The sequence below is a fragment of the Scyliorhinus torazame genome, chromosome 21 (genome assembly GCF_047496885.1).
Source record: "Scyliorhinus torazame isolate Kashiwa2021f chromosome 21, sScyTor2.1, whole genome shotgun sequence".
NCBI classification, from domain to species: Eukaryota; Metazoa; Chordata; class Chondrichthyes; order Carcharhiniformes; family Scyliorhinidae; genus Scyliorhinus; species Scyliorhinus torazame.
The window spans coordinates 96,903,653-96,975,741 of NC_092727.1; the positions used below are offsets into that span (position 1 = coordinate 96,903,653).

The window sequence follows — 72,089 nt, forward strand, 5'->3', positions numbered from 1 at the left end:
CAGACACCCGAGGCCAGAAATGAACCCGGGTCTCTGGAGCTGTGAGGCAGCAGTGCTAACCACTGTGCCACCATGCCGCCACATGCTCATCTTTTAGACATTGGTTGTTTCAAAATGCAGTACTGAAGCTATCTGCTGACAGAAATCACTGATGAAACTGACCATTTTTTCAGCCCTAACAAGAAATCTGATTGACTTTTTTACATGAACTTATTTAGGTTGGAATTCTAGTCTATGTTTTCTTTAGCATACATCCTGATTATCTGTGCATCCTGCATGTACTAATTTAACAAAGTTGTTAAAATACTTATTTGTGTCTGTATTTTATCCAATTCCATTAATCAATGCAATAAAAACAGATCAAAAATCAATTTCAACTGTTCTGTGTTTCTCTCCTGTTACACAGCATTGTGCACTTGTGAATTAATAGTCAGATTACTATCCCCTTCCACATCACTCCATGTATTCAATTACATCTTATCCAAGTATGATATAAAATTCCAGCATTTAAAATACACAGAAACGTAGGAAAATAGGAGCAGGGGTAGGCCATTCGGCCCTTCGAGCCTGCTCCACCATTCATTATGATACTACTGATCATCCAACTCAATTGCCTGTTCCCGCCTTCCGCCCCATATTGTTTGACTCTGTGAAGGCCAATTTGTCTTCTTTACCACCTGCTGTACCTGCATGCTTACCTTCAGTGACTGGTATACAAGGACTCCCAGGTCTCGTTGCACATTTTCCCCTCTCAATTTATAACCATTGAGATAATAATCTGCCTTCCTGTTTTTGCTACCAAAGAGGATAACCTCACAATTATCCACATTGTATTACATCTGCCATTCATTTGCCCACTCACTCAGCCTGTCCAAATCACACTGAAGAATCTCTTCATCCTCCTCACAGCTCACCCTCCCAACCAGGTTTGTGTCATCTGCAACTTTGAAAATGTTACATTGAGTTCCCTCATCTAAATCATTAATATATATTGTGAATAGCTCGGGCCCCAACACCAATCTCTGCGATACCTCACTCGTCACCACCGCCTGCCATTCGGAAAAAGGCCAGTTTATTCCTACTTCTTGTTTCCTGTCTGCCATCTCAATGCACTACACAAAGGGCCATAGGATTTTATTAAATTCAATTTTCAATAGATCATTGAAAAGAATTTATCTTCTTTACTCCATTTTCTGCTCAATTTGACCATTTGTGAATGCACACGTTCCTCCACAAAGGAAAAAGCACAAGACACAATCTGCACAGACGCCACCAACCTTACTTCCAGTCAGTCAGAAAAATAGGTTATTCCAACAGAATGACAGGAAATGTCCTGATATACGATCCTTTATCTTTTTTAATAAATTTAAATTACTCAATGAATTTTTTTCGCCAAATAGGGGCAATTTAGCATGGTCAATCCACCTATCGTGCACATATTTGGGTAGTGGGGGGTGAAACCCACGCAGACATGGGGAGAATGTGCAAACTCCACACGGGCAGTGACCCGGGGCCGGGGTTGAATCCTGGCTTCTTGGCGCCGCGAAGCAGCAGTGCTAACCACTGACCACCGTGCTGCCCATGTGATCCTTTTTCACCTCTATCAGCTAAACCCGTTCTTTCCGTCGTAACCTATCATGTTCTTATTTCAGCAACATTACTGTGGTCTTTGCTGTTCTAAATATGCTGCTCTATTTGTGCCTGAATGCTCAATGTGTTGAAATGAATACTCACTGCACTGTTTGCTGTTCTAGCTTACCTCCTTCAGTGGTTGGCATTGCTGCCCCACAGTACCAGGGACCCTGGTTCTATGTGGAGTTTGCACTTGCTCCCTGTGTCTGTGTGGGTTTCCTCCGGGTGCCCCAGTTTGCTCCCACAGTCCAAAAATGTGCAGGCCTGGTGTATTTGTCGTGATAATATTGTCCAAAGATTTGGTGGGGTTACAGGGATAGGGGCGGTGGATTGGGCCTAGGTAGGGTGCTCAGTCGGAGCAAAGGCCGGTGCAGACCAAATGGGCTAAATGTGGTCCTTTTGCACTGTGTGGATTCTTTGCTTCTATGAATGCTGTGGGGGGGAGGGAGGGGGAAAGGGGGAGGGAGGTAGGGCAGTCCAGGAGGGAGGGAGGTGGTCAGTCCGGGAGGGAGGGGGGATGAGTACATGATGGGGGGGGGGGGGGGTCAGTCCACGAAGGGGGGAGTCAGTATGGAGTATGGGAATGGTGTACGGTCAGACCGGGTCAAACGGTGAGAGGTCAGGTCGGCCGGGGGCGGGGGGAGGGGGGTCAGGTGTGGGGGTGGTGTGGTGGGTCCCCTGGAGGAGGGGGGGGTTGTTTGTGCGGGGTGTCCCCTGCGAGGCTGGGTCTAGGTTTTTTAAATAGTTAATCTGGAGTTCACAGTTTTTTTAAATCCTAACTCTTTCAGACTAACTATCAGAGTAAAACGGATAGAACCATCCAAAGTTAGCATTGTAAAATCGCTTCTGTTGAATGGTTCCCAGCCCAGCGCAATTGTCCAGAGGAAGTTAGCACTTCTGGGAAATTGCTGGGTAAACCCTTACACGTAATCTTCCTCGAGGGAGTCGCACATCATAGGGGTACCCCCTAAATGCGACGCTGGGCAACCTGGAGGTTATGGGCCTAGGTGTTCCCATGTGTTTGCTGCCCCTATTCTTCTAGGTGGCAGTGGCCAAGGGTTTGGAAGGTGCTGCCTTTTGGCTTTGGTGAGTTGCTGCAGTGTGTCTTATCGATGGCACACACGGCTGCCATTCTTAGTCGGTGACAGAGGGAGTGAATGTTTTTGGAAGGAGTGACAATCAAGTGGGCTGCTTTGCCCTAAATGTTCTTGTAGCTACACTCATCCAGGCAAGTGGAGAGTATTCCATCATGCTATGGGGAGTCAGGTTAAGTTACTCGCCACAGCATTCCTGGCCTCTGACCTGCTCTTGCTGCTGCGGTATTAGAATTGGAAAATGAGCAAAGTTTCTTCAAGTCTATGATGTAGCCACCTAAATTGGCCAATTCCCGATTTAAAATGGCGAACGGCAAAGGCTGATGGGAAAGTCAGCCAACAAGACAGAAACCGGCAGATGCAGGTTTGCTGTGTATTAAAACTCTGCAAAAGGCCAGACAACATCGATACCAGCGACCATCACCATAACAATGTAGCAGCCATCTGCATACTGATGAGCAGTCCCCGGGAACAATAAGTAACATTTTGGACACACAAAGCAAAGCCAGACTCCCTGGCGCCAGCAGGAGCCAACACAAAGGAGGTGAACGAGCACCTCAAGACCGCCCATCGATCAGGGAACCGCTCCAGTATTGGAGAAATCGAACCAAGCGATTGGGACAAAGTCCAATCACTTGGGACCAGGTACAGGGTCCGCCCCGAAAGGCGGGAAGCCCCTGGGGACTATAAGAGTTAAGCCCCAAGTTCAAATCGCTCTCTTCACCTCTTTGTCCTGCCCGGGTCACCCAGCAACACAAACCAACATTGACCGTGACCGGTGCAGTGACCACCGAATGAAGTAAGTCTTAATTCAACGCTCGCTACGAGATAGGTGCTCCTAGCTACCAATCTGTACCAACTTCGAATCCCGCAGACTCAGAACCCGAACGAAAGGCCATTTGTTCCCCCTGACCTGGTGGGCCAGTCCGAAGTTAAGTATAGGCCTGTTAGTTGTAGAAGCAGCTTAGACGTAGAATGTGTGCATGAGTAGCGATTACTGTGTATAATAAATGTGCTTTGATTTAAATCTTACTAATCGGTGTATTGGGTTATTGATCATTACTCGGACTTGAATCTCGTGGCGGTATCATAAAGATACCTGGCGACTCAAGAGCAAAGGTAATAAAACAGAGCAATTGAACCAACGGAAAGTTAGCAACAATGATGAGTTAATCATGATTGTATAAATGTACAAAACTGCATAATACATTAGACCCATACTGCTCACAGAATGGTAGATAGCCATCCAGTGTTTTGCTAGCACAGCATTTAAATGTGATTTACTTTCATTCCGAGGAGTACATTAAACTAAATTAAATATGAAGTGGCAGATATCTAATTGCATACAAATAAAGCACAAAGAACCTGAAGGCAATTAACTTTTGCTTATATTGTAATTGCAGCAATCAGTGCAAAGGGAAAAAATAGAAAGTATGATCACCAATGGGTGTCTTGTCTTGGCAGGTGGAAACATTCCAGATTTACCAGGGGCTTTTGTTTATTCCATTATTTTTCCAATTATCAGCTTTAAATTCCTCTCTCTAATTGTGGACACTGTCAAGAATTCCACTGATTTTTGGGGTTTTAACATTTTGCAATTCATAGAATCACTGCCGTGCAGGAGGGGGCCATTCAGCCCATCGGGTCTGCACCAACCCTCTGAAAGAGCATCCTAACCAGGCTCCCGCCCTATCCCTGCAACCCCACACATCCGTGGACACTAAGGGGCAATCTAGCATGGCAATCCACCTAACCTGCACATCTTTGGACTGTGGGAGGAAACCAGAGCACCCGAGGAAACCCACACAGACAATGGGAGAAGGTGCAGACTCCACACAGAAGTCACCCAAGGCTGGAATTGAACCTGGCAGTGCTAACCTCTATGCCACCGTGCCGCAATTGTTATTGAGCATTACGTTTTCGTTTGAATTGAAGAGAAGCTGAGACTGGGATTATTCATTTTAAAAAGTTGTTTTGTGCTGGTGTTATGCCACTGCACAGTCTATGAAATTTATTCTCAGGACACGGGAATCACCAGCATGTCTGGCATTTTATAGCCCGTCCCTCGATGCTGTGAAACAATGTCTCGTTCCAACTGTGTGGCTTGTGAAGCCACTTTCGAGCGCAGTTTAAACTAAACCATATTGGTGTGATTACCCAGGAATAGGCTAAACCAGGAACAACCTTCCTTTCCTATAAAAGCATCGGTCGGATTTTGTGATTCTTTAAAAAAAGGATCATCCACCTACCCTCATAAAAGGATCAAGAACGAGAGGGGCGCAGATTTAAAGCAGTTTGCAAAAGAAGAAAATGTGACGTGAGAAAAAGCTTTTTCACCCGATTGTTTTGGGTCTGGAATTCACTGTATCGAAGTATGGTGTAGGCAGGTTCAATCGAGGCTCGAGGCTTTCAAGAGGGCATTAGATGATTACCTGAATAGAAATAATGTGCATGGATACGGGGAAAAGGCAGGGCAATGCCACTGAGCCATATTCTCATTGGGAGAGCTGGTACAGCTACAATGGGCCAAATGGCCTCCTTCTGAACCACAAACATTCTGTGAAATAAAGTGAAATTGTCCAACTGCCATGGTTAGATCTGAACTCATAATGTGGCGCAGTGGATAGATAGCACTGCTGCCTCATGGTGTCGAGGACCTAGGTTCAGTCCCGGCCCCGGGTCACTATCCGTGTGGAGTTTGCCCCACAACCCAAAGATATGCAGGGCGGGTGGAGTGACCACGCTAAATTACCCCTTAATTGGGAAGAAAAGAATTAAGTAATTTAAATTTATATTTACAAAATAATAATGAGATCTCATTATAGAAGTAAACAAAAATATATGCCAGAGGCAAGTTGTAAACATAAAACAGGAGGTGGTCTGGAGCATTATTTTCCTACTGTCTGCTCTTGATATATTAGTTTCTAGGCCTGTCTACTATGGGAGTCTCAGCACGGTTCTCTCCATTGAGGCCCAATGAGAGAAATTCTGTGTTAAGAGGCTAGGTTAGCCCATAAACAATACAGCAATTAACTCAATATTCATCCATCACAACCCCACAGAAAAAATATCTAGTTATGATCAAGTTCTTTTCGGGAGCATGCTGTGTACAAAATGGCTGCCACTTTTCCTACATAACAGGCACTACACTTCAAAAGAACTATTTGCTGTAGCACATGGGCGGCACAGTAGTTAGCACTGTTGCTTCACAGCTCCAGGGACCTGGGTTTGATTCCCGGCTTGGGTCATTGTCTGTGCGGAGTCTGCACGTTACCCCGTGTCTGCGTGGGTTTCTTTCCACAAATCCCGAAAGACTTGCCTGTTAGGTGAATTGGACATTCTGAATTCTCCCTCTGTGTACCCAAACAGGTGCCGGAATGTGGCGACTAGGGGATTTTCACAGTAACTTCATTGCAGTGTTAATGTAAGCCTACTAGTGACAATAATAATAAAGATTATTGGAACACAGAAATGCAAGTTCTTCTCTCTTAAAATGATTGGGTTTTGACACTACTGAAATCAGGAGCTGGCTGGCAGGAGGGCAAACAGTATGCACAGAACAATGTCCAGCATTCTGTGACAGCTGCTGAGAGTACTCATGAGCATGACCTGCATGGTAGCACAGTGGTTAGCACTGTTGCTTCACAGGGCCAGGGTCCCAGGTTCGATTCCCAGCTTGGATCACTGTCGGAGTCTGCACGTTTTCCACCTGTCTGCGTGGGTTTCCTCCGGGCGCTCCGGTTTCCTCCCACCGTCCAAAGATGTGCAGGATAGGTGGATTGGCCATGCTAAATTGCCCTTGGTGTCCAAAAAAATAGGTGGGGTTGCTGGGTTACGGGGATAGGGTGGAGGCATGTGCTTAAGTAGGGTGCTCTTTCCAAGGGCAGGTGCAGACTCGCTGGGCCGAATTGGCCTTCTTCTGCACTGTAAATTCTAAGATGGGCACCATTTGAGATTATGGACCTAAACCAAAGGATTAATAATTTTGGTACCAATTAAATTAAGGAAGCTCGCTCCCGATCCAGAAGGGAAGCTACTTTTTGTTCAGATTTCCAAAGGTTTCAATAGGCAAGTGTGTAATAGATTTATTGCCACACTACCATTTCTTCATGCAGTTTGAGGTTGCGAAAACAAGGAAGAAAATTCATGACTTCTTCCTATAAACAAGTTTCATCCACGGGCTTGAACATTTCAGGAAATAATTACAGATATTTATACAAATATCTACAATTCAGTGTCACCAATCCTGTGAAATAAAGTGAAATATTCCAACTTGGTTGGTTGTAATGATTACTGAATTTGCTATGTGTTTAATAATATAGAGCCTCTAGTACCAACAGCATTAAACTCGTGTAGCTCATTTTCTTCATAACCACAGATAATCATGCATTTTCTCACCGTCATTCCAAACCTTGAGGTTTTTTTTAAATGTGGAAAATTGCAACCATTTTCAGATCTACACTGTCATCAATATTATCACTAGAATGTATAATTTAATACAGCAGCTTTTAATAAATCAACTCATGCCTGACAGAGCATTTTTTTTTTAAACTTCCAGCCATGGCATGTCCTCAATTACTTTTCACATCAACTATGAGTATTTCTAATTAAACCTCAAAACTATTGCGAGAATTATTCTGGAAAATCGAGATTAGAAACCAGCCAAGAGTCAATGACAGGCTGAATGTGCACCGCAAGTACAGGTATATTTTTCCACTGCTGCATCATGTCCCATATCTTTAAGGACCATGTTGTACATTAAATACTGCTCCAAAATTTAACTAAAAGTATGAAAGCTGTCAGCCAGCAAAATTGTATAATAAACAGAGCTGAAAGCTTGTCGCAAATTGCAACTAAATCAAAAGTGCCAGAATTAATAGATTACTTAATTAGCATATTAAACATCAATTTTAATCAGTTACTGAAGCTTTCAATTTATACCAGTATTATACAAGAAAGATGGTAACTGCCCAAGGAACTTCTCATGTAAAAGAGAGTGTTGTATCTGTCCAATTCAGATACTTTCGACCAGTTTACTTACTCAAAGGTTTTACATAGGTGTCTTTTAATAACGAGGAGAACAAAGGACAAACAAAAATACACGATCAACAAACTTCATGAAACACACAGTTAACCCATAAATTAACCCAAAATATGTATTACTAGAAACACACAAGATTTGGTTATGCCAACCACAAAGATGGCTTAATTGAACTGTGGGTCTGATTCTTGAGTCCCTCTGGCCTGCAAAGGTGGCTCTCGCACACTGTTTCTTTCTTCCTTCTCTGGTCAGCCATCCAAATTTCCTCTGCATGGAGTCTTCGCTGCTGATGTGCCTTGGGTACCTGTTTTTATCCCCCTCCCTTCGCATCCCTTTTGCCATTTCCTCTGGCTTTCTGGCTGATGCTCGATCAATAATTCCAGAAGCGAGATTGGAAGACAATTGAAGGCTTTATTGTACTAGATTCCCCCAGCAGCGCAGGTACAGAATGTAGCTGCTGGGGAGACACAGGCTCTTATACTCCGCCTTACTGGGCGGAACCAGCAGGCAGGCTTCACCAATGATATAGAAGTCTCAGGTACCTCCCACACCAATGGCCTTACATCATTATCCAGGATACCGTAATACCCCTAATACCGACTACCACATTCACCCTCTGCTAAAAAAATAAAAGAGTCCGGCGGGGGGGGGGTCTCGCGTTATACAGTGGTAGAGGTTGAGGTTATGGTGGTACCCGGTATACATTAGCACAGTGTTTTGCCTCGTTACCTGTCGCAACTATTTACAGTAATTATTTACAGTCAGAATTAAGCAATTAGTCGATCGGGGGCCCTGGTCGTCCTCTGCGATCGTCTAGCTTCTGCGGTAATGCAGGCGCCGGCTCGGGCATCCGTGGCTCCGGGAGCATGGCCTCGGCCTCTTCAGCAGCTTTATCACCCCTAGATGGGACCAGTGGAAGGACCGATCCACCTGGGAAGGGGGTGGCTGTGGGGTGCGCCGGTGGGAGGGAGGGTAGGGTCAGTGGGGGAGGTGTGGGTGGGGATCCAGTGGGCGCCAGGTCCCGGAGGGAGACCGTATCCTGTCAGCCGTCGGGGTACGCCACGTAGACGTATTGAGGGTTAGCATGAAGGAGGTGGACCCTCTCGGCCAATGGGTCCGACTTGTGCGCCCGCACGTGTTTGGAGAGCAGGATGGGTCCAGGAGCCGCCAGCCAGGTTGGGAGCGAGGTCCCGGAGGAGGACTTCCTAGGGAAGACAAGGAGACGTTCATGAGGGTTTTGGTTGGTCGTGGTACACAGCAGTGATCGAATGGAGTGGAGAGCATCCGGGAGGACTTCCTGCCAGCGGGAGACTGGGAGGTTCCTGGACCGTAGGGCCAGTAGGACGGTCTTCCAGACCATTCCGTTCTCCCTCTCCACCTGCCCGTTTCCCCAGGGGTTGTAACTGGTCGTCCTGCTCGAGGCAATGCCCTTGCTGAGCAGGAATTGACGCAGTTCGTCACTCATGAAGGAGGACCCCCTATCGCTGTGTATGTAGGCGGGGAAACCAAACAGCGTGAAGATACTGTGGAGGACTTTTATGACGGTGGCTGCGGTCATGTCGGGGCAGGGGATGGCGAATGGGAACCGGGAGTACTCGTCAATCACGTTCAGGAAGTACGTGTTGCGGTCGGTGGAGGGGAGGGGCCCTTTGAAGTCCATACTGAGGCGTTCAAAGGGACGGGAAGCCTTTATCAGGTGCGCTTTCTCTGGCCTGTAGAAGTGCGGCTTGCACTCCGCGCAGATTTGGCAATTCCTGGTGGCGGTCCTGACCTCCTCGATGGAGGAGGGCAGGTTGCGGGTCTTAATGAAATGGAAGAATCGAGTGACCCCCTGGGTGGCAGAGGTCCTCGTGGAGGGCCCGGAGGCAGTCCACATGTGCGTTGGGATAGGGCATCAGGAGGCTCGTTTGGCTTCCCGGGATGATACAAGATCTCATAGTTGTAGGTGGAGAGCTCGATCCTCCACCGTAAGATCTTATAGTTCTTTATCTTGCCCCGTAAGATCTTATAGTTCTTTATCTGTGCATTATCGAACATGAAAGCAACCGACCGTTGGTCAGTGAGGAGAGTGAATCTCCTGCTGGCCAGGTAGTGCCTCCAGTGCCGCACAGCTTCTACTATGGCCTGGGCCTCCTTTTCAACTGAGGAATGGCGGATTTCTGAAGCATGGAGGGTGCGTGAGAAAAAGGCCACGGGTCTGCCCGCTTGGTTGAGGGTGGCCGCCAGAGCTACATCGGACGCGTCGCTCTCGATTTGGAAGCGGAGGGATTCGTCGATTGCGTGCATCATGGCCTTTGCGATGTCCGCTTTTATGCGGCTGAAGGCCTGGCGAGCCTCTGCCGACAGGGGAAAAGCTGTGGATTGAATTAGTGGGCGGGCCTTGTCCGCATAGTTGGGGACCCACTGGGCATAATACAAAAAAAATCCCAGGCAGCGTTTCAGGGCCTTGGAGCAGTGGGGGAGGGGGAATTCCATGAGTGGGCGCATGCGTTCGGGATCTGGTCCCTGGGGAACAAGATGGCGGCGCCCGGGGCCCGCACATGGCTCTGGAACAGGAAGGTGGCGGCGCCCGCTGGCCGCACGCGGCTCGTAGAGGGGGTTGGGGTGGCAGTCCCGGTTCGCCCCCAGAGATCGCAGTGACCGCCCGGGCCTGGCATACCGCCACAGAATGGCCCTTTTTGCCGCATCCTTTGCAGGTGGAGGAGCGGGCCGGGCAGCGCTGCCGGGGGTGCTTGGCTTGCCCGCAAAAATAGCAGCGGGGCCCCCCGGGGTTGCCTGGTAGTCACACAGCACAAGCTTGTGGGGGGATGGGAGATGCATCGGAGTCGACCGCGGGGGGTTCTATGCTGCCCAAGGGGCCGCCGCGCGGTTGGATACGTAAGCACGGGCGTTTCGGGAGGCCACATCCAGGGAGCAAGCAAGGGCCCGTGTTTCCTTGAGGCCTAGTGTCTCTTTTTCTCGCAGCCGCTGGCAGATTTGGGAGGACGACATACCTGCAACAAATGCGTCCCGGATCAAATTTCTGTGTGGTCGCTGGCTGAAACTTGCGGGCAGTCACAGTCCTGCTTAACATCAGGAGCGCCTGGTAGAATTCCTCCAGCGATTCCCTGGGGATTTGTCGCCTCGTTGCTAGCAGATGTCGGGCGTAGACCTGGTTTACTGGGCGAATATAGTGTCCTTTCAGCAGGGTCATTGCGGTCTCGAAATCGTCCACATCCTCGATGAGGGTGTAGATCTCGAGTGGAGAACTTGCAGTTTCTGGTCCTCCATAGTTTCAGTCGTGGCCGTCCTGAGGTACCCTTTGAAGCACGCCAGCCAGTGTTTGAAGGTTGCCGCGTGGGGACTGAGTTGCAGACACTCCGGGTTGATTCGGAGCTCCTTTCCTTAAAATCTAGTACAATAAATTGATGCTCGATCAATAACTCCAAAAGCGAGATTGGAAGACAATTGAAGGCTTTATTGTACTAGATGTTTCGCCCAGCATCGCAGGTACAGAATGCAGCTGCTGGGGAGACACAGGCTCTTATACTCTGCCTTACTGGGCGGAACCAACAGGCAGGCTTCACCAATGATATAGCAGTCTCAGGTACCTCCCACACCAATGGTCCTACATCATTATCTAGGGTACCGTAATATCCCTAATACCGACTACCACACTGCCGATGAAGCCTCAGGCAGGGGTCTCAGCACCAAATAGTCCAGTTGACCGTTTGACAAGGCACCTGAGCCCGCACCAGCTGTCCCATCCCACGTGGGCTGCACATAACCTGTTCCCTTATAGGAAACTGTGGGTGACAGAAAGTCTGGCTCGATCTGGGATATTGACATTAGACCTGTGCATATCAATAGAGTGCGATGATCCCCTGTTGGGTGATTGATGGGACAGGTCCAGACATGTTCTGGAAGCTTGTCTGTTGGTTGTGTGTTTGACTTTGGTCAAGTTGAATTCCAATAGCCTGCCTGAGGTTTGACAAATTCTTTAATTTAGGATATCCAATTTAATCGGCCTCAAAGCTAGGCCCTGGTAGATCACCACAAGAGTATTGCGCCAACTGCCTACACACCACCCCACCTGCAATTCAACAGAAAAGATTCAATTACCTAACAAGGGCAGAACCAACCTTTCCCTTTTCACTTTGGTACCAAGGGTCCACTCCATTTTGTTCAGTTCACAGTGCTTCTGTTGCTCCTTCTCTTGGAAGCCAATGTTCAGAGCTCACCTCAAGCTCTTATTCACGTGATTGCTGATAACTTAATTCTTCCCTATCAGAGGGTGCCCATCTAATACCCATCCTGTTACATCAGTTTTTTAAAAATTTGTTCCTGGGACGAAGGCATCGCAGGCTGTGCCAGCATTTATTGCCCATCCCTAATTACCCTGGAGGGGACAGTTTTACCAAATTGCTGTGGGTCTGGAGTCACGTGTAGACCAGGCCAGGTAAGGACGGCAGATTTCCTTCCCCAAGGACATTAGTGAACCAGATGGATTTTTACAACAATCGACAATGGTTTCATGATCACCATGTTGTGATCTGCCATAAGGGGCATATCCCTTCCAGATGCTTATCTTCATCTAAAATGTTCAAGGAGAAACCTGCACACAATGCTTAGGTCACTTGAATAGGAACCCCAAATTTAAAGATAGATCATAGTAACAGGAGTAGGCCATTCAGCCCCTCGAACCTGTCCCCCCATTTAATGATTTCATGGTTAATCTGTGATCTAACTCCATCTACCTGCCTTTGGCCCCTATCCCTTAATATCTTTGCTTAACAAAAATCTACCTGTCTCAGATTTAAAATTAACAACTGTTCTGGCTTCAACTGCTGTTTGTGGGAGAGAGTTATAAACCTCTAAGACCCTCTGAGTGAGGAAGTGCTTCCTAACATCTCTCCTGAACGGTCTAGTGCTAATTACAACATAGCCAGCAGACAAAGTAGAAGGGAGGCAAGCCACTTTGGCTGCTGGCTATGGAGAGCTCATTGCCTGGAAGACTGTGGGTGGGATTTTCAGGAAGGATTTCTAACTGTGGAAGAGAAGGGGAACTGCCACGAGCTTCTCGGTGCTCTGCCTGGAAAGGCTGGCAATGCTATTCAATGTTAATTGATCCACTTAACGAGGCCTCACGGGCTTCACACCGCAAATGAAGGCTCGCCAGCCCCCCACCACCCACTAACAAGGTCGCGCAGCACTTAAGCAGCACTTGCACAACCAACCCTACTCAGCTCACATCCATGACTCCAAGGTTTGTGACACGGACCTGGGATCCTCCTAGATGCAGGAGGCCAGGAGGGATGTTCCATTCCCCTGAGGGTCCTGGAGGATGAGCCACAGGGCAGCCTGTGCCACCTCGGATGAAGTGGTAGCGGTCGTCAGCTCAGGAAACGTGACGAGGAGAACTGGCCTCCAGAGCCGCAAGGTCAACGCCCTACACAGGACAACACAGGTGAGTTGACACGTCCTTCGAGGAACGGACCCTGGAGATGATGGGGGTGGCCGATACAGAGCAGTCACCAATGCGGAGGTTGGTGCACGCCGCAGAGGGTGGGATCCACTGAGCCCCACACGGATGGATTGTCACACGCGAGTTGTTATTGCCGTACAGACTGACCCATCCCTCCCACTGACCACATGTTCATTCCCCCGCAGGTACTCCAGCCGATGGCGCGGCCCATCCGGGGTGGCCCCCTCCCATGCCTCCTATGAGACCACGAGAGCTCCGAGGATGCCACAAGCGGCGCGTCAAAGCGGTCATCCCTCCTCCACCAGCGCAAATACACACACCTCAGTGGGCAACGTTACTGGGCAGGCTTCGGGGCACAATCTGGTGAGCACCACATAGTCGCTGATGCACATCAGGTGGAGGTAGGAGCGCCCAACAGAGACACCTATGGGCATCAACCAGAAGGGGGCACTGGGTAGCAACCCAGACCCATCCTATGGACTGGCGACGGTGGCCACCAACTCCCCGGAGTTCCACCGCTCTGATGAGGCTGCGTCTCGCAGCCAGCACAAGGGACACAGAACATAACAGCGCAGTACAGGCCCTTTGGCCCTCGATGTTGCGCCGACCTGTGAAACCAATCTAAAGCCCATCTACACTATTCCCTTATCATCCACATGTTTATCCAATGACTATTTAAATGCCCTTAATGTTGGCGAGTCCACTACTGTTGCAGGCAGGGCATTCCACGCCCTTACTACTCTCTGAGTAAAGAACCTACCTCTGACATCTGTCTTATATCTATCTCCCCTCAACTTAAAGCTATGTCCTCTCGTGCTAGCCATCACCATATGAGGAAAAAGGCTCTCACTGTCCACCCTATCTAATCCTCTGATCATCTTGTATGCCTCAATTAAGTCACCTCTTAACCTTCTTCTCTCTAACGAAAACAGCCTCAAGTCCCTCAGCCTTCCCTCATAAGATCCTCCCTCCAGACCAGGCAACATTCTGGTAAATCTCCTCTACACCCTTTCCAATGCTTCCACATCCTTCCTATAATGCGGCGACCAGAATTGCACGCAATACTCCAAATGCGGCATCACCAGAGTTCTGTACAGCTGCAACATGACCTCATAGCTCCGAAACTCTGTACATGGACACCGAGATCTCTCTGCTCATCCACACTACCAAGAATCTTACAATTAGCCCAGTACTCTGTCTTCCTGTTACTCCTTCCAAAATGAATCACCTCACACTTTTCTGCATTAACCTCCATTTGCCACCTCTCAGCCCAGCTCTGTAGCTGATCTATGTCCCTCTGTAACCTGCAACATCCTTCCGCATTGTCCACAACTCCACCAACTTTAGTGTCACCTGCAAATTTACTCACCCATCCTTCTACACCCTCCTCCAGGTCATTTATAAAAATGACAAACAGCAGTGGCCCCAAAACAGATCCTTGTGGTACACCGCTAGTAACTGAACTCCAGGTTGAACATTTCCCATCAACCCCCACCCTCTATCTTCTTACAGCTAGCCAATTTCTGATCCAAACTGCTAAATCACCCTGAATCCCATGCCTCCGTATTTTCTGCAATAGCCTACCGTGGGGAACCTGATCAAACGCTTCACTGAAATCCACATACACCACATCAACTGCTTTACCCTCGTCCACCTGTTTGGTCACCTTCTCAAAGAAATGAATAAGGTTTGTGAGGCATGATCTACCCTTCACAAAACCGTGTTGACTATCCCTAATCAAATTATTCCTTTCTAGATGATTATAAATCCTATCTCTTATAAACCTTTCCAAGGCTTTGCCCACAACAGAAGTAAGGCTCACTGGTCTATAGTTACCGGGATTGTCTCTACTCCCCTTCTTGAACAAAGGGACATTTGCTATCCTCCAGTCTTCTGGCACTATTCCTGTAGACAATGACGACATAAAGATCAAAGGCTAAGCAATCTCCTCTCTAGCTTCCCAGAGAATCCTAGGATAAATCCCATCCAGCCCAGGGGACTTATCTATTTTCATACTTTCCAGAATTGCTAACACCTCCTCCTTATGAACCTCAAGCCTTTCTAGTCTAATAGCCTGTATCTCAGTATTCTTGACAACATTGTCTTTTTCCTGTGTGAATACTGATGAAAAATATTCATTTAGCACCTCTCCGATCTCCTCAGACTCCACGCACAACTTCCCACTACTGTGCTTGACTGACCCTTCTCTTACCCGAGTCATTCTTTTATTCCTGACATACCTATAGAAAGCTTTAGGGTTAACCTTGATCCTACCTGCCAAAGACTTCTCATGTCCCCTCCTGGCTCTTCTTAGCTCTCGCTTTAGGTCCTTTCTAGCTAACTTGCAACTCTCGAGTGCCCTAACTGAACCTTCACGTCTCATCTTTCCATAAGCCTCCTTCTTCCTCTTGACAAGTGATTCAACTACTTTCGTAAACCACAGTTCACTCGCTCGACCATTTCCAGCCTGCCTGACAGGTACATACTTATCAAGGACACGCAGTAGCTGTTCCTTGAACAAGCTCCACATTTCAATTGTGCCCATCCCCTGCAGTTTCCTTCCCCATCCTATGCATCCTAAGTCTTGCCTCATCGCATCATAATTGCCTTTCCCCCAGCTATGACTCTTGCCCTGTGGTATATACTTATCCCTTTCCATCGCTATAGTAAACGTAACCTAATTGTGGTCACTATCACCAAAGAGCTCACCTACCTCCAAATCTAACACCTGTCCTGGTTCATTACCCAGTACCAAATCCAATGTGGCCTCGCCTCTTGTTGGCCTATCTACATACTGTGTCAGGAAACCCTCCTGCACACATTGGACAAAAACAGACCCATCTAAAGTACTCAAACTATAGCGTTTCCAGTCAATATTTGAAAAATTAAAGTCCAACGTAACAACTACCCTGTTACTTTCCCACCTATCCAAAATCATCTTTGCAATCCTTTCCTCTACATCTCTGGAACTTTTCGGAGGCCTATAGAAAACTCCCAACAGGGTGACCTCTCCTTTCCGGTTTCTAACCTCAGCCCATACTACCTCAGCAGACGAGTCCTTATCAAACGTCCTTTCTGCACCGTAATACTGTCCTTGACAACAATGCCACACCTCCCCCTCTTTTACCACCTTCCCTGAGCTTACTGAAATATCTAAACCCCGGCACCTGCAACAACCATTCCTGTCCCTGCTCTATCCATGTCTCCAAAATGGCCACAACATCGAAGTCCCAGGTACCATCCCATGCTGCAGGTTCACCCACCTTATTCCAGTTGCTCCTGGCGTTGAAGTAGACACACTTTTAACCACCTTCCTGCCTGTATACTGCTGCAATCTTGAAACGTTACTCATGACCTCGCTACTCTCAACCTCCTGTGTACTGGAGCTACAATTCAGGTTCCCAACCCCCTGCCGAACTAATTTAAACCCTCCTGAAGAGCATTAGCAAATTTCCCCCCCAGGATATAGGTACCCCTCTGGTCCAGGTGCAGACCATCCTGTTTGTAGAGGTCCCACCTACCCCAGAATGAGCCCCAATTATCCAGGTATCTGAAACCCTCCCTCCTGCACCATCCCAGTGCAAGGGACAGGGCAGCACAGCTGTGCATGTGCAGGCAAGTGCTCCGGGGCCCTCCGGCCTCAGAGCCCCCAGAGGACACCCGTCAAGGGCATTGGCGGCCACAGAACATGGTAATCCGCTGGCTATCTCTACCACTGATGTGCATCCTGGGGATACATCTAGACGTAGCGGAGAGCAAGGAAGGCCAAGCACATCAGGATAACCGAGGGCAGTGGCCGGGGCAAGGGGGGGGGGATAGTGATGTGGCACCATCGGGATAGTGGGGCAGTGATGGACACTTATACAAAGAACTTTAAAATACCCTCACCACAAACAGTATGATGCCTCTGGCTCTTCGTTCCACATGCGGAACAACCACCAATCCCATGCCCCATCCCCTCATTCATGCCCACCACACCTGACATGCAGAGCCCATGCACAACCGGCTACGGACATGTAGCCAGGCTGGGACCATCCCCTGGGTAATCAAAGGTTGGTTGCTGCGTCTGTAGTGCTGCCTCCCGCAGTATTCAAGCACAGTGCCCATGCATCAAAGTGTGATTGGGATGCTAGGCAAATAGCCCACATGCTGCAGGCCAGCCACCCTCAGGAATCCACTCTGGATATGTGAAGTGCTCACTTAACCACGATTGCCAATTCCCTATTAGCCTTCAGCCGCAAGGCCAGTGGCCTTCACAGTCAGTGGGACTTATGGGTAGTCGGTGGGCCAGACAGGCAGGGGCCCCTGGTATGGGAACAAACGGTCCAGGTGTTGGCATGGCAGACCCGTGCAGGTCCGACCACCCCACCGCCCCGTAAGGCCCCCCCTGCCAGCCGTGATGTCCCCCATGACAGACCAGCACCAACCAGGACTGCACCCTCCGGTTGCTCCCCACCCCCTCCCCAAGCACAGGGCAGCATGCCTAGTGCTCCCAGGCTCACTGCTTGTAAGCGAAGATGGTGAAGTGGTGATAGACTTAAGTTGTGATATTTGGTTTCTCACCACCTGTGGCGGGATCCCAATGTCACCAACGGGAACGTGCCGGTTGCGTCAGAAACGGTTTGGCGCCTGGAGCGGTTATGGTCTTCCGTCTCTTCTGCTATTCACCGGCCTCATCTCGCTCGAGCGAGATTGGAACGAGGCCAGAGAATCGCACCGTGTGTTGCAAGAAGCTGAAGGTACAACATGAAAAAAACCTAAAGCGACCGGATTCTCTGTCCCTGAGACTAAGTGTTGACGCTTGGGCAGGATTTGTGGAGTTCTATGACAGCAAAACTGCTGCCGCAACTGGATCACTTCACAGACCATTGAGGGGCTAGTACCACCGCCACGTGGAACACAATCGATTCCAACGAAAAATGGTGTCGGATTCGCCGGTGTCAGGAACCGCATATTAGTACTCCACTCCCCACAAACTCACGTCCCAGCCAATGAGATGGCACCGGTTGTGGTGCTCACTGATCCCATTGATGGGTCGGCTCAGGCCTGGGGGTCACCCATACCACCCGTGGCACTAGATTCACAATGGGCAGTCAGCGGCGTGCACAGCCACATCGCTGCCTGGCAGGCTGCAGCAATGGTGTCCCATGCCCGTCCACCCTAACACTACAGCTCACCTCTTGGCCACCCCCAGATACCCCTCTGGTCTGGGCAGAAGCCCCCCGGCCAGTGGCACAGCTGCCAGCACACAGGCTGAGTAAATAAAAAGGACAAAGCAGCAACGGTGTCAACTGAAGGTTATGGCTGAGAATCTGATTACCATCTCAGTTTCCAGTTATGATAAGCATGGCATACTGATCCCCAAAGCTAACCACAATTAGATTCATATCCTGCACTCCATCTCATATTTATGTTGATGAGGCTAGCTAGCAAAGTTACAAATTAAAACCACATTCATATAGGAAATGTGCATCAGGACTTACTACAGATAGCTCACTTCAAATAATTCTACATAAAATAAATTCAAGGACCAATTAACATATTGGACCTATGTCACTGTACCATCAGCTATCAAAGACTGCAAAGAATTTTGCAACAGCTACTTTTATTCTACATTTTCACAATTGTAAAGATCATGGCAAGAACCACAGAACCTCCAATGGTGCAGGAGGCCATTCAGCCCATCGAGTCTGCACCAACCCACTGAAAGAGCACCCTACCCAAGCCCACTCCCCAATCCTATCCCCATAACCTCACCTAACCCGCACATCTTTGGACTTTGGGAGTTAACCCATGCAGGCATGGGGAGAATGTGCAAACTCCAGTCACTCAAGGCTGGAATCGAACCCGGGTCACTGGCACAATGAGGCAACTGTGCTAATCACTGTGCCATCCCATTTCACATTTTTAATATATTTAAATAAGTTTAAACTAGCAAAGCAGCACTTAGTAGGTTATATAGTTCTGACATTTTAGGATTTTAGATACAGCATGCGGAGTTTAACTTAGAATATCTGATCCATTGGAAACTTCTTTCAGTCTAGGAACAGTATATTCTATTTCTCTTGGCAAGTCAACATAGGATCTATAGATTTTTCCTTGTAGCAGAGTATTATGGCCAGTTCTAGGCATCACACTTTAAGAACAGGAAAGCATTAGAGTACAGAAAATAATGCAATGTTCCAAGGATGAGGAACTGATGTATGACGATGAACTGGAGAAGTTAGAACTGATTCTCCTCGAAGGGAAGGTGGAGAGATTTGAAATAGGTATTCAAAAATCATATGGGGCAGCCGGGTCTCGAACCAGCTATCCTTGTCCCGAGGTGACCCCCACGGCCCTAATCATGAGGAGTCTGGACAGATAGGAAGAAACTGCTCCCACTCCCGGTGTCCCTTGTTTTTTTCTTTGTTATTTGCTATTTTAGTGTCTGTATTTGGACAATTAATGGGACCTATGCCTTTAAAATGAACGATGAACTGCACCTTTAATTCGAGCGGCTGCTAAACAGATTGGCTTAAGACCTCAGACAAGGCAGGTTAGAAAGAGCTGTTTAAAATTCAGATTAGCAGATTCAAGGGATCAGTAATGGCACATCTTGATGGACGTGGCTGTCAGCCAATGGAATGTTTCAAATTGCCAGGCCTCATCAATGGCCCCAGCTGATTGGCCGTGTGTGACTGTTTGCTTTTACTTTTGTTTTGGTCAGAAGTTGGACCTCCGATCTCTCTCATCTAATGGATTATTTCTCAAGATCCAAAATAAAGACCTTTCTCTCTTCACAGCCAGACTGAACTGCAAGGAAATCCAGTCCAGCACTAGCTGCTGGCAGGATCAGTTGTTTTAAAAACTGTTTTTAAAATTTTATGCAGGGAACTCTGTTCTCATCTCAGTGAGGCTGTTAATCATTCTGGTAGAGTTGTTTCCAACAGGCCCGAGGCAGATCCTTTGCATGAAGGCCCAGGTTAATAAAAGTTAGTGACTACCTCGAGGAAATCCTATAGCCTGGGAGATCTGACTGAATGTTTCTGACAGAAGATGCGCGTTAGCAATCCAGCCGTGGTCCCTAATCCAAGGAGAGCCTGCTGTAACAACCTTGACATCGGAAGCAAGGACACTCCTCTTTCATTTCACATTTTAATTCCTATTATATTTTTATCCTTCCCCCTCCGTCGGTCTGTCTTGTGTGTTTGGGTAGAGGGTGGGATGGTAAAAAGGGGGAATAGATTAGCTGGCTGTTAGTTTGTTACAATTACTGGATGTTTCATCTCCATTTCGGTTATAAATAAACAGTTGTGTTTAACTTACAAATCTGGTACCTGTAAGGAGTCCAGGGCCAAAGGCCTCAAAAATTGTCAAATTATTGGTTAATTCACTTGGGACTCCGGGGGCTGGGATTGACCACAGACTCGCCCAGGGTGACATGGCATCCGAGAGGGGGGGGCGGTAGGGCATAAGTTTAAAGCATTTCGTAAAAGAAACACACAGAAAACGTCTTCATGCAGTGAGTGGTTAAGGTCTGGACTGGACTGCCAGAGTGTGCTGGATACAGGTCAACTGAAACATTTAAAAGGGTGTTAAGACTATTATTTGAAAAAGGAAGAATGTGTAGAGTTACAGGGAGAGGAGCATTAAGTGAACTGCATATTGCTCTACTTACTTCTGATTAACACCAGGATTTGTTATTTTATAATGTCAGTCAGAAAATTTTGATTTAATACTTCACAAGAACTCAGCCAAGGTGAACTTGTATTTTTGCTAACTGCAGATAAGACCCACATACAACAGGCAAACAAAATAGGGAATGTATCCAGATTTATTTACATCAATGTTTCACATATACACACAAATCAGGTACACTCAATAGATTACAGTAATAACAGAGGCCTCATTGTGCGTCGAGCTTTAAGGCCCAATAAAGCCACCTGGACAAGATGGTCTGCCTTCAACATTTAGAAGTCTGGTCGATTCTTCTTCAGCTTACTGTAGTCCATGCTCACAGCAAAGAACTAAAAAGGAAAACAAAGATCATCAAGGGGACCTTTACACAAATTCAGTTTAAAAATGGAAAAGCTTTTCCAACAAGTAACAAATGCAAGACTGGCATTTGTTTAAAAGAGAATTTTTCCAAGTGCCAGTGTGCAATAAATCTGTTTAAAAGATTGTCTCCACTGGAGGAATGAAAATTAAAACTGCATTATTCCACAATAAACCAACTGCATGCAACCAAAAACATAACTCAGTTTGGTAAAGTGAACAACCATAGTTAGGGTTACCTCCAATGTCACTATTTTAAAAGAAAACAACACTATCCATTAAATTTCTGCTGATCCAGGAGCACAAAGTTAGCAGTTAATTACTTCATATGTATTTTAAATGTCAATAGAGTTCTGTGTTGTTATGGGTAAGTACATTTGCTTCTAGAGAGGGATTTTGGGGGGGGGGGGGGGGGGGGGGGGGGGGGGGGGAGGAGAAGAGAGAGAGGGGGGGGGGCGCAGGAGAGAGAGGGGGGGGCAGGAGAGAGAGGGGGGAGGGGGAGGAGAAGGAGAGAGAGGGGGAGGGGGAGGAGAAGGAGAGAGAGGGGGGAGGGGGAGGAGAAGAAGAGAGAGGGGGGAGGGGGAGGAGAAGGAGAGAGAGGGGGAGGGGGAGGAGAAGGAGAGAGAGGGGGGAGGGGGAGGAGAAGGAGAGAGAGCGTGGAGAGACAGGCGGGGCGAGGAGAGAGCGTGGAGAGACAGGCGGGGCGAGGAGAGAGCGTGGAGAGACAGGCGGGGCGAGGAGAGAGCGTGGAGAGACAGGCGGGGCGAGGAGAGAGCGTGGAGAGACAGGCGGGGCGAGGAGAGAGCGTGGAGAGACAGGCGGGGCGAGGAGAGAGCGTGGAGAGACAGGCGGGGCGAGGAGAGAGCGTGGAGAGACAGGCGGGGCGAGGAGAGAGCGTGGAGAGACAGGCGGGGCGAGGAGAGAGCGTGGAGAGACAGGCGGGGCGAGAGAGCGTGGAGAGACAGGCGGGGCGAGAGAGCGTGGAGAGACAGGCGGGGTGAGGAGAGAGCGTGGAGAGACAGGCGGGGCGAGGAGAGAGCGTGGAGAGACAGGCGGGGCGAGGAGAGAGCGTGGAGAGACAGGCGGGGCAAGGAGAGAGCGTGGAGACAGGCGGGGCGAGGAGAGAGCGTGGAGACAGGCGGGGCGAGGAGAGAGCGTGGAGAGACAGGCGGGGCGAGGAGAGAGCGTGGAGAGACAGGCGGGGCGAGGAGAGAGCGTGGAGAGACAGGCGGGGCGAGGAGAGAGCGTGGAGAGACAGGCGGGGCGAGGAGAGAGCGTGGAGAGACAGGCGGGGCGAGGAGAGAGCGTGGAGAGACAGGCGGGGCGAGGAGAGAGCGTGGAGAGACAGGCGGGGCGAGGAGAGAGCGTGGAGAGACAGGCGGGGCGAGGAGAGAGCGTGGAGAGACAGGCGGGGCGAGGAGAGAACGTGGAGAGAAGAGGGGCGAGGAGAGAGCATGGAGAGAAGAGGGGCGAGGAGAGAGCGTGGAGAGAAGAGGGGCGAGGAGAGAGCGTGGAGAGAAGAGGGGCGAGGAGAGAGCGTGGAGAGAAGAGGGGCGAGGAGAGAGCGTGGAGAGAGCGTGGAGAGAAGAGGGGCGAGGAGAGAGCGTGGAGAGAGCGTGGAGAGAAGAGGGGCGAGGACGTGGAGAGAAGAGGGGCGAGGGGGGTGGGCGTGGAGGGCGGGCGTGGAGAGAGGGGGAAAATGAGAAGATTTACCAGGATGTTGACTGGTATGGAGGGAAGATCTTATGAGGACAGACTGAGGGACTTGAGGCTGTTTTCGTTAGAGAGAAGATTAAGACGTGACTTAATAGAGGCATACAAGATGATCAGAGGATTAGATAGGGTGGACAGTGAGAGCCTTTTTCCTCGTATGGTGATGGCTGGCATGAGGGGACAGAGCTTTAAATTGAGGGCAGATAGATATAGGACAGATGTCAGAGGTAAGTTCTTTACTCAGAGTAGTAAGGGCGTGGAATGCCCTGCCTGCAACAGTAGTGGACTCGCCAATATTAAGGGCATTTAAATGGCCATTGGATAAACATATGGATGATAATGGAATAGTGTAGATGGGCTTTAGATTGGTTTCACAGATCGGCGCAACATCGAGGACCGAAGGGCCTGTACTGCACTGTAATGTTCTAGTGTAACTGGTCTGATTAGTAAGTTTGCAGACGACACAAAGGTTGGTGGAATTACGGATAGCGATGAGGACTGTCAGTGGATACAGCAGGATTTTGATTGTTTGGAGACTTGGGCGGAGAGATGGCAGATGGAGTTTAATCTGGACAAATGTGAGGTCATGCATTTTGGAAGGTCTAATGCAGGTAGGGAATATACAGTGAATGGTTGAACCCTCAAGAGTATTGACAGTCAGAGATCAAGGTGTACAGGTTCACAAGTCACTGAAAGGGGCACCACAGGTGGAGAAGGTAGTCAAGAAGGCATAAGGCATGTTTACCTTCATTGGCCGGGGCATTGAGTATAAGAATTGGCAAGTCATGTTGCAGCTGTATAGAACCTTAGTTAGGCCACACTTGGAGTATAGTGTTCAATTCTGGTCGCCACACTACCAGAAGGATGTGGAGGCTTTAGAGAGGGTGCAGAAGAGATTTACCAGGATGTTGCCTGGGATGGAGGGCATTAGCTATGAGGAGCGTTTGAATAAACTCGGTTTGTTCTCACTGGAACGACGGAGGTTGAGGGGCGACCTGATAAGAGGTCTACAAAATTATGAGGGACATCGACAGAGTGGATAGTTAGAGGTTTTTTCCCCCAGGGTAGAAGGGTCAATTACTAGGGGACATAGGTTTAAGGTGCGAGGGGCAAGGTTTAGAGGAGTTGTACGAGGCAAGTTTTTTTTTTTTTTTTTTTTTTTTTTTTTTTTTTTACACAAAGGGTAGTGGGTGCCTGGAACGCGCTGCCGGAGGAGGTGGTGGAAGCAGGGACGATTGTGACATTTAAGGGGCATCTTGACAAATACATGAATAGGATGGGAATAGAGGGATATGGACCCAGGAAGTGTAGAAGATTTTAGTTTCAACGGGCAGCATGGCCGGCACGGGCTTGGAGGGCCTGTTCCTGTGCTGTACTTTTCTTTGTTCTGAATTGTGACGTTTTAACCCCTTGTCTTCTAGTCATCTAGATATATAACAGCCAACGGTAATCTTATTTTCAGATCAAGGGGGCAAAGTTTCCAAATAAGGAATCGCCCACTGAAGAGAAAGAATTTCCTAGAGGGTTGCTAATCTTTGGAATTCTCTGCCACGGAAAGCAATGGAGGCTCAGACATTGAGAACATCCAAGGCTTGAGGGCCCAAATGCCCGACTCCTGCTCCTATTTTTTAAGTTTGGTTACATTTTGTACTGTACATAAGTTTAATGATCTATGTATAGGGATCGCTAAGGTTCGTTAGTCATAGAGTCAGATGTTTACAGCATGAAAACAGGCCCTGCCGTCCAGTTTTAAACCACTAAGTTGGTCCCAACTGTCCGCATTTGGCACATTTAGAAAGTACTTTCTAGCTTTAAGGTTTAAAGTGAATGGTCTCACATTTGCCTCTATTGAAATCAATGTTACAGTTTTGTCCATTCACTTAATCTTTTAAAACCTCTAATGCCACGCATCAATCTACACTTGCAATGACACTTATATGTAGCTTCAAGAAATAAACAAGCTATGGGCTGCAGGTGGGGGGGGGGGGGGGGGGGGGAAGAGAGAGAGAGGAGCAGTGGACATTCTAGAATATTTCAATCATGCTTGTAAAAAAAAAAAAAGGTATTTATAGAACAATTCAAATTCACGGTAGCTCCCTGGGAAAATGAAATCAATCCCATTTTATACTGGATTTCAGCTCACTGGAAGTACATTCCACAATTTTTAATGCAATACATGGACCCATGGATTCAAGGTGAAAGACAAATAAATGAAGCCCTCTCACAGCAATAAAATCATAGTCCTCAATACCGGGGCACCGCAAGGCCGTGTGCTTAGCCCCCTACTATACTCCTCATACACACAACTGTGGGGCAAAATTCAACTCCAATTCCATCTACAAGTTTTCTTGAGGGTCGGATTTCAAACAGCGATGAGTCAGAATACAGGAGGGATTATAGAGAACATAGTGGCATGGTGCAATGACAACAATCTCTCCCTCAATGTCAGCAAAACTAAGGAGCTGGTCATCAACTTCAGGAAGCGAAGTGTCGTACACACCCCTGTCTGCAGCAATGCTGCCGTGATGGAGATGGCGGACAACTTCAAATTCCTGTGCGTAAACATCACCAGCAATCTGTGTTGTTCTACCCACGTCGACACTACGACCACAAAAGCACAACATCACCTATTCTTCCTCAGGAAATTAAGGAAATTCAGCATGTCCATATTGACCCTTAGCAATTTTGACAGATGTATCATAGAAAGCATCCTATCGGGCTGCATCACAGCTTGATATGGCAACTGCTTAGCCCAAGACCGTAAGAAACTGCAGAGAGTAGTGAACAAAGCCCAGTCCATCAGACGAACCCACCTCCCATCCATTGACTCGGTCTACACCTCCGCCTGCCTTGGGAAAGTCAGGAGCATCACCAAAGACTCCTCCCACCCAGGCTATTCTCTCTTCCAACCTCTTCCATTGGGCAGAAGATACAAAAGTCTGAGAAAACGCATCAACTGCTTCAAAAACAGCTTCTTAACTGCTCCTAAATGGCCCTTTTATAGACTGATCTCTCTACGCAGCTGCTCTACTGTTGTAGCACTATATTGTTATGGGCCAGGGTTTAGAGAACTCCAAAGTGTATCATGGAGATCACCGGACGACGACTTTTACTAGATGTGGTATGGGGAGCACATAGCCCACTCTAAGGTGTGGTGCAGCAGAAATCTAAAAGTATTTTTTAAAGCAAAACAATGTTTATTCTATGAACTCGGTTAACCTTTTTAAAACATAGTGAACATCTTAGCAACCATCAATTCAAATACAACCCCCCACAGAATACAACACTCTGAAGTAATCCTTAAACTTTCCTTTTAACATCCATAAGATAAAAGCCCTTTTTACAGAAGCACATCAGGTTTAAATTCTCTACAGAGAGCAGTTATCACTTCAAATTCACCCAAATGATCTAGAGATAGTCTTGAGATGGCAGAGAGATCAAAATTACACCTTCTTTGGCTGGCTGTAGCTGCAACACTAAAACGAAACTAAAAAACACAATCACACCCAAACTTTTCCTCAAAGCAAAACTAAAAAGCAGAGTCAGAGCTCAGCTCCACCCACACTCTGACATTACTGCAGCCACTTGAGCAGACAAACATTTATTAAAGTGACAGTCCCATGACAATATTCAGTATGCTTCACCCGATGTCTATGTATTTACATTGTGTATTTATCATATGTCCTATGTTTTTCATGAATGGGGTGATCTGCCTGGACTGCATGGAGAACAACACTTTTCACTGTACCTCAGTACACATGACAATAAATCAAATTCTAAATGAACTCTTCGTGGTTATGGAGCATAAGCTCGAAATATTACACATTACCTTGTACTGATGATTGGGTGCTATATCATTCCATGGTTCAGGGTTGTTTTTGCGATTCCAGCTACATGGGCAAAAACGCAATTGCATAGTTAGCAATTAAAGAAAAACATGACACTAATTGAGGGTTCATGAAATAAAAATGCTCTTTGGCAAACTGCTGGTTAAAAGCTCGAATGTTCTATAACTCTGAAAACAAAAATTTGGAGAGAGCATATTAAAATCAATAATCCTTAAGAACTTCTCTTTTCTGAAAGAAAAGCAAGTGTTTAGGAACACATCTGGATTAGCTGTGCTGACTATTGCTTTTTTCCAAAAATCAAAACCACTTCTACCCAATACGTCTGCAGTGTTGCTGGAATCCCACTCAGGAAAATTTGGATTTTAATCTCATTTGCACATCTTTTTAGCGGTGAGCAAAAAATACAAGTTACAACAAATAGGAACATTACAAAACAAAATCAGCCATATATGGAGATATTAGGTCAGATAATCAAATAATTGGCCAAAGGAGGAGTTTTTAAGGGGTGTCTAAGGTAGAGACAAGTGAAGTAGAGGAGTGTAGAGAGGAAACTCCAGAGCGCAGGCCCAAGTTAACTGAAGACACAATCCCAATGGTGGAGCAATTAAAATCAGGATTGCTCAAGATGCCTGGCGTAGATACCTCAAAGGGGATGTGAGGCTAGAAGATTACAGGACTAGGGAGGGATTTGAAAACAAGGATAAGAATTATCAAAATCAAGATAATGCTTGACTGGAAGCTATTGTAGGTTTGCAAAGACAGAACTGACAGATGAACAAGACTTGCTGCAAGTTAAGACACAGGTAACAATGTTTTGGGTGACCTCAAGTTTACAGAGTAGAACGTGGGAGACCAGCCAAGAGTGCATTGGAATAGTGAAGTCCAAAAGGTAACAAAAAGCATGAGGGAGGGTTTCCGGAGATGAACGGAGACAGATGCGAAGCAGTTGGAAATAGACAGGCAGTCTTAGCATAAACAAGTCAGAAATCCATCAAGGGGTCAACCAAGACATCAAGGTGTGAACAGACTGGTTTAATCTCAGAGTGTTGCATCAAGCATCCAGATTTTAATCGCTCCACCGTTATTGGCCACTCCTTCAGCTGCCTAGGTGCAAAGTTCAAATTCCCAATCTGTACCTCTCCACCTTCCTTTCGACTCTGTGATCAAGCTTATGACATGGTTACTGCAACCAACATATTGTATTACATTTTAATTCAGGCTCCTATTGAGTCACATCGACTGTGTCCAAAACTGGCATGCAATGGTGAAAATAGCAAGACAAATAAATATACTGGTTAAGGGCGGGTTAAATAAGATTAATCTACTTGCGATTTAGTAGAAAAGTATAAAGTTACAGCTCAATTGCCACACACCTTACATCAGGGTTACAGAGAGCAAGCCGCAGGAGGTACATGGTTGCTCCAATACTTCCAGCTCCAATGATGACAAACAATGGAATTAACTGGAAAGAAGAAAATATGGATTGTCTACAGTAGTGCACTCTCAAATAGAACCAATGCAATCGTCAGAGCAAACTTTGGCTGTAGAATGAGCTCAAACTTAAAGCTGGTAATGGTCAGTGAATACCTGCAGAAGTTTAGTTGTTGGGGCATCTACCTGCAGGTAGCTTGACTGTAACAGTAAGATTGCCAAATACTTTCACTCTCCAGGAATCCATTAAATCCAAAATAAGTAGCATAACCAATAAGCTTAACTAAACAATGCTCAAGTATTAAGACTGCTATGGGTAGTAAATAAATTTGATGATCTCCAAGCATCATCACAAAGTCACCAAGTGCTGCCTAAATGTTTACTTGGTTTAGTGCTTTTTTCTAAATAAAAGCGGTGTCCTAGTGCAGGAAATGTTTAAATTTACTATTTTAATTATGAATTTTCTATATTATGCCCATTGTAAGCAAAGCATTTATCAAATGCTGAATGTTCCAGTTTTAATGGATAACAATTTGGACTGACTTAAGTTGTTCCATGCAAGCTAAATAAAACAGAAATATTAACAATTTGTACAAACATTCCTAACTTATGCAGGATGAACCTCAGGGAAGGGAAACAAAGGCTCTTAAATAGTTCATAAAGCAGCCTTGAGAATGTGCTCAGCATTTAAATGTCAGGTTGGTCACCATGATATAGGCACACCATCAGTACATATGGATTCCATCCTCACTGCATTTGTATCTGCCAAGCAGAATTATGTAACATGCATCCCTATTGCTTGAGTTACGTTATCCGTACGCAATTAGCTCTCAACCACACATCCAAAGCAGCATGCAAAATGATTCATTCCAGGATTACAACAGAAATCTCAAATAAACATTAGAATGGGACATCCATTCATATCCCCGGCTTCCCAAAACAGCCCTGAATTGTTCCGTGCTCTTGCAGACTCAAAGGCAGAGAAGCCATAAGACATAGGAGCAGATTTAGGCACGTGGCCCATCGGGTCTGCTCCGCCATTCAATCATGGCTGATATGTTTCAGACCAGGGGTGAAAGTTCTCTCAAGAGCAACTTAAGAGGATCAGTAAAGACTGAGGAAAAGGGGGGAAATGCCTCAATCAACTTTTTGATGTTCAATTTTGTTTGCTTTAACCTGTATTGTATGGTCAAATGCTTTGCAAAACTTGGGTTCAACTGAGGTTTTATTTGGGCGAGAACAAACCAACATTACTGAAGTCAGCAAATTTACTTTTGAGGTCAGAAGTCAGTTAGAGAAAACACAGCCAAATGAATGTCAGCATCAATGCAAATAAACACTAATGCACACAAATCTCAAGAGGCCAATAAGCATGTGAACATCAATTCAATTATAACCTATTGAGATACTATCCATAATTGCTACTGAATAAAATGAAAGTTGTGGTTAGAACTCATGCCAAAATAAATGATTGAAAAAAGCTGTCGTCACTGCAGTCCTCGTGAGGGGCAGGATGCAGCAACACAATGGCTGGTTTAGCCCAGTGGGCTAGACAGCTGGTTTGTAATGCAGAAAAGGCCAGCAGCATGGGTCCAATTCCTGTACCACTTACCCAAACAAGTGATTAGGGGCTTTTCACAATAACTTCATACTTGTGACAATAAAAGAGTATTATTACTATGGCTTCTGCAGGATTTGGAAGCTCCAGAATACTGTAGCCCAAAGTTACACCCTACCCCCAAACACACACAGCACCTCTCAAACCCACAATAAAATATGCAGTTTCTTCAGGGTACAGACAGGCCTCCCCCATCACTGAAATTAAGACTAAAATTGGAAGCCCACCGAGGATATACAAAGTTTAGTCCAAAAAAAAATGCTGGGAGGAATTTTAAAACCTTCTTTTCAATTATCTTGCCCAGGAAGACAAAAGTGAATTATGAAGCCTAGTGGCAAAAATAGGAAAAAGGAGCTGCTGTCGTTACTTCCTGTGTTAGAATAGCAATGATCTTATTATGCAGCTTGATTTGGTGAAAGTGGTGGCCCACTTAATGCCCAAATTTCTGAAATGGAGATAAATGGGGCAGCACAGTGGTCAGCACTTCTGCCTCACAGCGTGAGGGACCCAGGGTCAATTCAGAGTTTGGGTGACTGTGGGGAGTTTGCACTTTCTTCCTGTGTCTGCGTGGGTTTCTTCTGGGCGCTCCGATTTCCTCCCCCAGTCCAACGGTTAGATGGAGTGGACACTAAATTACCCTTAGTGTGCAGAGAGATGTGCAGATTGGGTGGGACTATGGGATTACAGGGATAAGGTGGGGTGAGTGGGCCTCGGTAGGGTGCTCTTTCAGAGGGTCAGTGCAGACTCATCATATATTATCATAGAATTTACAGTGCAGAAGGAGGCCATTCGGCCCATCGAGTCTGCACCAGCTCTTGGAAAGAGCACCCTACCCAAGGTCAACACCTCCACCCTATCCCCATAACCCAGTAACCCCACCCAACACTAAGGGCAATTTATCATGGCCAATCCACCTAACCTGCACATCTTTGGACTGTGGGAGGACACCGGAGCACCTGGAGGAAACCCACGCACACACGGGGAGGATGTGCAGACTCCGCACAGACAGTGACCCAAGCCGGAAGTGAACCTGGGACCCTGGAGCTGTGAAGCAATTGTGCTAGCCACAAGGCTACCGTTGATGGGCCGAATGGCCTCCTTCCTCGCTCCAGGTGTTCTATTAAATGGATTTAAAGACGTTCTTGGGTCTTATATCGTTAAGCAAAAAAAAAAAATACATTGGGATTGAAGACAGGTTAGCGCGTCCTCCAGAGCCTCGCTGCAAAGGGCCGCCTCCGCCACAAGCTCCGGAGCCGGGAGGTTGGGCGGGACGAGGCGCCGCGGCTCCCTCCCGAGCGCCATACTCACGCCCTTGTGGCTCTTGGCATGTCGGAACATCAACCCCAACATGATGGCGATTGGTGCTGCTCCTCGTGCTCGCTCCGTCCCAACCGCTCTGGCTCAGCGCGTCCCTCCAAAGTCACCTCGAGGGGGGGGGGGGGGGGGTCCTGCCCATCAGAGCAGCCCGCACACGCGCCTGAACAAAGAAAAAACAACCCCTTGACGGCAGCCCGCGCGCAGAAGCACTCGCGCTTTATGAACCAAACAAATACATCGTCAATAGTTCCGATTAAATCTGAATTCCGTTTTCATTCCGGTTATGAAAACCTGGCGAGCGACTTCGGTACCTAAATCCTGAGAAGCCCCCCCAGTCTTCTCCACAAACAGGGACTGTCATGTGACCCGAGTCGTTGGAACCAATAAATGGATATGTCCCCGATAATAATAATCTTTATTGTCACAAATATCATAGAATTTACAAAGCAGAAGGAGGCCATTCAGCCCATCGAGTCTGCACCAGCTCTTGGAAAGAGCACCCTACCCAAGGTCAACACCGCCACCCTATCCCCATAACCCAGTAACCCCACCCAACACTAAGGGCAATTTTGGACATTAAGGGCAATTGATCATGGCCAATCCACCTAACCGGCACATCTTTGGACTGTGGGAGGAAACCGGAGCACCCGGAGGAAACCCACGCACACACGGGGAGGATGTGCAGACTCCGCACAGACAGTGACCCAAGCCAGAATCGAACCTGGGACCCTGGAGCTGTGAAGCAATCGTGCTATCCACAAGGCTACCGTGCTGCCCTTACATTAGGCTTACATTAACACGGCAATGAAGGGCAGCAGGCTAGCACAGTGGTTAACACTGTTGCCTCACGGCGCCGAGGTCCCAGGTTCAATCCCGGCTCTGGGTCACTGTCCATGTGGAGTTTGCACATTCTCCCCGTGTCAACGTGGGTTTCACCCCCACAACCCAAAGATGTGCAGACTAGGTGGATTGGCCATGCTAAATTGCCCCTTAATTGGAAAAAAATGATTGGGTACTCTAAATTTATGTTTAGAACACACTGCAATGAAGGTACGGTGAACATCCCCTAGTCACCACACTCCGGCGCCTGTTCGGGTACATGGAGGGAGAATTCAGAATGTCCAAATTACCTGACAGCACATCTTTCGCGACTTGTGGGAGGAAACCGGAGCACCCGGAGGAAACCCACGCAGGGAGAGCTTGCAGACTCTGACTGCACAGACAGTCACCCAAGCCAGGAATTGAACCTGGCGCAGTGAAGCAACAGCGCTAATCACTGTGCTACTGTGCCGCCCTGAGGACAGGGAGTCAGTCCGCATTAGTTTACACACTTGAAAATTAGAGGATATGCAGCCATAAACTTCCTTACAGTGTTTTGTGGGTTATTGCACACAGGATGGTGTAAAGAAAGACTTGTATTTGTGTAGTGCCTTACACGACATGAGGACATCCTATAGAGTGCGACAGCAGGCTGGTGCAAGGCCAGGAATACTGCACACACATGGGGCTGGATTCTCCGTCAGGATGCTCTGTTTATCCGGCAGCGCGGGGATTTCCCGATAGTGTGGGGCTGCCCCACAACGGGAAACCCTATTGACCAGCCGGCAGAACGGAGCAACCCGCCGGTGTACTGAACCTGAAATCTGGTGTGGCGAGACGGAGAATCCAGCCCATGGTGTCCACCTTACTGTTGCTCTCTTTGGTGTTGTCTCTTAATTTGGCTCAAGAGTCACCAGGTATCTTTCGACACCACCACAAGGTTCAAAACCGAGTACTGATCAAAGACTCGATACACCAGTTAGTAAGTGCAAAAGCAATGCTCATTTATTTACACACAGTCAAATCTATTCTTGCATAGAACTCGACAACCTAAACTATCACTATTACTAAAAGCCTATACTTAGCTTCGGGTGCCCAGTCAGTCAGAGGAACAATGGCCGCTGCTTGGTTCTGAGGCTGCTGGGTTGAGCTGTTTACAGGATAGCAACTAGGAGCGTCTATCTCGTAGCGTGCGTTGACTTGAAACTTACTTGGTCTGGTGTAGCTGCTAGGCAGGTCTCTCCTCGCTGAGACCCAAGGCCAAGAAGAAGGATTCTTTCTTGGGGAATACATTTTATACCCAAAAGGGCTTTGCGCGCTTTTGGGCAGGCCTTGAACTTGGCCTCAATTAATTGGGCCTTTCCCAATCATTCTTATCGATCTTCCTCCAATAGAGGGGTGGGTTCCCTGGTTGCTGGGCATGTTCTAGGTGGCCGTTGGTTTGCTTTGTTTGAGTCTCCTCTGGCGCCGGGGTGTCTGCCTTAACATTGTTTATCTAAATGTTTCTCTTTTGTCCCTGGAAATGGCTCATTAGTATGTAGATGGCTTAGCAGTTTCTGTCCTGTCCGAGAGCCAAGGCTCTAATCAACAGACAGACCTTGCACCTGCTTGTTTCTCAGTATTGTCCAATTTTCCCTGCATTCTTTGCAAGTGTCCATTTTGTAATTGGGACGTGGCCATCCCAAATGGCTACACTCCCTCCTTGTGATCCTCAACGTGAAGCGTGAAGGATCACATTACTACGTCGTCTTCATCCTCTGACAAAACGGGGCACCCATACTTAGGCTCTACACTGTCCTATCCTATGCAACACAATTTTACCTAAACCATTTAAAATACATTCATTATCATAAAACTCTACGGGGAGCTATGACATTAACACATGCATTACAGAAAAATAAAAAAACTGGAACCTCTAACTATTCTCAATAAACTATCCTTATTCAAACAATCCAAAAATAATCTATACATCTTAACCTGTACAAAGTAGCAGCACACAAATTTCTCTGGCCTGGCAGTCAGACACAGAGGTTTACATCTCTTTATTCCACAGAATACATAAAGAAGAATGGATGCTCTTTAATCCATCCCAATGGGTTCGGGGGTCTGGTGAAATCCAAAAATGGGGGACCTAAACCTGTACATCGGGGTGCGAGAGCGATATGCTCTCTTTCGCCATTTCCTAACTCTAAAGGTTTGCACGACACTGCAAAGTATCGCCAGCACTAAGAGTGCTTCGACTACATATGAGAGTGAGTACCAGGTGATAAACCTATCACACCAGGTCGGGGTATTGCTAGCTGTCGCGAGGCTAGTTATCTCGGGGTTCCGTGTATTGCAGGGGTGGGAATCATTTACGGTTTGTGTGGTAGGGGTCAGGTGAGTAGCGTCCGCGCGCAACTGAAGGGATAAGATCCGCTAAGATCCATGTGAACACGAAGGCTGTCTTCATCTTTGTCGGCCTACTTCTTTGTCTTCCTCTGGGGTTCCTGAAGTTCCGGAGTTCTGTGAACACAAGCATAATTTCTGTTATTATCTTGTTTAAGATCTCGTATGGCTGTCTGTCTGTCCTTTATTGCCAATTTCCCTTTATAATGGTCACCATCTGTGACTCCCTCATTTTTTTTAAACCAAATGTTTGGACAAGACATCTAAGAAAAATACTGCCATACTGCGAGCCGTCTCGCAGCCTGTGTGATTTACCATCCCAGTGTTTGAGGATGTAAATAGCATACGGAAGCAACCTAGGGTTGCCAAAACCAAGCAAAAGAATTTTGAACGTAACGAGCCAAGATGGGGTGCGTATGGGCCGTGGTGGGTAAGAAATGGGTGGAATCGCCGGGTAGGACGGTGATCAATGCCATTTGTGCTCTACCGAGCATAGTTGACCAGAGGGAGGGGGGGTCCTCAGGCAGGGCGGGGACCAATGCCATTTCTCCACTGCCTGAGCAACCGGCAAGAATGGGTAAGAATGTGATCGGCGTGGGTAGCTATGAGTCGTGTTCTGTCGACAAACTAGTTCCTCGGACTGGTTGTCTGGCGACAAACTTGTACCTTTAAACTGGTTTCTGTTGACAAACTAGTTCCTCTGAACTATTGTCTGGGGACAAACTTGTTCCTCTAACAGGCATTGGGCGTCAAAGGAGTGGTGACGTGGGGCTGTGAAAACCTTTGAGTTTACGAACAACACTTAACGTTAACACTAACGAACAAACATACAACGAAAATGGTGCAGGTTCCATCAGAAAGGACACCGTATCTCTCCAGTGGTTCCTTTTTTTTCATCATTTGGACACCTCACTGCTCAATAGCGAACAGGGTTGCAAAGGGATTCTTTTGGTGGGAGTCAGACTCTATGTCATCATCTTCTCCCGGCTGCCAAACTCTTGACTGTAGTAACCGTGCTAAAGCTGCTTGGGTCGAGTTGGGGTCCATCTCATCATTCCGGATGAGCCTGAACGAATTGTCTCGGTGCCAGAATCGTGTGTCGAGGTTGGAGCTACGAGTTTTCAATCCGTAATCGTCGGTCGGTGTGTCTGGGTCAGGAGCTTTGATATATGTAATCTCAAAGGGTTCAGTGGAATCATGCTCGGATTCGCTGGGAGTGGGGCCTGGTGCGTGGTATAGTCGTAACGTGGTCTGATGTGGCTATCGTCATCGTGATCGCTATCACTGTCGCTGCTGGTTGAGGGAAGGGAGAGGCGGAGTCATGCCTCTGGGGGCGGAGTTGAGGTCATGTCTGAGGGCGGGCTGGACTGGTTGGGGGAGCGTAGGAAAACGTCATCTGTGGGCGGGGCTTGATCGTCTGCTGCTGCGAGCAGGACGTGGTGTGTGTGGTTATTCTGCGAGCCATAAGCCTTGAGCTGGTTTATGTGAAACCACGCAGACTTCCCATTGGGATATGTAATTTTGTACATTGAGGGGCTGACTTTGTCCGAAATGGAGTACGGTCCAGAAAATTTGGGGGAAAGGAATTAACTGGGGTTGTAAAGGGAAAGCATAACTTGTTGCCCTACTGTAAATACAGTGGCGTGTACTATTTTGTCGAAACAAGTCTCAAAACAAGTTTCTTCCTGGTTCCAAGTCTCACAGCTGCTGCGAGTTGGGCTGCCTTTATGTTCTCTAACAATTGTTGAACCGCATTTTTACGCGTGAGGGCTGTAACTGCGGGGCTGGCCAAATCCAGTCCTAGTAAATACTCAGTGCCTTTCATGGGGCGTCCAGTCATGAGGATGTGGGGGTTGTATCCTGTGGACGTGGTTACCGTGTTTCTTAAAAACATTAAAGCAAATGGGAGAACTGAATCCCAGGTGCTGTTATTCTGCTGCACCATCTTCCTGAGGGTGGCTTTTAATGTCCTATTCATCCGCTCTACAATACCACTTGACTGGGGGTGGTATGCAATGTGAAACTTTTGTCGAATGCCGAAAATCGTGAGGACATTTTTCATTACACGTCCTGTGAAATGGGAGTCTTGATCGGATTCTATACTGCGTGGGAGGCCCCATCTTGTAAAGATGTGGTGTGTTAATATTTTAGCCGTTGTCTTGGCCGTATTAGTTCACAATGGAAATGCTTCCACCCATTTTGTGAAGGTGTCTATGACCACCAACACATACTTATAACCAATCCTGCACAGGGGTAGGGGTCCTATATAATCTATCTGGAGATTTGTCCAGGGTCCATTAACGGGGCGGGTATGACTAAGTTAAGCCTTTTTATCATCTCTGTCCGGATTGTTCTGGGCACAGATTAAGCAATTCTCTATGTAGTGCGTTAAATCGGTTTTTAAATCAGGCGACCAGCAGAGCGGTCTGAGGTGGGCTAGGGTGGGTTCAATGCCTTGGTGTCCATGATTGTCATGGAACTGACAAATTATCTGGTTCCTGTCCTGGCTGGGAACTATATAAATGCCATCCTTTAAAATCACACTGTCATGTGTGGTGATTGCGTTTTTGTATTTGTCATACGGGGCTGGGAAGGTACCCTTTAAAACTTCCCTGAGTTTCTCGTCCTCGTTCTGTGACTTCGCAAAATCCTGAATGTTGGTCTGTGAGACCTGAACTGCGTGTACTGGGGTGCTTGAGTCCTGTAATGTAGGCGAAGTAATGAACTGCCCAAAAGACTACGAGCAGGTGCCTTTAACAGGCAGAAAATCCTTGCTCTACGGGGTCTAACACGCGTGAGGCGTATGCCACGGGGCGTAATTGGGCATGGCGTTCCTGGAGGAGTACGGCTGAAAGGGTTCGGGCGGTGCTTGCAACTTCGATTGTGGGGGCTGTGCTAAGCGCTCTTTTTAAAGCGTCCACAGCATCCGTATGCTGTGGAAGCCATTCCCAAGGTGCCTGCTTCTTGAGAAGGTCGGATAGGGGCGCTGCTTTAGTGGCAAAACCGTCAATATGGTTTCGGCAGTAGCCAACCAGTCCTTGAAATGACCGGAGGGCTGAGACATTGTGGGGAAGGGACAATTTGACAATCGAGTCAATTCTCTTTTGCTCGATCTCGCGTTTACCATGTGTGATCACTATTCCCAAGTAAATCACTTTCTCTTTCAAAATCTGGGCCTTCTTGGGGTTGACTTTACAACCAATTTCTTTGAGGAGTGCTAGGAGTTCGGCGAGAAGCGAAATGTGCTCTCCCTTTGTGTCTGTCTGTAGTAACAAGTCGTCCACGTACTGGACCAGACAATCGGGGCGGTAAAATTTTGCTAATCCATTTGCCAGCTGTTTGTGGAAAATGGAGGGGGCATTGTGGAAGCCTTGTGGAAGGCACGTCCATGTGTACTGTTGCCCTTGGAATGTAAAGGCGAATTTATACTGGCACGCTTTAGCCAATGGAATGGACCAAAAGCGTTTACTAATGTCCAAAACCAAAAAAAAATTTGACTGGAGTCCCTGGTTGAGCATGGTCTCGGGACTAATGGTTACAGTGGGGGCTGCTGCTGGGGTTACTTTGTTCAGTTCCCGTAATCAATGGCCAGTCGCCATGATCCATCCGGTTTCCTGACGGGCCAAATTGGTGCGTTGTTTGTGGAGGCTACTGATCTGAGTACGCCTTGATCCAACAAACTCTCTATTACTTTGGAGATTTCTCCCTCTGCTTCCTGGGGAAATCCGTACTGCTTCTGGGGTTTGGGTCGGGACCTGGAATGTTCACAAAGCCAGCCAAATTGCCGCAGTCGTGCTTGTGCTGTGCAAATGCTGCTTTATGTTCCTGCAGGACTGCCCTAACCTGTTTGTCGGCACTAATGGTTCGAGGGTCGAATCAGAAGTCTCCTACTGAGCTAATCCTGTTTACATATTCTCCTACTGTGGCGGGGGCTCGTGCTGCCTTTGCCATTTTCCAAACACACTTGTTAACTGGGTCAAAAGAAAGGTTATGGGAGCTCATGAAATCGATCCCAAGGATATGTTCTGCTGTCTGGGGCAGAGCAACCAAAACTACGGGGTGCTTAGTTGTGATGTTCCCTATTTGTATTGCTACAGGGGCTGTGATGTGTCCCTGTTGTAAATGGCCTGTAAAGCCGCTGAGTGTGACGGTGTCTGTTGTGGGCCACGTGTTTCGCTGAAACATCGTGGAGGAATTGAATGTGGTGCGGGACTCTCCTGTGTCCCAAAGGAATTCTATGGGGTGTCCCCGAACTTTGCCTGCTACTACCGGTCTACTGGACTTGTCCCAAAGGGTGTCGCAGACCCAAGTTGGGGAGCCCGAACACCGTCAGTCGGTGCCGTTCATGTCTGCATTCTCTGAACGGGCGCTAACGCTATGGATTGGCTTTGCCGTATTCCTGTGTATGGTGCCTGTCTGTTGGCTTCTCTGCTGCTTCTTGGGCGCATTGCACTCTCGTGCAAAGTGTCCTAACTGTCCACAGTTGTAACATTCCTGAGCTTTGGGCTGGGGTGGGCTATTCCTGCCCTCATTTACCCATGCGGCGTTCTGGTGTGCTTTAACTGGGTTCATCTCTGCCTGCTCTTCATCGGGTGTTATAAATGCGGTTTTGCCTGCAATCGATTACTCCCAAGCGCGGGACAATCTCTTCAAAACCCATTTTTCATTGTGGGCCTCATCTGAGAGGTCATAATTTGCGCAAGCTTTTCGTCCTGCGCTTGTGGCGTGGGAGACTAGAATTCGGGTCCATTTGGCCATATTATCTGGGGACAAATGGGCGCGGGCTAACTCTCCATAAACTGCGGTAAAGTGTATCCACAAACGTCCAGCAAACGCTGTGGGGTGCTCTGTCTTCTTTTGCGTACACTTATTTAGGCCTTCTACGGGGTCGCCTCTGTTAAAGCCAATCGCACCAAGTATCGCTGTGTGCATCTCTTGGTGTGTGCCTCCTTCTACATTCTGTGGGTCGGGAAGGGCTGCCACAACTGAAGGGTCGAGGCTTAAAACTGTGAGCTTCACTTGCTCCTTTTCGTTCAGGCCATACATGGTAGCCTGCTGTTTGACTTTCGCGAAAAATTGGTGGGGGTCTGATGTGGGAAGGAACGGTGTAATTTTTCCACACGCGTCCTGTAATTGGGTCACGGTTAACGGGGTTGTGTAAAGGAAATCTGCTTCTCCTTCTCCTGTGGCCCTGCGGTGTGTGGTTACAGGGTTCATGGGGGTGTGTTCTGCCTGTTCGGTTGGGGGTTGGGGCGCTTTCCTTTTCTGGGGTTTTTCCTGCGTACATATCCCATGTACGTATCTATGAGCAGTCTCGTTCAATTCCTGCCAATCGGGGCCGTTTTCTTGATCTAACTGTGGTCCAACTGTGCTTTGAAACCCATTTTGAACGGAAAGCAGAGATTGCAATTCTGCAATTTGCTTCCGGCACTTTGCGTGGTCTACGGAGCTCTGCCTTTGTTTGTCGTGGAAGTATATAGTGCTCGTAGGGCTACTTTCAGATCATTGCACTGTTTCTGCAATTTCTCCACTTAGATCATAGAATTTACAGTGCAGAGGAGACCATTCGGCCCATCGAGTCTGCACCGGCTCTTGGAAAGAGCACCCTACCCAAGGTCAAAACCTCCACCCTATCCCCATAACCCAGCAACCCCACCCAACACTAAGGGCAATTTTGGACACTAAGGGCAATTTATCATGGCCAATCCACCTAACCTGCACATCTTTGGACTGTGGGAGGAATCCGAAGCACCTGAAGGAAACCCACGCACACACGGGGAGGATGTGCAGACTCCGCACAGACAGTGACACAAGCCGGAATCGAACCTGGAGCTGTGAAGCAATTGTGCTATCCACAATGCTACCGCACAGAACTTGCTGCTCTGTGTCTTGTCTTACCAAGACCTCACGTTGCGTGTCCTGGTAGGCCTCATCATATTGCATCTGAAAACTATTCAAATGCACGAGACAAGACTGATGTCCCCTCTTGGCATCATCCACCTCTCTGTCCCTTGCTGCTAACTGCTCTTTTAAATCTCTATTCTCCTTCTCTACCCCGCTCACGTCTACCTCACTACTTCTGTCTCTCTCCTCTATCTCTCTACGGAGTGTCCTAATGACCTCCTCTATGCCTCGCAATTGTGCCAAACAGGACACGATTGCCATCGGCTTACGAGTTTCCCTAAGCTCTTCTTGTGTATCTCTGACAGTTTCTCCCACCAAGTATATCCTATACTCCCGGGACCTGTTTCCTCATTAGCGCAGAATTCACTCCAAAGGGGCCATCCTTTCCCTTTGAGATATTTCCTGATCTCATCTTCCCAAACGGGACACTGTCCTACTCTACTGGTCGCTGCGACCTCAAATTCCTGGGGGTTCATAAGGCGTTCCATTGACTTCATTGCCATTTTCTCTATCTGGGTTCTCTACTGAATTTGGAACAGGGGGTGATAAAGTGGTGATGTAAACACGGATTCGGCTTACGCTAATTTCCGGCCTACAAAACTCCCGACAGTTTTACGCAACAAAATCTCTCAGGTTTATCTTATATCCCTGTTAGTACGCATGCATTAACACACTACCGAATCTCAGAGGCTTGATCAGTACTTTTCTTACGCTTGTGGTTTTTCTGTTTCCAATTGGATTCTCAATTCAAATTTGGGTTCTCTCGGGGTGGTTAGGCCACTTCTAAGTCGAGTCCCATCAGATGTCGCCAGTAATTGTTGCTCTCTTTGGTGATGTCTCTTAATTTGGCTCTGTTTAATTACGTTTGCTCAAGAGTCGGCAGGTATCTTTCGACACCGCCACAAGTTTCAAAACCGAATACTGATCAATGACTCGATACACCAGTTAGTAAGTGCAAAAGCAATGCTCATTTATTTACACACAGTCAAATCTACTCATGCATAAAACTCTACAACCTAAACTATCACTATTACTAAAAGCCTATACTTAGCTTCGGGAGCCCACTCAGTCAGAGGAACAATGGCCGCTGCTTGGTTCTGAGGCTGCTGGGTTGAGCTGTTTACAGGATAGCAACTAGGAGCATCTATCTCGTAGCGTGCATTGACTTGGAACTTACTTGGTCTGGTGTAGCTGCTAGGCAGGTCTCTCCTCACTGAGAGCCAAGGCCAAGAAGAAGGATTCTTACTTGAAGAATACTTTTTATACCCAAAAGGGCTTTGCGCGCTTTTGGACGGGCCTTGAACTTGGCCTCAATTAATTGGGCCTTTCCCAATCATTCTTATCGATCTTCCTCCAATAGAGGGGTGGGTTCCCTGGTTGCTGGGCGTGTCCTAGGTGGCCATTGGTTTGCTTTGTTTGAGTCTCCTCTGGCCCCGGGGTGACTGCCTCAACATTATTTATCTAAATGTTTCCTTTTTGTCCCCGGAGATGGCTCATTAGTATGTAGATGGCTTAGCAGTTTCTGTCCTGTCTGAGAGCCAAAGCTCTAATCAACAGACAGACCTTGCACCTGCTTGTTTCTCAGTATTGTCCAATTTTCCCTGCATTCTTTGCAAGTGTCCATTTTGTAATCGGGACGTGGCCATCCCAGATGGCTACATTACCAACCTACACACACAAAATATCTACAAGCTAACGCCTGCCAATGTAAATATTGAGCTGAGCCTGGAGCATTGTTGCTGCTGCAATTACATTAATCACTTTACTGATTAATTTCAAGTAATAATTATCAATAATAACTACAACAACTAATATATATAATATAATGATATTTATACAATAACTGATATATATTACAATAACAGATAACCTATCAATGATTTAAAGCCAATCCGTCCACCATAGGAATTTTTTTAAATTTAAAGTGCCCAATTCATTTTTTTTCCAATTGAGGGGCAATTTAGCATGGCCAATTCACCTCCCTGCTCATCTTTCGGTTGTGGGGGTGAGACCCACGCAGCTACGGGGAGAATGTGCAAACTCCACACAGACAGTGACCCGGGACTGGGATCAAACCAGGGTCCTCGGCGCCATGAGGCAGCAGTACTAATCACTGCACCACCGTGCTGCCCCTTGCCCACCATAGGAGTGACTAGTATTTACACTAGTCTGTAAATTCTATGATTCTATGACTCTGGTGGTATTTAGGAATTTCTTGTCCCCCAACAACTCTGAGTACACGACTTTGTGTTCTTCTGAAAATTAATACAGATCTGGAGCTTTGCTGTCACATTCTTTACTTCCAGTCTGTGTCCATTGTTTATCCAAACTCTGGTCATCATGGAGAAAACACCTTCTGCATGAGCATTTCTGCACAACATAGAGAATATATAAGAACTGATATTCTTTGTGTTTAATGTTTTTCCCATTGGCTTTGCTGAAAAGTATTTCTCCTCACTCAGTTGACAACACTTCATCTGAGAGGTTATATCCTTCAATGCCGAATTCTCGGACAATGTGTCCATTTCAGTCTCCTTACGATTGCACCCTTGAACACCATCGCAAAATTCTTCAAAAGACACAGCTAATTAGTCAGGGCTAATTTGGACATTCTGTTGTGAAAGCTGTTTTTAAGCAAGTGTAAGGGTCCTTTCTTGTTATTTTTGTTGTTCCCGTTTCTTTTATTTTAATATTTTGGTCAGTGGACCCATAATCGGGATGTGCCTTTAAGGAGAAGACTAAAAGCTGAAACAGCCTGCTTGTCAGGCCATTTTGTTCCCTGGTTTTGTATTCTGGACAGGAGAAGTCAGACTCCTCGGCTCCAGGTAGATCTTAGGAACCGGCTTTGGAGGCAGTCATTCGATTGATTAACTGCCACCTTATGGGTTGGCCAGGGACAGTGTTCTGCTTGACAATGGTCAGCAATTTGTTCCTGTGTGATGCTTTCTGAGAGAACTGGTCAGAAAGGAATGGTCTCTCTCTCCTGCTTGCTGAAGTGAAAGAACTGCGCTGTTGTTCTAAAAGCAGTGACTTCCTGGCACGTCCTTTGTTCTCAACCTAAATAGATGCTGATTCTACAGAGAAAATAGACAACCTTGCCAGAGAAAACCATTTCAAGCCTGGAAAGAAGAAGTACCAAAGCGAAAGTCTGAACGTCAGAAAGACATTGACTGGAAATCATCCCAGTGCATCAAAGATCCTTATCCTTTTCATAGATTATCATAGAATTTACAGTGCAGAAGGAGGCCATTCAGCCCATCGAGTCTGCACCGGCTCTTGGAAAGAGCACCCTACCCAAGGTCAACACCGCCACCCTATCCCCATAACCCAGTAACCCCACCCAACATTAAGGGCAATTTTGGACACTAAGGGCAATTTATCATGGCCAATCCACCTAACCCGCACATCTTTGGACTGTGGGAGGAAACCGGAGCACCCGGAGGAAACCCACGCACACACGGGGAGGATGTGCAGACTCCGCACAGACAGTGACCCAAGCCAGAATTGAACCTGGGACCCTGGAGCTGTGAAGCAATTGTGCTATCCACAAGGCTACCGTGCTGAATAAATATTTTTATTCATATTTTCTTTCCCTTTCCACCATCCTTTCCCGTCTCTGCTGTTTGTCTGTGTGTATGTAGAGAGTGGGCGAGTTAGGAAGAGGGTTAGAAAAGAGTTAGTAGCTTGTTACACTTTCTGTCCATTTAATTATAATGCTGTACATAATAAAAGGGTACTTGTGTTGTAAAGTTAAAATCCTGGTGAATGTAGTTTATTTAGCTCAATCAAGAACCTCGGTATTTTAAATAAAATTTCATTTCACTTATGTTACGACTCTGGGTCAAATGGGGCTGGAATTGCCCGCATACCTGCTAAAAGTGTCATTACACTAATTATATCTGACACTCAAATACTTCTTGACTCTTATAGAAAGTTAAAAAAGTCTACCTCCCATTTCCCTGCCATATCTGATGTTAGTTGCTTCAGCCTACAATTTATTATGAACCCAAGAACCTTTCTCAATTACTTCTCTCCAGGTTCCTTCCAATGTCACTCATCAGCTCATACACTGAGAGGATATTGAATGACGACCTCTAAAACTTCAATGCAGTTCATGAATAGATTTAGAGCATTGCTGAGAAAGAGGAAGTAAAGCTGAGCCACTTCACTGGCAAACCCCTTGTCTCCAAGATGCGCAGCAGATAATCTCAAGTCTACTAAAGGGACAACGTAGTACTAGGAGGTATTTAGGATGGGTAAAGGGAGAGCCAGGTTAGTACCCAGATTTAATGACACATAAGAACATAAGAACTAGGAACAGGAGTAGGCCATCTGGCCCCTCGAGCCTGCTCCACCATTTAATGAGATCATGGCTGATCTTTGTGGACTCAGCTCCACTCTCCGGCCCGTACACCATATCCCCGAATCCCTTTATTCTTTAGAAAGGTATCTATCTTTTTCTTAAAACGTTTAAAGAAGGAGCCTCAACTGCTTCACTGGGCAAGGAATTCCAGAGATTCAAAACCCTTTGGGTGAAGAAGTTCCTCCTAAACTCGGTCCCAAATCTACTTCCCCTTATTTTGAGGCTATGCCCCCGACCAGTGGAAACAACCTGCCCACATCTATCCTATCTATTCCCTTCATTATTTTATATGTTTCAATAAGATCCCCCCGCATCCTTCTAAACTCCAATGAGTACAGTCCCAGTCTACTCAACCTCTCGTCATAATCTAATCCCCTCAACTCAGGGATCAACCGAGTGAATCTCCTCTGCACTCCCTCCAGTGCCAATATGTCCTTTCTCAGGTAAGGAGACCAAAACTGAACACAATACTCCAGATGTGGCCTCACCAACACCGTATACAATTGCAGCATAACTTCCCTAGTCTTGAACTCCATCCCTCTAGCAATGAAAGACAAAACTCGATTAGCCTTCTTAATCACCTGTTGCACCTGCACACCAACTTTTTGCGACTCGTGCACCAGCACACCCAGGTCCCTCTGCACAGCAGCATGTTTTAACTTCTTACCGTTTAAATAATAATCCATTCTGCTGTTATTCCTCCCAAAATGGATAGTCTCACACTTGGCAACATTGAATTCCATCTGCCAGACCCTAGCCCATTCACCTAACCTATCCAAATCCTTCTGCAGACTTCCGGTATCCTCTGCACTTTTTGCTTTACCACTCATCTTAGTGTCGTCTGCAAACTTTGACACATTGAACTTGGTCCCCAACTCCAAATCATCTATGTAGATTGCGAACAACTGCGGGCCCAACACTGATCCTTGAGGGACCCCATTAGTTACAGGTTGCCAACCAGAGAAACACCCATTTATCCCCACTCGCTGCTTTCTGTTAGTTAACCAATCCTCTACCCATGCTACCACTTTACCCTCAATGCCATGCATCTTTAGTTTATGCAGCAACCTTTTGTGTGGCACCTTGTCAAAAGCTTTCTGGAAATCCAGATATACCACATCCATTGGCTCCCCGTTATCTACTGCACTGGTAACGTCCTCAAAAAATTCTACCAAATTAGTCAGACACGACCTACCCTTTATGAACCCATGCTGCGTCTGCCCAATGGGACAATTTCCCTCCAGGTGCCCCGCTATTTCCTCCTTAATGATAGATTCCAGCATTTTCCCTACAACCGAAGTTAAGCTTACCGGCCTATAATTACCCGCTTTCTGCCGACCTCCTTTTTTAAACAGTGGTGTCACGTTTGCTACTTTCCAATCCTCTGGGACCACCCCAGAGTCTAGTGAATTTTGATAAATTATCACTAGTGCGTTTACAATTTCCCTAGCCATTTCTTTTAACAGTCTGGGATGCATCCCATCAGGGCCAGGAGACTTGTCTACCTTTAGCCCCATTAGCTTGCCCAATACTGCCTCCTTAGTGATTACAATCATCTCAAGGTCCTCACCTATCATATCTTTATTTCCATCAGTCACTGGCATGTTATTTGTGTCTTCCACTGTGAAGACTGACCAAAAAACCTGTTCAGCTCCTCAGCCATTTCCCCGTCTCCTATTATTAAATCTCCCTTCTCATCTTCCAAAGGACCAATATTTACCTTAGCCACTCTTTTTTGTCTTATATATTTGTAGAAGCTTTTACTATCTGCTTTTATGTTCTGAGCCAGTTTACTTTCATAGTCTACCTTACTCTTCTTTATAGCTTTTTTAGTAGCTTTCTGTTGTCCCCTAAAGACTTCCCAGTCCTCTAGTCTCCCACTAATTTTTGCCACTTTGTATGTTTTTTCCTTCAATTTGATACTCTCACTCACCTCCTTAGATATCCACGGTCGATTTTTCCCTTTTCTACCGTCTTTCTTTTTTGTCGGTATGAACCTTTTCGGAACACTGTGAAAGATCGCTTGGAAGGTTCTCCACTGTTCCTCAACTGCTTCACCATGAAGTCTTTGCTCCCAGTCTACCTTAGCTAGTTCTTCTCTCATCCTATTGTAATCACCTTTGTTTAAGCACAAACACTAGTGTTTGATTTTACCTTGTCATCCTCCAACTGTATTTTAAATTTCACCATATTGTGGTCACTCCTTCCAAGAGGATCCCGAACTATGAGATCATTAATCAATCCTGCCTCATTACACAGGACCATATTTAGGACTGTTTGTTCCCTTGTAGGTTCCATTACATACTGTTCCAGGAAATTATCCCGGACACATTCTATAAACTCCTCCTCAAGGCTGCCTTTACCAACCTAGTTAAACCAATCGACATGCAGGTTAAAATCTCCCATGATAACCGTTGTACCATTTCTACATGCATCCGTTATTTCTTTGCTTATTGCCTGCCCTACCATCCTGTTACTATTTGGTGGCCTACAGACTACTCCTATCAGTGACCTTTTCGCCTTACTATTCCTGATTTCCACCCAAATTGATTCAACCTTGTCCTCCATAGCACCAATATCATCCCTTACTATTGCCCGAATGCCATCCTTAAACAACAAAGCTACACCACCGCCCTTACCGTCCATTCTATCCTTTCGTATAGTTTGATACCCTTGGATATTTAACTCCCAGTCGTGACCATCTTTTAACCATGTTTCAGTAATGGCCACTAAATCATCGTCATTCACGATGATTTGCGCCATCAACTCATTCACCTTATTCCGTATACTACGAGCATTCAGGTAAAGTACACTTATGCTGTTTTTTATGTCTTTGTTATGAATCCTAACACCTTGATCAGTAACTTTTTGCAAATTATTTTTCCTCTTACCCTTTCTCCTAATTTTCCTTGTCTTTGACCCCATATCATAGATTATCATAGAATTTACAGTGCAGAAGGAGGCCATTCGGCCCATCGAGTCTGCACCAGCTCTTGGAAAGAGCATCCTACCCAAGGTCAACACCTCCACCCTATCCCCATAACCCAGTAACCCCACCCAACACTAAGGCCATATCTCTACATAATAACCTGTCACGTAACCTGCTGCCTTGCTCTCCATTAACCATAATACAGTCCATAGTTTTACCCTTCCCTTCCCCCCAACTTGCTAGTTTAAAGTCCTTGTGACCAACCTATTTATCCTATTCGCTAGAACACTGGTCCCAGAATGGTTCAGGTGAAGACCGTCCCAACGGTACAGGTCCCTCCTGCCCCAGTACTGATGCCAATGCCCCATGAAATGGAATCCCTCTTTCCCGCACCACTCCTTTAACTAAGTGTTAACTTCCCTAATTTTCTCAACCCTATGCCAATTAGCACGTGGCTCGGGTAGTAATCCAGAGATTATAACCCTGGAGGACCTGTTCTTTAATTTAGTCCCTAGTGTTTGATAATCCCCAAACAGGTCCTCTTTCCTAGTCTTACCTATGTTGTTATTCCCAACGTGGACCACAACAACTGGATCCTCCCCCTCCCTCTCTAAAATCCTTTCAAGCCGATCAGAGATGTCCCTCACCCTGGCACCGGGCAGGCAACATACCATGCGGGACTCACGATCTGGCTTACAAAGGATGCCATCAATCCCCCTAATTATAGAATCCCCTACAACTACCACTTGTCTTTTTGCTCCCCCCTCTTGAATGGCTTCCTGTACCACGGTGCAGTGGTCAGTCAATGCATCCTCCCTACAGCCCTCTTCCTCATCCACACAGGGAGCAAGTACCTCATACCTTTTGGACAAGGTCAAAGGCTGAGGCTCCTCAACTCCTAAACTCAGGATCCCCCTACCTGCCTCCCTTGCAGTCACACCACTCTGTCCCTGACCACTGTCCGAATTAACAGTACTTATTCTACCGGGTGTGACTGCCTCCTGAAACAAAGCTTCCAGGTAATTTTCCCCCTCCCTGATGTGCCGCAGTGTGTGCAGCTCGGTCTCAGCTCATCAATTCTGAGCCGAAGTTCCTCGAGCAGCCAACACTTGCTGCAAATGTGGTCACTGACGGTCTCAATGGGATCCACCAGTTCCATCATCATACAGCAACAGCACATCACCTGTCCAGCCATATTCAACTAGCTAATTTAAATAATTTTTTATTTTTTTTAGAACCTCAAGGATAAACCCGAACACCAACAAAAACACAGCCCTCTCTCGCCACTCACCCGAACTCAGTCACTCACCTAAACTCAGATGCACTCTGTTCCAATCAGCACTCAGTCACTCACCTAAACTCAGATGCACGCTGTTCCAATCAGCACTCAGCCACTCACCTAAACTTAGATGCACTCTGTTCCAATCAGCACTCCGTGTCTAAAGGCACTCCTGCCACACCTTTTGTGTAAGATTTTATATCACTTATCTGTTCCCAAGCTGCTCCCCGGCTCTCTCTCTCTCCCGCTCGTGGAAATGAAGGCCGCTGGAACCTGGGGGTAAGATTTTATATCACTTACCTGTTCCCAAGCTGCTCCCCGGCTCTCTCTCTCTCCCAGTCCCGGAAATGAAGGCCGCTGGAACCTGGGGGTAAGATTTTATATCACTTACCTGTTCCCAAGCAGCTCCCCGACTCTCTCTCTCTCCCGCTACCGGAAATGAAGGCCGCTGGAACCTGGGGGTAAGATTTTATATCACTTACCTGTTCCCAAGCTGCTCCCTGGCTCTCTCTCTCTCCCGCTCCCGGAAATTGCCTGAGAAGGTGCCGTGGGAAGGAGATGAATAGTTGGGGGTGATGGAGGAGTAGATCAGGGTGTCATGGAGGGAGTGTTCCCTGCAAAATGCTGATGGGGGAGGGAGTGGTGAGGGAAGATGTGTTACCTGGTGGTATTATAATGGCGTGTGGTGGAAATGGTGGAGGAAGATCCTTTGAATGTGGAGGCTGGAGGGGTGAAAAGTGAAGTCACAGGGGATCCTATCATGATCCATGACATCTTTGCCAATCTCTGCTCATCTATAACTTACCTTCTATCCTGCTCCACCTTCTCCACCCTGCTCTCCAGCTGTACAATTCCACATTTCTACCTAACTTCAGCACTGAGGAAGCATCATATGGACACAAAACGTTAACTTTGTTTCTCTCTCCACAGATGCTGCCAGACCTTCTGAGTTTATCCAACAAGTTCAACTTTTATTTCAGATTTTTTATTTCAGTACTTTGCTTCTATATTAATAGAGAAAGTCACCTGGTCATAATATCCGTCAATAGATGGCATACATCCACTTTAACAAAGTGACTGAAATCCCTCGTTTGCTACATTCTCAGAAAATCCTCATAGAATTCTTACAGTGCAGAAGGAAGTCATTCAGACCATTGGGTCTGCCCCAACCCTCCGAAAGAGCACTCCATCTAGGGCCACACCCTGCCCTATCCCCGTAACCCGACACTCCCACCTAATCGTTGGACACTAGTGGCAATTTATCATGGCAAATCCACCTAACCTACACCATCTTTGGTCTGTGGGAGGAAACCGGAGCACCCGGAGGAAACCCACGCAGACACAGGGAAAATGTGAAAACACCACACAGCCACCCAAGGCCGGAATGAACTCAAGTCCCTGGCACTGTGAGACAACGGTGCTAACCACTGTGCCACCATTAGAATTGCTAAAATGACACAGGGGAGGGGAGAAAGACAGACATTTATGGAGAGCTGATGGAGCGGGACGGCACGCCAGTGGAGGAGATCAGGCGTAAATGGGAAGAGGTGTTGGGTGCAGAGGTGAGGGGTGGGTAGTGGAAGGAAGGCCTGCAGAGGGTTCACGTGTCCTCGTCGTGTGCAAAGTTAAGTACATCCAGTTTAAGGTGGTGCATAGGGTCCGCATGACGGTTGCGAAGATGAGCCGGTTCTTTGCAAGGATAGAGGATAGGTCCCCACGAATCACATATACATGTTCTGGGCGTGTCAAAAGCTGAGGGGGTTCTGGCAGGGGTTCTTGGATGTTGTGTCCAAGATTCTGGGTGGCCTCAAGACCAGAAGTGAAAGGAATGAAATGAAATGAAAATCGCTTATTGTCACAAGTAGGCTTCAAATGAAGTTACTGTGAAAAGACCCTAGTCGCCACATTCCGGTGCCTGTTCGGGGAGGCTGGTAGGGGAATTGAACCATGCTGCTGGCCTGCCTTTGTCTGCTTTAAAAGCCAGCAATTTAGCCCAGTGTGCTAAACCAGCCCCAGGCCAGAAGTGTCGGAAGATCCGGGAGTTCGGGTGTTGGGGGGTGCGGAGGCTGATGTCCTGGCCTTTGCCTCCCTGATAGCCCAGAGATGGATTTTTTTTGAGCTGGCAGGACTCGGAGCCATCAAAAGCAGGGGGTGAGTAACCTGGCAGAATTCCTGCACTTGGAAAAGGTTAGGTTCACCTTGCGGGGAGTGGAGGAGGGGTCCATCCGGAGATGGAACCCATTTATTGACTTCTTTAAAGTGAGTTAGGCGTCAGCAGGGGGGTTTAGGGGTTTTCTCTGATTTTGCTTTGTGTTGGGGGCGGACATAAGGGGGGGAAATCTAAGTGGGCGGGGAGAGTTGTGGGCTCAGTATCGGGGTGACGGTTGGCCTTTCTTTTTGTATCTGTGGTTGTCTGGTTTTCTGATATTTCTGTGTATATATGCAAAATACCTTTAATAAAAATATGTTAAAAAAAGAAATGCTCAAGTCAACACATAGCTTGAGAATACTGTTTTCTGCATCTTCATTTAGGTTTCCAGCAGCATCTCTTGCTGTGGTGTGCAAAATATGAACCTAACTTGGCTGCAACCTTGTCCTTTAGAGACATTTTCAGTTTTTGGTAAGCGCAGTTGTGTTTTTAATAATTAACACTTGGGCTGTCAGCTGGATCAACGGAAAATCTCCCTAGGCTGAAATCGAAGTCGCTGAGTTTGGATAATATTTCTTCTGCAATTGCTTCTTATGTTTCCTGGCAATTGCCTCCACGGTTTGCTAGAGAAATGCAACAGTAAATGCTGGACCCATCTCTAAATTGAAATATATCAAAGCTCAGAGGAAACACTATGTTGCATCCTTGTTTGAGTTGCCAAAGGCAAACAAATAAACCATTTGCCTTAATTTATCCGCAGCCCTTCTGTGCAGAATATGGTGCTGCATGTTCTCATTCAGTGTTTTCACCTGTTTTCCCAAATTCAAGGTCCCTCACCACAATAGTTGTCTCCTACCTCGCTGCCTCTCATTCCTTCTTCAAGATCATCTGAAACTTACTTATTTCACCAAGTTTTTTGTCACCTGCCCTAAAATCACTGTCTATGACTTGCCGTTAAATGTTCTTTGATAACAATCTTGCAAAGTATCACTGGGCTTTCTTACCTTGTTGTTACAATGCCCTGGGCCTAGGTAGTGATGTGTTGGGTGTTCTGGATCACATACAGGTCACCAACACTTGAAGTAGTGCAACACTATTTTATTAAAAGGTTAACTATTTAAACATACTTGAACTGTGGGTAAATACGATACCAGCTTTAACTAAAGACCTTTGTCTTGTCCTAACCAGTTGATGCACTCAGCACATGGTGAATGTCTGTGTTGCAGGCTGTGAGCTCTGTGCTCCTAGCTAGCTGCTACTCGAATGAGCGGGAACTCTGATGCCCCGTGTCTTTATAGTGCGTGTGCTCTCACTGGTGATTGGCTGCGGTGTTGTGTATGTTGATTGGTCCCACTGTGTGTCCATCAGTGTGTGTCTGCACCATGATATACTGGTGTATATTATGACAGATAGGGTGTTCTTTCAGAGGGTCGTTGCAGACTTTGTGTGCCGAAAGACCACCTTCTGCGCTGCAGCAATTCTAAGACAGACAAACACAGAGGGGTCCAAAAATACTAAAAGTAAAAGGATAAGAGTATTTTTTTCACAGCATAGAATCCCTACAGTGCAGAAGGAGGCCCTTTGGCACATCAAGTCTGCACCCACCCTCCAAGTGAGGCACCGCACCCAGGCCCACGCCCCCGCCCCATCCCTGCAACCCCGTCCAACCTTTTTGGACACTGAGGGACGATTTAGCATGGTCAATCGACCTAACCTGCACATCTTTGGAAGGAAACCTGAGCACCCGGAGGAAACCCATGCAGACATGGGGAGAATGTACAAACTCCACACAGACGGTCACCAAGGTCGAAATTGAACCTGGGTCTCCAGTACTGTGAGGCAGCAGTGCTAACCACTGTGCCACCATGTCGCTTCTCTGGTCGTCTTCTGGTTAGATTCTTTCTTCAGTCGAGGTCTGCAGTTGGATGATACCTTGCTTCAGTCTCTAATCGTTTTCACTATGGACCTATGAGGGACTAGAGGCTTCTGCCTTTAGATAGGAGGCAGCGGAGCAGAGAGAAAGAGAGCTGTTTCCACCTTGAGGGTCCAGTGCCTTCTCTGTAAATTCACAGTAACACCAAGCAGCTAACATTTGAGAGAAAACAAGAAAGTGAGAGAGAGAGCAACTAAGCTTCCCCTTTCGGAGTCCAGAAGCTTTCTGCTAGGTCCTCTTGAAACTCCACCTATGATGACCTAATTGTTGTCTTTTGTCGGGCAGAATACTGTCCATGGCCAATCCATTGGCCACCAGCCAATAAATCGAACCAAATCCCTCCAATCATTTCGATGCCAAAAAGTCTGATTTCTCCTCTTAAAACCTCAAAGCACGGGGTACTACTTTGCAACTGTTGAGTTCCTCACTTTCTCTCCTTCGCTTACAGGTATGTCTCCATTGAAGATCCATGGACCAAAAACGATAACAACAAAATGGAATAAATAGGAAATAAGGGAGTCAACAGGAAGGGCCCTTATACTGTTGATGGCACTATGTAAAGATGTTGTTGTAAACATGTGTTCCTTTAAAGGGTTTTGTGCATTGGAGTACTAGCTGGATGCTGTAGAGTTTCCACTTCTTAGCTTTTTCTTGTTTCTAGTTTAGAGACTTGTAAAATGTATTTTGAGTTGGCACATAAATCTCACCAATAATAATTCACACAGTATGATTTTATAATGAGGACCAATTTGTTACCCCGCCATGCTGCCTAGCCATGACTGATGCCAGAGGAATTTCCAGCTTTCATAAAACCAGCAGGGGCCTTGTTATCTTTAAAGAGGCGCTAATGCCAATGTGACTGCAGAAAATCAAATGCCAAAGAAACACTCCAACATCCATTACATTTTTAAGGCCGAGCTGGCCAATGGGGATGGTATGTCGCAAGGACAAAAGGGATGCTGACTCCTCTACCAAATATCTCAAAATTCCAGACTTGGAAAAACACATCCTTTGTCCAAATCCCAAGAGGAGAAGTGAGAGGTATGTCACTTCACCTCCCCAAGCTGCTAGAACCTGTAATATTGCCATGTGGAATTGAACTCAGGCAGTCTACCATTTAACCACCCAACAGGTAGCAGCAGAGCGAGCTCTGTCCGGGTTAATTGGCTGGCCTTCATCAACTGTGGACCACGAGAACATTGGAACTCCTGCATCTGTGCCTATAAAGCTTGTTCATGTCTATGTGCCTTCTTCCATCGGGGAATCATCGCTTCTGGAAAGATGGCTCATGTGGCAACCATTTCAGCCAGCTAACCTCTGAAGGAATACGCAATTGCACCTTTGATTCTGGGCTCTGGCCTCAAGTGAAATCTTAACTCTGATATTCATTCTGGTCTTTGCCCCCTATATCTCTTTCTTTCACTCATCCCTCTTTTATTGTATGAGTGCAAAAAGGCGTGAATGCTTCAAAACCCTTTCCCGTGTTTTTTGTGTGTGAAATAAACCTGCCCTCTTGTTTTCCTTTATCTCGAGTTTGCTGTGGAGTTATTCATAGAGGATCGGATCACTCCAAACTTAAGGCTTGGGAAAATATGCCACCAAGAGGGAAATCAATAGCACTTTTCTGCTTATAGACATAGGCGGGATTCTCTGACCCTCTGCGCCGAAATCACGCACGGCGCAGGAGCAGAGAATTACCCAAAATAGGCTCCCACGCCGGCACGTGATTCACCGGCGACCGGAGAATCGGCGCCAGTCGCGCGCGGGATCGATGTGGCGCCGGCCGGGGCCGTGGAAAGCGGTCCCCGCGGTGATTCTCTACGCTCGCCGTCCCGAGTGCCCGTCAAGTCCCGCCAGCGTGTTTCCCATGTGATCCCACCCAGCGGGACCTCGGCATTCTGGGTGCTGGGGCCATCCTGGTGGGGGGGGGGGGGGGGGCAGGGAGATCCGACTCTCGGGGGGGCCAGGCCCGCGATCGGTGGCTACCGATCGGCTGATGCGCTCATTCCAGGGGGGTCCTATGTTCCTCCGAGCCTGGCCCCTGTAGGGCTTCACCATGTTGCGCGGGGGCCGGAGCGAAGACGGCCGCCGCGCGCCTACGCGGACCCACGGCTAGGCTGCCGTGTGCATGCACAGCCACGCGGGTGTATCTGCAGGGCCCTACTGGCAGCCGGAGCTGCGGGCGCACGCCAGGGCCCTGCTAACCCCCTTGAAGACGGAGAATCACCCCGGAATTTCTAGGAAAAAGTCCGGAGTGATTCCCGTCCATTTTCCGGCGGGCGTGGGGACTTAGTCCTCAGAAGGGAGAATCCCGCCCCACGTGAGAAGAGAAATAAGTGCTATTTAAATTAAAACCCCTTCTGTTCATAACAGGAATGAACAACATCTTTCTCTTAGGCGGTTAGAATTGGCGAATTGGTAGTGGTGTCAGTTTGTAAGTATGATGAGAACAATGTTAGGATCTTCAGTCACCAACCTGGAAATGACTTGGAATGATTGACAATGATATTAGTCAATGAATCTGGAAAGACAGCATTGAGTAATGTTGAAGGAGAGTTTTTTTATGGATGCAGGAAATGGCTTTAGGATGTTTTCTCATGGGCCCACTCACTGACCTGAAAATTATCATGGTCAATATTCAACCAATGAAGCTGGAAGACTCACCTTTTGGAACCTCTAATTGGTTGATTTGCTATCATTCCTTTGTGAACCATCACCACATTGGATGGTGTATGCAAAATAATGAGCCAATCTTCCGCAGGCTGTGCTCCCGTCTTGCGTACAGTGCAAGCTTCTAAATTCTGGACCTATGGCTTCCCATACCAGAATGGGCACCATTGCACTGAAATATTGAATGGACAAGACCAGACCTTTGATATTATTACGTTTTTGGGGCTTTTATTTTTACTCATTGTATAAACAAAGGATAACCAGTTTTCCAGTTTGTAAGGGTCCTTCCTGTTGATTACCTTTTTCCCCATTTTTTATTTGCGCTGTCATCATTTTGATCCATGGAGGCTTAATGGACATGTATCTTTAAGTCGAGCAGGGGAAATGAGGAATTCAAATGCTACAAAACAGAACACTCTGCTAGCTTCGAGCAACAGAACTCCAGATTCTGTAGCACCAGAGAGATGGAGTGGGACTCAATTCGATTGATCGGCTGGTGGGCAATGAATTGGCCAAAAGGTCGTATTCTGCCCAGCAACAGGTAGCGATTGGATCCTGCCTGAGTTTGATGATTTCCGGAAACTGAGGAAAGCAGAGTTTGAGATCTGGACCCACAGGGAAAAGAATCTGCTCTCTTTCCCGTGCGTTTTCTCCAGAAATGCTGTGAGCTGCTATATTTCTGAAACTGCAAAAACCTGAATGAATCTACAGTGAAAACCATTACAGACTGGAAGGCGGAAATCATGACCTGAAAGCCTGGTTTGAAGGACAGTGTTTTAGAAACAATCAACTTAAACAAAGACTTTTATCCCTTTCAATCTTATTTTCACCCCTTTCTTCCCCTCGGTGTTTGTTTGTCTTTTGTGCATATGTGGAGTGTGGGGGAGGCAAGTTAAAGTGGGGGATTAGGAATTAGATTACAGTCAACCAGTTGTATTTGCTGCATATTTCATTATAGTTCTTGTTATAAATAAAAATTGTGTTTAAATTTACAAATCTGGTGACTGTAATTATTGGGCAGCCAAGAGCCAAAGACTTTGGGTATTTTACTAAGAATTATCAGTCAGTTCAATTGTGTTGTGACTCCAGTTCAAGAGGGGTGGGAATTGACCGCTTTCTAGTCCAGGTGATCATAACAAGTCGTCAGATTTTATTGCAAGGGTATTGTTTTTTTAAAAATTTAGAGTACCCAATTCATTTTTTCCAATTAAGGGGCAATTTAGCATGGCCAATCCACCTAGCCTGCACATCTTTGGGTTGTGGGGGTGAAACCCATGCAAACATGGCGAGAATGTGCAAACTCCCCATGGACAGTGATCCAGAGCCGGGATTGAACCTGGGACCTCGGCGCCGTGAGGCAGCAGGGCTAACCCACAGTGCTGCCCATTGCAGGGGTATTGTTTACCCACAGTCTAAGATGAGAAAGAGGGGAAATCTCCCAAGTGCCTCTGATGATGCCACTACATAATCATGTAACACACTATACAGAAGGTCACTGGTTACGATACCTAACTTCTCTCCCACTTCTCTCCCTATAGTGCGACAACAAATATGAACAAATATCAATTTAATCTTTTACTCATGGTGAACAGTGATTATTTAACCAAGTATTATTATTATACAATTATATATATAGCAGTACAAGAGTCTTTTAGGTGGAGGTCGGTTCCGCTTAGGCAGAATCTGCCGTTCAGGAGTCTTTGTTTTCACACTCTCGGTAGTCTGTTCCACACTGGGCTCTCAGGCACCTCATCTGACAAAGTTGGTTCTTCTTCAGCTTCTACTGATGCTGTTGGTTCAACTGGTGTAGAATCTGAATTTGACTCAGTCGTAATCATAGGCCCAGGGATCTCCCAACCTTGAATGCCCGATGTTGGCCTTTCAGATACTGACTCTGCAAGTTCTCTTTTTGTAACGAGGATTTGATCGGTGTGTCTCCTACAAATTCTTTCATCACAGTTTGCACCGCAAAATAGGCCCCGTTGTTGCAAGTATTGTGGAAGGTATCCACTTCCCACTTGTTAAAATGCTTTCTTCTTGATCAAAACGTCTTGGTTTCGATGTCTGCACGTGGTGAGTAACTTGGTTTTGCTGTTATTATTCTCCAATGGTAGTAGTGTCTCTACAATGGCAGCAAATAAAACTTGATTCTCAACTTCCGTTTTAAAAACAAATATTGCTGGTGAGTTTTGGGTTGTTGCAAGGGCAGCCTTTCTATAGGAAATGTTTACCCTCTTAGATAACGGTTCTTCGTCCTTTGATGCTTTTATAGCATTCTTCAAAGACTGTACCAACCTCTCCACCAATCCATTTGTGGAAGGATGATAAGGCACAATTTTAAATGTCGTATGCCATTGTTTCAAATGTAGTCCACGAATTCAGGTTTGCCAAACTGTGCAAATCATTCGTCCAGACATTCCATTGTCCTTTCCGTATTCATTGACTTCATTATCATTAATTTGGCCACTTGGAATGTGCATCCACGAGGAAAAGAAACATGTATCCTTCAATTTGTCCCGCAAATTCTTTGCCATGGTTGCTTTGGCAAACCCCAAAGGGGAAGTGGTTGAAGAGGTGGAGTATTTCAAATCCTGGCACAAGACTGACATTGACCTACTTCAATCTGTGAGTCTAGTCCTGGCCATGAGAAATAACTCCTTGCAAGCTCTTTCATACGTACAACACCTGGATGACCGTTGTTGAGTTGATCCAGTACACAACTTACAAACATGAAGGAATGATGACTTGGATCCCCCCATATAAGTTCTCCATTTTGCACCATTAATTCAAGTTGCCCTGTTGGATAGGGCTTTATTTCTGGATTCCTCCTCTGGTGATATACTTTTCAAGATCATATCTGTGACCAGACCGGATCTGACCTTGTGTGTCTTTGCACTTGAGGTGCAGTATTAGGTGCATTATCCACCTAGAAAAAGTACATATAGTTTATGCAGTTCTCCTGAGATTAAGCTTTGTGCCGCATTTCTAAACATGATAGAGCATCAGCATTTAAGCTCGTAATTATGCGCTGATAAGATGAAGGACCATCTCTGCAAACAACAGTATTCTTTTGTATTGACTAAAAATGATTGTCAAAGGCCTGTGGTCTGTTAACAAGGCAAAATGTCTCCCACACAAGTAACAATGCAATCATTTGACTCCAAATATTATACTAGGTGCGTGCAACAGGGCAAGGTTTACAATTGGGGGAAGGGTAAATATGATGTTGTCAGACAAGAATTGAAGTGCATAAGTTGGGAACATAGGCTGCCAGGGAAGGTCACAAGTGAAATGTGGAACTTGTTCAAGGAACAGGTACTACGTGTCCTTGATATGTATGTCCCTGTCAGGCAGGGAAGAGATGGTCGAGTGAGGGAACCATGGTTGGCAAGAGAGGTTGAATGTCTTGTTAATAGGAAGAAGGAGACTTATGTAAGGCTGAGGAAACAAGGTTCAGACAGGGCGCTGGAGGGATACAAGATAGCCAGGAGGGAACTGAAGAAAGGGATTAGGAGAGCTAAGAGAGGGCATGAAAAACCTTTGACGGGTAGGATCAAGGTGAACCCCACATAAGTGAGAAATATGAGAATGACTAGAGCGAGGGTAGGTCCGATCAAGGACAGTAGGGGGAGATTGTGTATTGAGCCTGAAGAGATAGGAGAGGTCTTGAACGAGTACTGTTCTTCAGTATTTACAAATGAGAGGGGTCATATTGTTGGAGAGGACAGTGTGAAACAGACTGGTAAGCTCGAGGAAATACTTGTTAGGAAGGAAGATGTGTTGGGCATTTTGAAAAACTTGAGGATAGACAAGTCCCCCGGGCCTGACGGGATATATCCAAGGATTCTATGGGAAGCAAGAGATGAAATTGCAGAGCCGTTGGCAATGATCTTTTCGTCTTCACTGTCAACAGGGGTGGTACCAGGGGATTGGAGAGTGGTGAATGTCGTGCCCCTGTTCAAAAAAGGGAATAGGGATAACCCTGGGAATTACAGGCCAGTTAGTCTTACTTTGGTGGTAGGCAAAGTAATGGAAAGGGTACTGAAGGATAGGATTTCTGAGCATCTGGAAAGACACTGATTAGGGATAGTCAGCATTGATTTGTGAGGGGTAGGTCTTGCCTTACAAATCTTATTGAATTCTTTGAGGAGGTGACCAAGCATGTGGATGAAGGTAAAGCAGTGGATGTAGTGTACATGGATTTTAGTAAGGCATTTGATAAGGTTCCCCATGGTAGGCTTATGCAGAAAGTAAGGAGGCATGGGATAGTGGGAAATTTGGTCAGTTGGATAACGAACTGGCTAACCGATAGAAGTCAGAGAGTGGTGGTGGATGGCAAATATTCAGCCTGGAGTCCAGTTACCAGTGGCGTACCGCAGGGATCAGTTCTGGGTCCTCTGCTGTTTGTGATTTTCATTTCTGACTTGGATGAGGGAGTTGAAGGGTGGGTCAGTAAATTTGCAGATGATACAAAGATTGGTGGAGTTGTGGATAGTGAGGAGGGCTGTTGTCGGCTGCAAAGAGACATAGATAGGATGCAGAGCTGGGCTGAGAAGTGGCAGATGGAGTTTAACCCTGAAAAGTGTGAGGTTGTCCATTTTGGAAGGACAAATATGAATGCTGAATACAGGGTTAACGGAAGGGTTCTTGGCAATGTGGAGGAGCAGAGAGATCTTGAGGTCTATGTTCATACATCTTTGAAAGTTGCCACTCAAGTGGATAGAGCTGTAAAGAAGGCCTATGGTGTGCTAGCGTTCATTAACAGAGGGATTGAATTTAAGAGCTGTGAGGTGATGATGCAGCTGTACAAAACCTTGGTGAGGCCACATCTGAAGTACTGTGTACAGTTCTGGTCGCCTTATTTTAGGAAGGATGTGGAAGCTATGGAAAAGGTGCAAGGGAGATTTACCAGGATGTTGCCTGGAATGGAGAGTAGGTATTACGGGGGAAGGTTGAGGGTGCTAGGCCTTTTCTCATTAGAACGGAAAAGGATGAAGGGAGACTTGATAGCGGTTTATAAGATGATCAGGGGAATAGATAGAGTAGACAGTCAGAGACTTTTTCCCTGGGTGGAACAAACCATTACAAGGGGACATAAATTTAAGGTGAATGGTGGAAGATATAGGGGGGATGTCAGAGGTAGGTTCTTTACCCAGAGAGTAGTGGGGGCATGGAATGCACTGCCTGTGGAAGTAGTTGAGTCGGAAACATTAGAAACCTTCAAACAGCTATTGGATAGGTACATGGATTACGGTTGAATGATATAGTGTAGATTAATTTGTTCTTAAGGGCAGCATGGTAGCATTGTGGATAGCACAATTGCTTCACAGCTCCAGGGTCCCAGGTTCTATTTGGGCTTGGGTCACTGTCTGTGCAGAGTCTGCACATCCTCCCCGTGTGTGCGTGGGATTCCTCCGGATGCTCCGGTTTCCTCCCACAGTCCAAAGATGTACAGATTAGGTGGATTGGACATGATAAATTGCCCTTAGTGTCCAAAATTGCCCTTAGTGTTGGGTGGGGTTACTGGGTTATGGGGATAGGGTGGAGGTTTTGACCTTGGGTAGGTGCTCTTTCCAAGACCCGGTGCAGACTCGATGGGCCGAATGGCCTCCTTCTGCACTGTAAATCCTATGATAATCTATGATTAATCTAGGACAAAGGTTCGGCACATGATCGTGAACCGAAGGGCCTGTTCTGTGCTGTATTTTTCTATGTTCTATGTTCTATGTTCAAGGCTTCTTTTTCCCAATGAGCATAATTCTGTTCTCGAAGCGTAAATTATTGATCATCCATCTCCTTTTGGCATTATATAAGAGACAACTGCACCCACTCCATGGGGTGATACATCTCATGTGAGTTGTATTTTTAATTTAGGGTCGGAATGAACGGTTCCTTCAGCACATTTTTGACTTTAGTATATTCCTCTTCACAGTCTTCCGTCCAAGTTCATTGTTGGTTCGCGCATAATAATGTATGAAGTGGATTTAATATGGTAACGAGAATTGGAATAAATTCTCCAATATATTCTGTAGTCTTGGCACATCTAAAATCATAGTCATCTTCTTAGGTTCCTTGTGGAGCCCATACCTGAACAGGAGGCGCTTGTACCTGAACAGCACTCTTTGTGTTACAATTGTTAGAAGAGGTTGCGACTCAGCTGCTACATTCATCTGGAGGTGTGCTTGGGTCAAAACTATCTTACCAAAATTTTATCCGCCCGACATTCCAACAAATAGGTCCTCTATTAATGGTGAGGGATACTGGTTGGCACACAACACTGGGCTAATCATCATTTTAAAGTTACCACGGATTCTCACTGAGCCATCTGGATTGATAACTGGAACAATTGGAGTTGCCCAATCGCTCATCGTCACCCCCTCAATCGCTCCACCTTTGATCAATTTGCCAAGTCCCCCTTCGACTTACAACATTTGGTTTCTCAACACCAACATTCTGTGGAGAATGACCCACCTGTGCATACCTATGGAATGCTGGCACATTGAGAGATCTTCTTTTCTCAATATTCATCTTTTTTATTTTGGCGGCAGATTCAATTTGCGAAGCTTCTTTTCCTGCCAATTCCATAGACACTGTTATTTCACACGCATGTTTGAATGTTAGAGAGATTTCTGTCAGAAATTGTCTCTGGATTCTCTCAGTTCTCAACTCGCACACAAGTCTGTCTCATAGCCTGTCCTCAAGGGGCACTCCAAACTCGCAATTCTTTGCTAGTTTCCATAGTACTGCTACAAATTGTGGAATATTTCCATCCTCTTCTTGACTACATTAATGAAATCTGAATCTCTCTGCTGTGATTAATGGTTTGGGCGAGAAGTGTGCTTCAAGGGTCTTCATTGATTCCTCATAAATTATTGTATTAGGCTTTGCAGGATGGACAAGACTTTGTAATAGGGTGAAGGTTTTCGTCTTATTACAGTCAAGCAAGTTACTACTTTAATTTCATCCAGTATCCTGTTTGCAGCAAGGTAGTACTGTAACGTCTCTTCATAGGACATCCATGATTCCGCATATTCATTGAATGGTTCCATAGCACCACGTTTTCCCTGCATCGCAGCTACCTGTTCTTACGTTGCTGTACATTCTTTAACTTTTCCTCCCCTCTAATTTCTTTCTCATCCAATTTAATTTGTATTATTTCTTTTGTTGTTTCTTTAAAAAATGTCTTTTCTTGGTTAGATTATGGCTTTAAGAAATTATTTTTTGCTAACATCAATCTGTTTTAAAAACAGAAGATTTCAACTGTAATTCTGCTTAATTTTGGTTACCGTTGCCCTACCTTTCCTTTTTGAGCAGTTGCTTTTCCCAAAATCAGGGCCGGGATTCTCCGATCCTGCGGGCAAGTTCTGACGCTGGCGTCAAAAGCGACGCAAGCCACTCCGGCGTCAACGGGCCTCCAGGCTCGGGTATTCACCCCTTCCTTGGGGCTAGTACGGCGTCGGAGTGGTGACCGCGCATGAGCTACATGGGCGGCTGCAGTCCGCGCATGCGTGCCAAGGCCGGTGCGAGTTCGCGCATGCGCGTGGGTTCCCGTCTCCGCGCTGTCCCCCGGGCAATATGGCGGAGCCCTACAGAGGCCCGGCGTGGAGGAATATAGGCACCCCCACGGAACTAGCCCGTCCGCCGGCCTGTAGGCCCCGATCGCAGGCCAGGCCATCGTGGAGGCCCCCCCCACCAGGACGGCCCCCGCAGCCAGAATTCCGAGATCACGCCGGGTGGGACCATATGTAACCCACACCAGTGGGACTCGGCCGAAATCGGCGGGCACTTTCAACAGCCCCTGACCGGCCCGGCGGCAATCCCGCGGGCGCCCGAGAATCGGTGCGCATCGGAGCAGCATGGCGCGATTTTCGCGCCAGCCCCCGCTGATTCTCCAACCCAGTGCGGGATCAGTGAATCCCAGGTCTCTCTCGCTCTCTTTTGAGGATCCAACGTTGCAGACTGTCATGTGCAAAAGCGTGCAGCTGAAAGAAAAAAAACCAGCTCGATAAATAACGCATTTTTTTACAACCCTTATTTACTGGATTTCTCTGCTCATTTTCCAGTTTTATTCTGAGCCCACCAATTGTGCAAATTGAATGGCACAACAGTCAAATTCGGGCTAAGAACATTTTCTCTTTATTCACCTTCGACCCTCCAAGCACTCCCTGGACACGGCCTCATAGAACAAATTTAAGAACGGTTCTGAGTGCTTTCCAGCACTTTTAAAATGAACGTGTACTCTTAGCAAGGCTAAAAGGTCATTCCTCATGGCCAGTTTTACCGCACATTTATGGATGCTGGAGTGGTCTCCTGAAATTCAATCTTCGCCTCGAAGTCTGGCTGTTTTCTTTCTGAATATTTCACTGAAAAAGCATCCTCGACAGCAGATTTGTTTTTAATACTATTATGTTCTCGGGAGGTTTACTTTTACTCACAATATAAACAAAGCATAACCAGCTTTCCACACCGTATGTTACTTAACCAGTTGTTAGAGACGGAAGAGAAGGAAAATCTCCCAAGTGATGATATCACCATGTAATCATGTGACATGAGTCTGGGGACAGTGTCCTCACCGTCAGCATCGCAGTGAAGCAGTCTGGAAATGGTGTCCTTGCAGTCAGCATTTGCAGAGAAGCGGTGTAGGAACAGTGTCCTCACAGTCAGCGTTTGCAGAGTGGACTGCGAGGGGCACTTCTAGGTAAATCTGTGACAGAACAGTGGGACATATCCAAGAAGGAATTAGGGAGAGTACAGGGCCAACATGTTCCAATCAAGAAAAAGGGGGAGAAGTAACAAATCCAGTGAACCCTGGATATTGAAGGAATACAGCTTTGATTAAAAAGAAAAAGAGACGCTTATGGTAGATATCAGTGGCTCATAACAGCAAAAACCCTAGAGGCGTAGAAAATGTGCAAGAGGGAACTTAAAAAGGAAATTAGGAGAGCAAAAAGGTTCATGAAAGGATATCGGCAGGTAAAATAAAGTTAAAATCCTAAGTTAAAAGCAAATTACTGTGGATGCTGGAACCTGAAACAAAAATAGAAAATACTGGACAATCTCAGCAGGTCTGACAGCATCTGTGGAGAGAGAAGAGAGATTATGTTTCAAGTCAAAGCCTAAGTTGTTTTACAAGTACATTAATGGTAAAAGAATAACTATGGAATGAATAGGGTTCATTCAGGACCACAGTGGTAATTTGGGTGAGGATTCAGAGGATGTAGGTAAGGTTTAAATGAATACCTTGTTTCACTGTTCATCGAGAGGAACGTTGTGGGTATAGAAATCAGGGAGAAGGACTGTGATAAAATTAAAATTAAAGAAATTAAAGCAATAAGTCTTGAGTGGCCTGGCAGGCTTAAAAGTAAATAAATCTCCAGGGCTGGATGAAATGTATCCCAGGCTGTTGAATGAATCAAGGGAGGAAATAGAGGGCACTAGCAATAATTTTCAATTCCTCTCTGGGCACAGGAGTGGTGCTGAAGGATTGGAAGATAGCCAATGTGGTACCATTATTCAAGAAGGGAGGAAATGATAAACCTGGAAATTACAGGCCAGTCATTCTAATCTCAGTGGTGGGAAAACTATTGGAAGCAATTTTGTGAGACAGAATGAATCTGCATTTGGAGAGGCAGGGATTAATCAAGAATAGACAGCATGGGTTTGTTAAGGGGAGGTCATGTCTGCCCAACATGATTCCATTTTTCTAAGAGGTGGCCAAGTGTGTAGATGAAGGCAATGAATTTGATGTAGTCTACTTGGACTTCAGCAAGGCTTTTGATAAGGTCCCACACAAGAGACTGATAGCGAAGGCAAGAGCCCATGGGATCAAAGTAAATTGGATCCAGAATTGGTTGAGTAGCAGGAAGCAGATGGTGATGGTTGAGGGGTGGTTCTTTTTACTCGAAGCCTGTGTCCAGTGGAGTTCCACAAGGATCAGTGTTGGGGCCTTTGCTGTTTATGGTTTATATAAATGATTTTGACTTGAATGCAGGAGAGTTGGTCAGTAGGTTCGCAGCACGTGGCACAATGGTTAGCACTGCTGCCTCACAATGTCAGGAACCCGGGTTAAATTCTTCTCTCAGCTGACTGTGTGGAGTTTGCACTGTCTCCCCGTGTCTGCGTTGGTTTCCTTTGAGTGTTCCGTTTTCCTCCCACAGTCCAAAAATGTGCAGGTTAGGTTGATTGGCCTTGATAAAATTACTCTTTAGTGTCCAGGGATGTACAGATTAGGCGGGGTTACTGTGATAGGGTGGTAGAGTCGGCCTCTTTCTTCCAGAGGATCGGTGTAGACCTGATGGGCCGAATGGCCTCATTCTGCATTGTACTGATTCTAAGATTCTATGATTAGAAAATTGCTGGGATGGTAAATAGTGAGGAGGATAACCTTAGATTACAGGAGGGTATACACGTGCTGGTCAGATCGGCTGATCAGTGGCAAATAGACTTCAATCAGGACAAGTGTGAAGATGCACTTTGGCCGGTCAAACAAGGCAAGGGGAAACATGATGAACATCAGGACCCTGAGATGCACCAAGGATCAGAGGGACCTTAATGTGCATGTACACAGCTCCCTTATGTTATATTACTCTTTGGTAATATATCGTTACTCTTTGCTTTTATACCCTGAATGGTCTGATGGTGTGATTCTGAAGAAACCACCAATCTTCAACTTAAAGCAAAAGAGATTTATTGAATAACGAATTGATTAATATTGAGTTTGCACACTCTACAGAACTATAACTAGTAATCAAGTAATCTATATTAAAGTATTAACTAATTTAAACTACACGTGCTAACTATGTTGTGATCTATCTCGCTAACACTCCGCTGTCTAGTCACTCCTGGTTGGAAGAGACCCAAGATCCTTTGAGTTTTCATATCTATAGTGGGATCTAGTGCTGCCCTCTAGTGGGTGTGTTATGATGTCATCATTAACCCTTTACTTGTCGATATATATACATATCAAGGCAGTGTCGTGTTGGGTGTTCTGATGTACAAACGATCCAACACAGCTGGAGATGGTGTAACTGAATTTTATTAACTACTCAACTGTAACAGAACACTGCTAACTTGGGTACGTGCATTACCAGCTAATCTGTGGACCCTGTCCTATCACTATCTGGGTCAGGTACTCAGCACATGGTGAATGTCTGAGCGGCAGGCTCTGAGCTCTGTGCTCTGAGCTGGCTGCTGCTGGAATGAGCGGGAACTGTAGTGTCCCCTGTTTTTATAGTGCGTGTGCTCTCACTGGTGGATTGGCTGCGATGCTGTGTGTGTCTTGGTTGGTCCTACTGCATGTCCATCAGTGTGTGTTTGATTGCACCATGATATGCTGATCTAAATATCATGACAGGCAGCACAATGGTGCAGTGGTTAGCATTGCTGTCTCCCGGTGCCGAGGCCCCAGGTTCGATCCCGGCTCTGGTTCACTGTCTGTGTGGTGTTTGCACATTCTCCCCGTGTTTGCATGGGTTTCGCCCCCACAACCCAAAAGATGTGCAGGGTAGGGGGATTGGCCACGCTAAATTGTCCCTTAATTGGAAAAAATTAATTGGATACTCTAAAAAAAAAATTAAATCTATACATATCACTACACCTTAAGGTAGCATGGCAGGTGGATATAGTGGTTAAGAAGGCATATAGTATACTTGCCTTTATTAGCCAAAGCATAGAGTTTAAGAGCAAGGAGGTTATGTTGGAACGAAAGAGAAAATGCTGGAAAGTCTCAGCAGGTCTGGCAGCATCTGTAGGGAGAGAAAAGAGCTAACGTTTTGAGTCCATTGACTCTTTGTCAGAGCTAACAGTCAGAGAATGTGGGGAATATTTATACTGTGGAGTGAGAATGAAAGATGAGTCATAGCCACAGAAACCAAGGGAAAAGAGTGCTAATGGCAGAGCCCAGAGAGAACAAAAGGTGTGCGAGGCCAAATAGCAGAGAAACTAACGTCAGTGGCTAAACTGTGACAGATGGAGATATGGGGGGAGGGGAAGGGGAAGCAAAGGAGAGAAGGGGTAAGGAAAGGTGGATAAGATTGCGGGGTGGGCTTAAATATATATTAAGAAAGACAAGACAGAAAGAAATGGTAAGAGACAGTTGAAATGAAATGGGATGAAAACAAATGGGTCCGGTGGGGTAGAGCTAATCATCTGAAGTTGTTGAATTCGATGTTGAGACCGGAAGGCTGTAGCGTACTTAACTGGAAGATGAGATGTTGTTCCTCCAGTTTGCATTGAGCTTCACTGGAACATTGCAGCAGGCCAAGGACAGACATGTGGTCATGGGAGCAGGTCTTTTGTTAAAATGGCAAGCAACAGGAAGGTCCAGGTCCTGAATGTGTACGGGCCGAAGGTGCTCAGCAAAGCGATCACCCAGTCTGCGTTTGGTCTCTTCAATATAGAGGAGTCCAGGTTATGCTGGAACTGGATAAAATGTTGGTTAGGCCACAACTAGAGTGTTGTGTTTAGTTCTAGAATCCACATTATAGGAGGGATGTGATAGCACTGGAAAGGGTGCAGAGGAGATTTTTCATAGATTCATAGAATTTACAGTGCAGAAGGAGGCCATTCAGCCCATCGAGTCTGCACCGGCTCTTGGAAAGAGCACCCTACCCAAGGTCCGCTCCTCCACCCTATCCTCATAACCCAGCAACCCCACCCAACACTATGGGCAATTTTGGACACTAAGGGCAATTTAGCATGGTCAATCCACCTAACCTGCACCTAATCCACCACACCTAAACTGTGGGAGGAAACCGGAGCACCCAGAGGAAACCCACGCACACACGGGGAGGATGTGCAGACTCCGCACAGACAGTGACCCAAGCCGGAATCGAACCTGGGACCCTGGAGCTGTGAAGCAATTGTGCTATCCACAATGCTACCGTGCTGCCCTGGGATTTACTGGGATGTTGCCTGGCTGGAGAGTTTTAGTTATGAAGAGAAATTGGATAGACTGGGGTTGTTTTCCCTGGAACAGAGGAAACTGAGAGGGGACATGATTGAGATGTATAAAATTATGAGAGGCATAGTTAGACAGGAAGAAACCTTTCCCTTTGTTGGAGGGATCAATGACCGTGGATAAAGATTTAAGGTAGGGGGGTTGGGGTTTAGAGGGGATAGTGGTTTATAAAGAGGTTTACAGCATGGAAACAGGCCCTTCGGCCCAACTTGTCCATGTGAGGAAAACCCTTTTCACCCAGAGGGTGGTGGGAGTCTGGAACTCGCTACCTGAAAGGGTGTTGGAGACAGAGACCCTCATAACATTTAGATGTGCATTTGTGATGCCAAGGCATACAAAGCTGTGGGCCAAGTTCTGGAAAATGGGATGAGAATAGTTAGGTGGTTATTTTTCACCGGCACAGACGCGGTGGGCCGAAGGATCTTTTCCGTGCTGTAGACCTCTATGACTCTACACTATATACAGGGCATTAGTTATAATACATAACAGATATCCCCAAGTGCTTTACAAACAATAGAGTACGATGTGTTGGGTGTTCTGGACCACATATAGGTCACCAACACTTGAAGTAGTGCAACACTATTTTATTAAAAGGTTAACTATTTAAACATACTTGAACTGTGGGTAAATACGATACCAGCTTTAACTAATGACCTTTGTCCTAACCAGTTGATGCACTCAGCACATGGTGAATGTCTGTGTTGCAGGCTGTGAGCTCTGTGCTCCTAGCTAGCTGCTACTCGAATGAGCGGGAACTCTGATGCCCCCTGTCTTTATAGTGCGTGTGCTCTCACTGGTGATTGGTTGCGGTGTTGTGTATGTTGATTGGTCCCACTGTGTGTCCATCAGTGTGTGTCTGCACCATGATATACTGGTGTATATTATGACATCCCCCCTTTTATATAAGAAAATGTGCCTGCGTGACAATAAATAGTGTGTGGTGAATGTTCCTGGCTACGTGTGTGCGAAATATTTACAGGACTATGTACATAAAACTAAGCTATTTACATGGGAAGGTGCTTGGTGCAGAAAAAAACAGTGTGTCACACAAATAACGAGATGAACACTATATACAAACCACTTGAACGATTAAATGGAAGATCAGAACAGACCAGAGAGTCCATTAGTGCAAAGTTCACAAATTAAGTCTCTGAGGTGGGCGATGAATTCTGGTTGACCGCCTCAATGGTGGGTCAGGAGCCACCAGCTGAGGAGTGGGCTGGACTGCGTCAGAGTGAGGAGGATGCAGAGTAACTGGAATCTCTGCATTGTCCAGGTCAGGGGCAACAGGAGGGCGTGGCACTGGCGGAGGATCACGTAGCGAGCGCGGAATGAGACGAAGGGCACGCCGATTACAGCGCAGAATGGAACCATCTGGTAGACGAACCAGAAACAAGCGGGGAACCACCTGCCGAAGAACCACAGCAGTTGCAGACCATTCACCATCCGGAAGATGGATGCGGACATTGTCATCTGGAGCCAGAGCAGGGAGATCAGCTGCACGGGCGCCATGAGCCGCCTTGTGCTGTGCACGAGACAGTTGCATTCGTTGAAGGACCGGAATGTGGTTGAGGTCCGGGACGTGAATGGACGGCACCGTCGTCCTCAGGGTGCGACCCATGAGCAGCTGGGCTGGCAACAGGCCAGTGGACAGTGGGGCCGAGCGATTGGCCAGCAGGGCGAGGCAGAAGTCGGATCCTGCTTCGGCAGCCTTGCAGAGGAGCCGTTTGACTCTGTGGATGTCCTTCTCTGCTTTGCCATTGGATTGGGGGTACAGGGGACTGGATGTCACATGCAAAAAGTTGTACCTCCTGGCAAAGTTGGACCATTCCTGGCTTGCGAAGCAGGGGCCATTGTCCGACATCACAGTGAGTGGGATGCTGTGACGAGCAAAGGTGTCGTGCAAACGTACCACCTCCGGGTAGTTTGAAAAATAGTCTACAATCAGAACATAGTCCCTGCCCAGCGCGTGGAACAGGTCGATGTCGACCTTGGACCAAGGGGACGTGACCAACTCATGGGGCTGTAGGGTCTGTTATTGAAAATATGGAAAGATGTGTCATTTGAAACATGGAAGTCTGGCAATATTTGGTCTGAGAGAAACATGAGAGGATACCGGGAAAGATCCTACAAAGGGTTAACAGCATCTGCAAAGAAGCAGGATTGTAAAATGCAGATAGCTTTGGTCAAGCAGGCTTAGCAAACAAGACAAACAGGATTTTGAATGAAGCCAAATACAATGGCTCACACCTTCATTGAAAGTAACTATCTTAGTAAGGATCTGGAAAAGAATGGATGAGGTTCAGTTGAATTCTCGGTGTGAAAATTTGCTAATACCAGGTAAATTAAAGAAAACTGGAGATGATCAGTCTTTGAGAAACATAATTTAAAGTCAAAATCAAAGTCAAAATTATGAGCTGAGGACACAATTGGAAAATAAAACTATAGAAATGACAGGAATTAAAAGTAACACCTCTTGAAGTCAAAGCATTTTGAACATCACAAAGGAAACAATGTAATCAGATCTATGAGATGAAGTCATGTCAAAATGAGTACTTAGTTGGATTAGAATGTTTAGATCAAAGATACTTTTTACAATCAAAGTGAAAAATGTTACTTTGCAATAAAGTCATAAAAACCAGATAACTGTTAGAAAAAGATATAAACCCAAAGAAAGGGGATAGCAGGCAGAACCAGAACCAGAACCAGAAGCAGAACTCAGAGAGAGAGAGAGAGAGGGGGAGAAGCAGAGAAGGAACAAGAAGCTCAGAATCAGATTACAGTCAGCTCGGCCATGGGAAAGAGACAGTGCAAAGCAGCTGAGCTAAAACAGCTAATACATCTAAGGAAGATTAGAATTTAAAGAGTAGGCAAATTCAGCTCAGAGTCAGCTCAGAGATAGCCAGCAGAGTCAGCTCTCATAGCTCGGTACATGGGAAAGACAGGACACAGCAACCAAGCTCATCAGCAAATACATCTAAAGAAGACCAGACTTTAAAGAAGATTGATTGTCAAGTTGGGCCTGAAGGTCCCTTCAACCAACCGGAAGGATCCAGAAGCAAGATCTTTTTCCTTTCTGTAAAGACAGTAATTGCAGCTTTTAAAAGAAAAAATATAACAATAAAATAACTTAACTTAACCTGAAATAGTGGTTACTCCAAAGTCTACTTTACTTACTTAGCAATGCGGGACCCAGGATCGATGCTACTAAGTGGTAAGTGGATGAAATCTTCGGTGAAGGTATGGGTTATACCGGGGAATAACTTGAAAATATAGTTTGACCTGAATAGCACCCACTGAAGCCTGTATCGTAGTTGGGGAGTGAGAATCCCTGATCACCATTTAGAATGTCGGCCCTTTGAGGTATAGGGGGACTTCTAAGAATAGTGGCGAGTTTTCAAAAACAGGTCGCACATGGTTGGGCCGGCAGGAGCCGCTGACAGGTGGGGCAGTTGAGCACTTTGTTGGCGATGGCGTCATTGATGCCGGGCCAGTACACTGC

The 72,089-nt window shown here is 46.6% G+C and overlaps 1 protein-coding gene across 1 annotated transcript; it reads right to left on the reverse strand.

Moving 5' to 3' along the window:
- Positions 1 to 21,029: 21,029 nt before the first annotated feature.
- On the reverse strand, positions 21,030 to 31,364 carry LOC140398426 (cytochrome c oxidase subunit NDUFA4-like). The gene is made up of 4 exons (XM_072487102.1): positions 31,187 to 31,364; positions 28,203 to 28,291; positions 26,811 to 26,871; positions 21,030 to 21,240 (listed from the first exon to the last, which is right to left on the reverse strand). Exons 1-4 carry the CDS (start codon positions 31,226 to 31,228, stop codon positions 21,184 to 21,186), a joined length of 249 nt encoding a protein of 82 aa, XP_072343203.1. The 5' UTR covers positions 31,229 to 31,364; the 3' UTR covers positions 21,030 to 21,183.
- Positions 31,365 to 72,089: the final 40,725 nt, after the last annotated feature.

Bases quoted from the DNA above. Each gene is read 5' to 3' on its own strand.
- LOC140398426 (XM_072487102.1), bottom strand. From the start codon at position 31,228: ATGTTGGGGTTGATGTTCCGACATGCCAAGAGCCACAAGGGC. The intron at 26,872-28,202 runs GTGTGTGGCAAT...TTGCCCATGTAG, and splicing joins CTCTGTAACCCTGATGTAAG to CTGGAATCGCAAAAACAACC. The intron at 21,241-26,810 runs GTAATGTGTAAT...TTTCCTTTTTAG, and splicing joins CACCCAATCATCAGTACAAG to TTCTTTGCTGTGAGCATGGA.